General features: G+C 38.4%; 2 protein-coding genes across 2 annotated transcripts in view; one reads left to right on the top strand and one right to left on the bottom strand.

The window, feature by feature from the left end:
* Positions 1 to 22,022: 22,022 nt before the first annotated feature.
* CNST (consortin, connexin sorting protein) lies at positions 22,023 to 57,094 on the bottom strand. The gene is made up of 10 exons (XM_057389758.1): positions 56,661 to 57,094; positions 49,401 to 49,606; positions 46,474 to 46,504; positions 43,922 to 44,008; positions 43,336 to 43,450; positions 40,853 to 40,874; positions 40,583 to 40,679; positions 34,683 to 35,542; positions 27,083 to 27,218; positions 22,023 to 25,514 (listed from the first exon to the last, which is right to left on the bottom strand). The coding sequence occupies exons 1-10, from the start codon at positions 57,046 to 57,048 to the stop codon at positions 25,309 to 25,311; spliced, it is 2,148 nt and encodes a 715-aa protein (XP_057245741.1). The 5' UTR covers positions 57,049 to 57,094; the 3' UTR covers positions 22,023 to 25,308.
* Positions 57,095 to 70,665: 13,571 nt separating this feature from the next.
* The window catches only part of TFB2M (transcription factor B2, mitochondrial), a 10,303-nt gene continuing 8,879 nt past the window's right edge, over positions 70,666 to 72,089 (top strand). Inside the window, exons 1-2 of the mRNA XM_057389757.1 lie at positions 70,666 to 71,008; positions 71,862 to 71,950. Coding sequence (XP_057245740.1) covers positions 70,714 to 71,008; positions 71,862 to 71,950 — 384 coding nt within the window. The 5' untranslated portion in view covers positions 70,666 to 70,713. The remainder of the gene's footprint in view (positions 71,009 to 71,861; positions 71,951 to 72,089) is intronic.

The following is a 72,089-nucleotide window of genomic DNA, read 5'->3' as shown; positions in this document are numbered from 1 at the left end:
CAAAACCAGTTTCTTGTGTTTGAGGTCACAGAACATCTCTTAGTCAAGCTGTCTCTACTACCTTCCTCCTCTTCCTACATACCAGGATAATTTGTTTGTCAYGAATTATGTGATAACAACACATCTGTGCTCACAACACTGTGGAGCTCGTCTGAGCTACTTTGCTCTTATGCTCAATTTTTCTCTTCTGCCACCAATTGTGAAAGCGAAGTCTTTGAGGCCACTGATTTTGGTTTTCCATTCTCTTTGCTCTTTTTTAAATGCTTTGAAAAAACATGGCAACAATAAATATTARATATTTTCCCCTCAATTTGACTTTGACAAAAATAATTTTTTTTTCAGACTACGAAAATTATTCAGTGACAGGCTGTAATAAGGCTGCAGATTTGCAGAGGGATTCTGACATAGGTTGCAGGGCTGGCTGGGATCCTCAACYTGCCTTCTTCACCACTTTGCTTCAGATGTTCTCTCTGTTGCCCACTGTCCCTCTCTACATTATCTCCTAGAAAACAATGCAATTTATAAACCTATTATTCTGACTCGGCCATTTGTTAAGAATTGGGACTGCACAAGCTTCCTYGGACCATATGTATTTGATAAGACCTTCATTGTGTAGTTAGGCAGTGGGTTGGCAAGCACAAGCTTGCATGCAGTGCTGAGTGCCCTGTCTCCTRATGACTGAAACATTACACCATTGGGCAGACCTACCCTGTTTATTAATCCACTCAAGATTTCACCTGCTCTTTCAATGTCATCTGTTTTTCTTTAAAACATGCTGCTGGAGCAAGATAACTCATGTAAATTGCAGCTTACACAAGCAAGAAATCAGGCTTTAAGAATTGCAGAAGAACACCTGAGGAACAAGCAGTGGGATATCAAAACGTGTGGCAAACSTATGGGKTTKTTTTTTTTTTTCCTTTTTGCCTACATAAAATATCACTATAGTAGCTCCAAGTCATTTTCTCTTGGGAGAGCTCTATTTGGCAAGCTGAAGAATTCTGTATGCTGTTTCACTCCAGCTCTTAGAATAAAAAGAACAAAAAGCCTCTGAGTCAGTTTTCATTCCTGCYTGTATAACTAACAACTAGGCAGGTGGGTTTCAAAATAGCAAACATCAAGGTGATGTCAAGGCTCTGATTTTAAATGGGAGATTTACTGCAAGCTTGACTAAAGGCAAAGGTTAACCTKTCTCCTTAGTTAGTGCCACTAATGCAGGATTGCAAAAAATATTCTGTGGGAAAGCAGTGGGATGATTTACAGCTTTTCCTTGTCCAATAAGAAGACAAGAAATGTCAGATCTGCTGCCAAGWGCAGTACTGCAAAGGAGGTTCCAACCTGAATCAGCTTTAGAAACTCACCAAGTAAAAAGATACTGCTGTTTCTTTTAAAATCTTGTTTCTCAGATTTGAAGGTAGAGGTATCTGCATACAGACACTAAAGGATTTCTGTACTTTGAAGCCTCCTTTAGCTAGGCTGGTTCAGTCTAAAATAACTTCAACTACTTTAGGTCCCTGGTGATTTCTTAGGGATAGAAAAGCACACAAGTGAACACGTACACAMAATACTCCTGTGTGCTTTGTCGTATCTTTTCAAATTCCTGAAATTAAATGGCTTTCCTCCCTTCCCTAGMTTCTCCTGTTCCATCTAGAGCATCTGACAGGATCTGAGCAATCTCTGTAAGCATTTGTAAAAGCACCCACATGCCCCTTCATTTCATGCAGCAGTTGTTCTGTTAAACTCCTTTACATCAATATTTATGTATTTCTTGGACACCAATATTTGTGGCAATGTTTTTATACTCAATTATAACTTTAGGGCAGGTTTTGTTTATTAAAGTGGAAATGCAGATGGTTCCATCACTACTATATTTAATTAACATCATAAGAAAGTAGCAGAAAGAGTGCAATATGACGTCAATTACACAATGCTGTCTGCTGGAAATTTGTTTAAACAGACCATGGTAATTGTCGTGTACCTCCAAGGATGAAATAAGATAGTTCACTTGCGTAATTGCTAAAGTTATTATAGAACACAAGAAAAACAGCCCATATGAGTGGGCAGAGGTGTTGGGAAATAAGGTTGAATAAYAATGCATGGATAAATCACTGCAGAGTATGAAGAGTTAGTTATATGGGTAAAAATATGAGATATTTAGGGGGGAAAAAAGCAAAAAGGCAGGCATCTCTGTACCTGTTACAGTTGCTGCAGTTATAAGACTGTGAGAATGAAAGTTTCTGGAACAAAGCCCACAATTTTTAGTGCCATGGTGTATCTTATCCTTAATTTGTGCAGAATATTACTTTATAATCAAGAGGCCATTGGCTCCAAAAAGTCAACCCGTACAGAACTTAAAAATTTGCAATAAATGGAACTATTTAGACTGGTACCAAAAAGAGGAGCTTGAATTAAAAAGCTTTCGACAACCCAACAGGCAGCTGCTTGCCACATGTGGCAGTTCAGTAGTGCTTTATTTATTTTACTTTAATTTTATTTTAAAATTAAGGTGTTATCTAACATTTAAAAAAAAAATCCAAACCTTGAATGATAAAATCATTTAGGTTAGAGAAGACCCTTAGGTTTCACTGAGTCCAAATGTAAGTCTAACAATGCCAAGTCCATCACTAAGCCATGTCCCCAAGCACCACTACATGTTTTTTAAGTATCTCCAGGAATGGTGACTCCACTACTTCGCTTCTCCAGCGTCAGTTTAGAGAGACCAAACAAGACAATGTAGAGGAAGAGCATGTTTTCTCTGGTGACACTAAGTAATAACCAGTGCTACATCAGAATGCTTTACAATAAAAGTGGCCACACAGTAAATTAAGATATAAGGAGTTAAATGTCAGAGTTCTCTTGCTGGGTATTGCAGAGCTCTGCAGTACGTCACAGCTCCATGTTCATTTTGATGATAAAAATTGAAGATTTGAAAGTTTCTCCCATAGTCGAAGAGAAATAATTTAAAGCAGGTAAGAAATTGAAAGTGAAAATAGCCACAAAATGCAAGCTAGTTTATATTAGAGAAGTTAGAACCTGGAATATATAGCTATGCTAAAAGAAATAAGGATAAATGTTTTGCCCCGAGGATGATAAATGTGAGAGATATTAGTTTAGCAATGTAGAGCATCAATTTGCACAGAAGGAAATAAAAACATGTCTCCATTTGAAACTGTCATTTAAAACATTGCATTCCAGTTCTGCCACGTTGCTGCAAATTGAAGGCAGTTGCATGAAAATCACCCAGGAAATAATGAATTACCCAGGAACAGGAATGGAGAAACCTTCCAGGAAAAAAAAAATCCCAAATACAAGGTATATATTTTTAAGCTAAAAATAGCTACRGAGGCATGATGACACTTTGGAAATATCTGAGGATGTAACTTTTAGGGATGGAGGGTGAAGGACTTGGAGTACAAGAGGTGCCCACCTAAGCAAATGTGGCTCTACCCATTCCTCACAGTGAGGGAGGTGTCGATAGGAGAACAAGTCCTGTGAGTTGGTGGGTGCCAATGAAACTGACAGWGTAATTTTGTGACAAAGCACCAGAATGTCACCTGTGAGGAAGCCTTATGCTGTAGCAAGAGGAAATGGATGGCTGGATAGATCAGGTGTCTTTACCGTCTGCAGTTCTCAGTATCAGATGAAATTGTACAATTCTCTAGCCACCTTTCTCTCAAGTATGCTGTGAATATAAAACCAAAGTCCTTGAAATATTCCTTGCATCTTACTTAATCAAGGTCATTATAAAGGGAAAATACCAAAATGCTCTAATTAGCCAAAACTGCTCACAGGCAAAAACCTACAGTTCCTTGATGTTCTCTGTACTCTACTSACTTCTGTTGCCTACAGAACTCCTTGGGGCCAGTTCAGTGCCTGGTCCCACACCCACGTGCTTCTGTTCAGTGCATTTGAATGATCTGTCATCGTTCATGTAGAGTATCCACAAGTACCTTTCTTCTCTCAGGTTAAATACTGTCTGTTCTCAGACAAAGGACTGTCAGATTATCCAGTTCACACATCAACAAAAACACAACCACTCATTTTTTGTCATATTCACAAATCACAGCTGAACTACACGCAGGTAACTCTTCTCAAAAGCCTTGTAGCTATCTTTAAAATGGTAATATATTCCATCTTCTGACCTCCAAAGACTTCTTTTATCTTAGCACTATCTTGAACAGCACTGATGTGAGACCAGCTATCCACAGCACCTATTTCCTTTTGGTTAAGGGTTAGGGAAGATGTTCCTTCACAAAACTCTTCATCCCAGAAACAACAGCATCTCAGCACAAATGTGTCTCTCTTATTCTGCAGGCAGCACATGTAGTTATTTCTTCTATTCCCATAGCAGTTTTAAATCCTTTGTGCCACCAACACTTCCCTGGAAGACACTCTTTCTCACTAAAGTTTGTTGCAAATGAGTGGTCTGGGTTGCTTAAGGAATTACTAGCAAAGGTATCAGCAAAAACAAGGTRAATATGTATCTCATAAATTTATATGTATAATATAAATTTTCAAAAGCACAAAAAGTTTGATGGCAAGGTTCACTCTACCACTGGTTACTCAGATAAAGCACACAAAGGAAAATCAGATTAGAASCAATCTGGAATATTTCATGCACAGACTGGGGATCCAAAAGTGTGAGGATAGAGAAGGGCAAGGGTGCCAAGGGGCAAAGAGGCCTCTTTTGTTGAGTCATGAGGTTCAGAGTAGACCCCCTTGTCAAACTTAGTATCAGACTTGATCAATGGTTTGCATCCAAGGAATGTTGCACAGTCTAATAATTGACTAATTGAACATTTACAAAATTATCTGATAGGATTTGCTATAAGCACAACAGTAACCTAACTACAAATCTAATTTAGCTATGAATCTGACATGGGAACACTCACATTTGCTGTACTGCATTTAAATCAACTCACATGTGCAGACACAGATACCAAGCAGCATGCACAAAGGTACACCTCTGAAAAAGTCCCCTTGAAGTACTCATGTCAGATGCCTTTGCATCCCTCAAAAGCTAAGGAGTTGAGCCTTGAGGAGTGGGGGGTGTCAGCCTAGACCCTGTCGTCAGTGGTCCTCTCAGTATGGAAAACTTGAGAGCTGTTGAGCTCTAGAGATGTCTCAGTCAGAGGGAGATGGTGCTGCATCCCAGAGGATCTCACAGGGTCTTGCTTAGGGCCACTCTTTATAGGGTTGCAAGATGATTGATGATTGGTCATCAGTAAGTTTCCATCGTGGCCACAATCCAGGCAGGTAGTTACTGGAATTTTCCTTGAAGAGTCTAATAATATTATTCCACTTAGGCTGTTACTCAGACAAAAATAAGTTTTCAAGGCTGTTTGTTAGAAAACAGGAGCTTGTTAGGCAACAGAACTTCTGGGGAGCAGAGAGTGTTTCTGATAAGCTCAAGGAGATGTCACTGCCCACGAGCCAGTAATCAAGGCTGAGGGTTAAGGAGTGTCCCTGACGTCCCAAAGAAGCCAGAGAGGGGTAAGGGGCCAGATCTTGCATCACCACAATGCTACATCCTCAGGAATTGTCAGAGAATGAAGGGCAGGGAGTTCCTGATAAGGGGAGAAGAAATGGTGCAGAGGTGGGGCTTTCTTTTCTCCCTCCTGTTCCTGTGAAAGAAAGTGGGAGAAGACATTTAGTCTGGTGCAGCTGTCTTTGCTCTCTGTGGATGCTTTGTGCAGCAGAACTGCTGCAGAGTTTTGGGGGTGAGAGCAGAGTTTCAAGTGGTGCTCTCCATACCCTGAAGAAGTATTCCTATGCTGAAATAAGGGGGAGGAGCAGCCCTTCAAAGCTGCTCCTTATGTGTCTCACTTGTAATTATCATTCCACAGCCCCTAGCATACCTTGCCACAGGACAGTTGCAATTGAATTTGGATCTGTCTGTGGTATGGACAAAGGTAGGGTGTCTTCCATCTCCTCATAGCAAAGATCCTAACACATCCCTATTTTCTGTAAAGTTGGAATGGRGCACATGGTTAAAAATCTTCTGCTCACAAATGCATCTCATCAAGGAGGTCTCCTGAGAATTGCCACAAGATTGACCAACTGTATGATTTTGTTCTTCATTCTGTAGAAAGCAGAAGTTTAAGTTTCAGACCACTGCCTTGCCTCGCAACTGAGTTTAGTCCTAAACTGAGCAGCCAGCACATGGAGCATTTACTGTGAGGATGGAAAGAACAAAAACACAGAATGTAATGCAGAGACAGCAAATTCCTCTCCTCTTGTAGAACTGGCTGCTCAGCAGCATGAAGTACCAGTAACTGAARTTTGAGAAATCCCAAAGAACTAAATAGTCCTACAACACGAGGACTATCTGCAGTGCAGCACATTTTGCCATGCTCTCGAGAGACCGGCAACACACCAGGTAATTCTTTGCAAGGCCAGTGTAGAGCCCTGCAYTGGCTTGTGTCAGGACAGCATCCAACACAGAGATCATTCTCTCCCACTGTTATGAATTTCTGGGATATCATCAAGGTTTTTAACCTGGACTGAGAATAAGTTACTTTATGCTTTACTTGAATAATAACATCTTATCTGTCACCTACTGAAACTTGCTCAACTCATGCAAAATAAGGAATTGATCTTATTAACCATTTTCCCTGTGACCTGAATGTGTGTGAGATTATAAGGGTAAAAGTCTGGTCTTCCCCAACCTCCTCCTGTAGCACCTCCTCTTTAGCAGAATGCCCAAGACCATCCTAAGTGTTTTAGATTATTTTTCTAACTCATATCAGTATTTTAAGCCTCTCCAGCATAAAAAGCTCCCAAGGTGTGGCAGAAAAACTATTTTACAGGTGTTTTTTAAAGAATAAAATCAGCTAACATGGCACAGCAGCAGATCCCAACCTGTTGCATGCTGACTCTTGCACAAAAACATGGGCAAATGCCTCCACGTGAGGAGCGACTCCATGGCACGGGGAGGGCTGCCTGATGGCAGATAATACTTGATCTGACCTTGTTAAAGGTCTTTACTTCTTAATCACTTCTGGAACAGCAGATAAACACTTTCCCAACCGCAATTACAGCGAGACAACAGAGCCTCGCGGCTGTGCAGAGTAGGTTCGACTGCTCCTCTCAGAGCTCCTCCAGCAGCAGCACGAGTGGTGCCCCAACCCGCACTTGCAGCTCACAGTGCTGGGGCAAGGAAGATAAGGGCAAAACATAAGATAAGGCACACTGGCGAAACCCAGTGTGCTGTAGGCRGGTGAGTGGGTTAGGTCGGGAGCACAGGCCAAAGGTTGGGCTCTGGCTGAGGTGTTTTGCCCTGGCAGGAAGGTCTCTGAGGTACGTACAGCGCTTGGCAGGAGCAGGGCGTGCAACAGGAGGGTGTCGGTACATGGATCTGAGGATCGAATGAACGGGAAGGAAAGCACCCCTAGGGAACAGGCAGGCAGGAAGTGGAACAAAACTTTTCTGACCCATTTTTTATGGTCTGGAAAAAGGTATTCTGGTAATATCTACCTGTGCTAATAAACAAAATTTGAGACCTCCATGCCCAGCTYAGTATTGATTTGCAAATTGTCTGCATTTGAAATCTCAGTGTCCTTTTCATAATGCAGTGGCCCACAAGGGAATTCTAAGTTAATCAACTGGAGAGATTTACCAACAAAACACGCGGCAAGTGACAGGGTGAGGTGTATTAGCACCTTGCTAAGATCAGAAATTGTGTCTGGGCTCCCTCTAGCGAGTTGTGTTGCTTTTCCACACTCAGAGATCCCTGCTGGCTACTACATACCTATTGATTGAAAAGATAAATTCAAACACAAAGACTTTCAAAACAAATAAACAGGCAAAGGATCTTTGTACCTGCAATGTACAGTTCACATCAACTCTGCTTCACAAAGCTAAGTCCCTCTTTTCAGAATTTTCTAGAAAAGCTAAATGCAGTTTTGATGGTGCAAGAGACAGATTGAAATGAAATTGTTTCCAAAGCAATTGCCAAACAAAAGCCACTGTGAGCCTGAAGAGGAGAGTCTGCAATTCATTAAAGTGTCAGGATTTAGGTCCCTCCCACAATAACATCCCATTTGCGATGTTTGGAAAATGTTTAAAATTGTTTACATTTTACAGTATTTTGATTTAAAAATTAAAATAGAAAAACAATTCWTATGGAACATGCAATTTGAAACATGTTTGCTTATGCTAATGTAATTTCTCTACCTGCCAGTTTAATTATTTCTTCCTGTATTGAGGAATGGAAGGGACCTTTTTATATACAATGAGCTTAAGCTGTAGAGGGATAAGGAACCCCTTGTCTTGGTTATACCCTCTTGTGTAGACACTGCTGGGTGCTACAGCAAATTGTGGACACCAGCAATACTGTTTCCAGCTGCTGGTGTTGCCATTTTTGCTATGCTCACAAGACTGCATTTTATTGCATTGTTCAGCCACAACCACAAATTAGCTTCTGTTATATATATATTCTTCCTTWTTCAGGATTCCTGTTTCACTAGCAAAACTCTTGTCTCCTAGATATATGCCACTAACAGCCTTTTACAGTCCTACCCTCTTGTGGGTGCAGCAGAGAAGCAGTTCCTTCGGAGTTCCTGTCTTCACACTGCCCTGCCTCACTGAGAGMTCATTTCTGGATTTCTGAAATCCAGATTCACTTTTAGGTGTGGGCAAGAGAGCAGCCATGAAATTAAACAGAACAGAATTAGAATTGTTATCCCATTAGCCAAGGATGAGTGAAAGCTGTAGAGTCAGTTAATCTGCCCAAATGAGGAAGAGGGTGAAGAACTGGAGCTTTGCATTTGACATGACCAAGCATTTCCCTGCCCATCACATCAGGCTTATCACAGGTTCACCAACAGGAGTTTTGTTTGCTTGTTTTTACAAAACATCTCAGAAGAAGGAGAAATGCCTAAAGACTGTGGTAGGAGAAACTACTGCACTGTCTCCCCACCTTCCAGGCTAGTTCAACATTTCATCACACTCTAAACATTGGAATGGAATTTTTTAAGCAGTTCTTCTACCTTGTCCTAGAAATCCAATGGCAATTGAGGCTTCTAAGGGGAGTAACAGCCCTGCTAACAGCTCTGCTCAGTCACCAGCTCTACCTGCTGCCTAATTTAAAAATGCAACATATCCTAGGTTTAATGAAGCTGAAATGACTAAYGCTGAATGCACAGTGATACACAACAAAATATATAGCTTGTGGAATGAAGGCAATTTGGAGCACCATGATCAGTTTTCATATTAGAGGGAGAATATAACGCTGAAACCATCTGGCCTGCGGCTATGAAAACACCAAAGAGACATAAAACCAAGTTAATGGCAGCATGCCAGGGCCTTGTTAAAAAACAGCACATCACTGAAACAAAGCAAGTGCTGATGTAGCACCMCCAAAAGCTCATTAATGGGCCTGGAGACAGAGTGCTCTTATATTTCATTATGTGTCTAACACCAATTCCTGCCTCTGCAGAAGAAGGGTAATTTCTAATGGACACTTTCTCATGCCCTATCATGATTCCATACCTGTGGTAAATACTAAGAAATGTGGTTGTCCTGCTTACTTTGTATTTTTTTTTACACAGCACACTGGAATTCTAGTTTTTTGTTTTTTGTTTTTTTTTCTTTGTTTGTTTGTTTGTTTGTTTGTTTTTTTCTTTAATTTATTAATCTTCTTTAGAGGAATAAATAACAAGATGCATCAGATGAAGGTGAAACTGAAACTAGGGCATTTTAGCTTAAAAATAACTCATTAGCATATAAACAGGCCATGGATGCTAAAGTATAGTGTTTTGGGTGCTGGTATATCAGATATAAAGTTATTAGAGCGCATCTAAAGCAGGGCAGTGAAGATGGTGAAGRGCCTTGAGGGGAAGCYGTGTGAGGAGGGGCTGAGGGCACTGGGTCTGTTCAGCCTGGAGGAGACTGAGGGGAGACCTCASTGCAGGGACAATCACGGGGAGAGGAGGGGCAGGCACTGATCTCTTCCCTCTGGTCACCAGCGACAGRACCTGAGGGAAKGGCCTGAAGCTGTGTCAGGGRAGGTTTAGGKTGGATATCAGGAAAAGGTTCTTCACCCAGAGGGTGGTTGGGCACTGGAACAGGCTCCCCYKGGAAGTGATCACMGCACCAAACCTGACGGAGTTCAAGACGTATTTGGACAATACCCTCAGGCTCATGGTGTGACTCTTGTGGTGTCCTGTGCAGGGCCAGGAGCTGGACCCGATGAGCCTTGTGGGTCCCTTCCAGCTCAGGATATTCCACGGTTCTGCACTCACCGGAGCTCCCGGCCCGCGGCAGCAGCAGAGAGGAKCCCGCCGGGACCAGCAGATGGCACCGCCCGCTCTGCTCCCCATCTCCAGGGCCAGACCGCAGAGCCGGCGGGATTCGATTTGATGTAGCCAAGGAGGGGATAGGAAAAACCCAAAGAAGGGCTAAGTGTGCAAAAGGTTCTATTTTTGAAGCAGCAGCCTGCAAAGTACTTGCTGCACATAGGTCAACGTTTGTTTTGAAATAAAAATCTGGATGCTTGTTTGGGTTTGAGTTTCTGCTTATCAGCATCCCCAGAGACTGTGACTAATTTTCTTTTTGTGGGAATTCTCAATAAACTCTTCTCTCAAATCATCAGGCCACACACTGCTTGTTTTCTCTCTCTTGCAGGGACCTCAGAGGAGATTGAAAGGTGGAAAGTGAAAATAATAATTTCTGCCAAAAAGAAGACTGGGAATGTACACACCAGTAGACTAAACACGATGAGGAGCACTGTTAGATCTGGCCTCTTCCTTGWGTGAGAGTGTCTCTAGATTTCCTTCTGTCCTTTCTTCCAGTTTTTGGAAGCCATCAAGCTGTGCCCAGAGCTAGCTCCCTCTGCCTCCATCCTTCACTTGCATTCTCTTTTAATTTACATTCTCCTTGCATGGTCTCTGATGCATCTAAACTGCCAAATGTGCAGACAGAACACAGACCACACAACCTCACACTTACCTGCATTTTACTGACAGACGAGAAGGGAGAGAACATCTCAGTTTGATGAGGCAGCATGCTGCCAGGAACTCATTTTGATTCTGCACAGGTATCTTTCAAAAATTGGAAGAAAAATTTCTTGCGTGTAAATAACTAAGAAATCTTCCTTCATTCATGGCACTTATCTTCCCCAGATCCTTCAGGTGGAGGATCTTTCAAGGATTCTGGGGTTAGAGTTGCAATATCCTAATAACCTCTTAATTTTTGCATTATCTGTTTTGGTGGGTAAAAGATTGATATAGCACAGGTCTATGGATATAAACAAGTAGTATCTGTGCACAGTGTGATGGACAATAAATACTGACCCTGAAATATTACAATTAATAGGTAGTAAAAACAATCTAGTAAAGATAAGGCTTTTTGTATTTGAGTTGTAGTTTCTAAGATTTCAATCTTCTTAAATTTTGGCTTCTCCATAGCCACAAGGGACAAAAGCTTTTCATTAATAAATTCAGATTCTAGTAAGAATACACACCAATTAGCTGAGACTACAAAATCACTGTTGGATCTCAGATAAAACACAAAGAGTTGAAAATGTGACACATAGGGGAAGCCTTTGCCCCTGATTATCAGTCTCCTAGAAACAAGTGATGGCATAAAACRTCTGAAATCTCAGTTAACATATAGTGTAATGCCCTGGAGCAGGTCAGGATTCTGGACTGCACAAAGGATACCCCTAAACCACCCTTACAAATAAGGCCCATGAGGAGTTTCTCTCTCATTTAAATCCAAAAGSTGTGGCTGTAATGTTTTCAGTTTCATTCCCTCCCATTCCCCTGGGACCTTTTGCTTTCTCCCAGGCTGAGCTAGCRTCACTATTAAATGCATCTGCATCTCTCACTCACATAATTCCCTATGGCAGCCAGAAACAGAAGGGCAAAGGACACTGGTGGGTATGGATGGCACAAAGATCTCCATGAACTGTTTCCACATCCATACTTCAAAAGGATTAGGAAGTAGAAATATTAATAGTGAACATGTTATTACAGACTTCATCTTTAACCACAGAGCAGATCCAGGAATGTTGCTCTGTGGGTCCCACCACACTAGAAACCTCTTGGAAGCACTGTGGGAATTTGTCCAAGACTCCACCAAACTCCTGGCCAAGCAGCAATATCTTGGATTTGCATCTAAATCTAAAGCATAGCCAGAAAAAAAAATTGAACTTAAGTTCACTGGAAGTTATAATTACTAGCAACTGCATTTTCCTTACCTACATCAAAGATTTTTGTTGACTTAGATGTCCAGGAAATGAGTCATTCACTGATGGAACTGGGACAAATTCCCATTCTAGGTGGAACCGAAAAAAGTCATAGCCATTACCCTCACAGTTACAACCTCTTGTCCAAGGTCAGTTGGATCCAGCTCCTCCCCAAAGCCTGTTAGAAGTGGGACAAATTGCCAAAAAGCTTTGAGAGAAATGATCACTCCTCCCAGACTGCCAAAGTGAGAGCAAGCAAGCAAGAATCAATCATCTARAGGGGATGGCAAGAATCCCTCAGATAACCTGCTTCTTAACCTGCTTTTCTGTCTTCTTCCACTTTTTAACAGGGTCACTCATTCAGCWCAGTGTAGCAAAACCAATTACACAACGTGGGTTTTAAACCTCTAATTACAGTGGCTGCTGCTGCCTCGATATTGCTGGAGGGAAACATCCGTGCAACGAAGCCGTGGTGTCTGTGACAACTCTGTCATGTGCTACGCTGATCAAATACTAGTCCATGAGTAAATCTGAGTGTCACCCTGCCTGGCAATAATCACACCTCACAATTAAAAAGGAATCGTCATCAAGGCTGTGCACAAAGAAAATGTTTTCATATGATATGAGGGACTCCATAAGAAAAATATTGTAACAGAAATAATCTGTAGCATGTATTTTTAAAAAGTCTCATTATTTCAAGGGCCAAAGGATGAAGCTTTTGTGATAATGAACAGTCTAATTTTTCATAASTGGAACTAGGTCAACAACAAATTAAATTACCCAGCCAGCATGAAAAGATGAATTGCAGGAAAATAAAAACCTGCCATTAAAATAGATTTCCAGCCTCTCTTGTTAACCTGGAACAAAAAAAAAAAAGCAGTAATTTCAAGATGTCAGTGTCATGAAAAGGAATTAGGCAGTGTCACCCTGCTTTCCAGCTTATGAAGTGCAGTGTTACAGGAACCAAAGAGACAAAACTCATACTGGGGTAGTAACGTACAGAAACAACAGGAAAGTGATAGCAGCCAGTTACAGGATTCTTTCAGTAATCATTTATTAAAAAAATATGAGAYAGCTTGAAATTAAATCCCATTGGTGTGAAACCACAACAATAAGATATTTTTCTTTTTTTATAGCATTTAAAAAAAAAAGCAAGAGTGTCTCAAAGTATTTTACTAGTTTTAGGTACATGTCAAATGTACTTGAAAATCAAATTCCTCTATGGAATTKGAGGAATTCCTCCAATTCCTCTATGGAATTTGCAGAGGTGGGAGGGAAATTGAGCACCCTTACACCCCAGATAGGGCATGGCAAAATATGGGGCAGAAGTGCAGCGCCTGGAGAGCTGGGCTGCTCTTGCCCTGCTGCTCCCTGTTCCACATTCTGAGATGGAAGGAGGCAGAGCAAGGGCTGCCTGTGTTCCCAGTGCCTCTTGTTTGGGGAGATGTAGGCCTGCACCAGAAGTGGAGCATATGCAGAACCCTCATGATATCAGGACCTGTGCACTGCCAAGCTGTATGACACATAAAGTGCTTTAAACACTAATTAGAATAGCAATAAAATACTTATCTCCAAGAYTGAAAGGTCAGTGACAAATTTGTACAAAAGTATTTGTGTAAGATTGGTTGTGAACATATAAAAATCTGGCTTTGCTTGAGCTAGAGATGATGTTGCAAGACTATCAAAAGGCTTTTTCCATTTTGCAATGATTTTGTTTTGGAAGAAAACAGCCTAACACTCAGAAGCGTTCTGATTTTGACTGAGCTGAATATTTTAAAGCAATGCAGCTCTGTTGCTGCTTCTCTAAAGAGCCCTGTTTATTAAGACTGTAAAGCCAATGCCTCAAATCCCAGAAATAAGACTGCTTGAACTTCTTTGATTTGGGCTTTGGTACCTATCTATTATGACGTTGTCTTTAATTACATTAACATATCCTGTTGTTTCAAGGATTCCTGTTCATGCAGTCATTGGGAAGYTACTCAGTATCCTTTCCGCCTTCCTTACTCAATGAGTGGTTTCAAGCCTTCGTTAAAATGCCTCCTCCTCATCAGGTTCTGCTCATGGAACCAGTCACTTAAAGTGATGGATTAGCACTAATTTAACCATTGTTAAACCTAATTAATTGGATTAGCACTAATTAAACCACTGTTTGAAGGCTTTCTTGTAAATATTGAGTTATTGCCTTAAAAAGACAGAAGACTTGATCTCTTCCAACAATTTTGCATAATTTGAGAGAAGGCTGCTTGACAATGCACATTAAACTCGTGCGAGCTGGGCCAAGTACAGAGACCATGCATGGGCCATGGTTTGAAGTGAATTTGAAATTCAAAGGTAGTTACACCGGAAATTTGCAGTACACCAAAATGAAATTCTTCTTCCAAAGGAGGAAATGGAAGCAAGTATCTTAATGATAATATGCATTTCTGGTGACATTTCCAGCATAGTCCAACAGTAATTTACTTTAAGAAAGCAGTACTCCTCACAGTAAAGATGCAGCAGCAGGAGTCTGAATTTTTTTTTAGGGGAGAGTGAGATATTTGAGGTCAAGAGACAATGAGAAACAAGAAACAGCCTGAAGAAAGGACAATATTGCTATATCCCCTGCTCCTCTCTCTCTCCCCAATTTGAATAGATTGGCAGCAATGAGCATTTCATCACAAGAAAAATCCCAGCAATACGACCTATTTTCATCTAATTACATGACCTACCCTTCCCTTCCCCCTCCTGAAAGTTTTTTACCATTTACTCAAACGTGCCCTGGAAATTGTCAGGTGCTGAAAAGCAGCACCTCAGTGAGATGTGCTGAGATAAGTACTTCAGCTCACAAAGATCTAACAATGAATTTTAATAAGGGCTGATAAGATTATTCATCTAACATYCCTTTCTGGTTTTCCTGTGTGACACAGGGGTAGACACCATTAAAGTGGTTTCTCTGTATTTAGTACTCCTAGCACAACTGAAAAGAACAGGATATTTCAGGTCTGAAAAATGGGTGCACAGAAATGTAACAATAGCACAAAAGATGGGTGCAACCTGCTGTGACCATAATCTTTTTCTATTTCAGTAAGAGATTATGATAGCATCACTCTTCTCTGCCACCACCTGGGTACATATTTGGAAAGAAATGGGCAAAACCTCTACCTGCTGCACAAAAACCTACAAGGAAGTCACTTGCAAAAAGGAAAAAAGCCACAGAACCAATATGATGCCTGAATTTCTCTGCAGCCAAGAGCAGTTTCCACGGCCGATACCTGTGACAGAATRCTGCTTCTGGAGGCAGCTGTGCTAGGGAATTTCTAGGTTGTGTTTAAACTGGAAGGTGTAACTTAATTTGGCTCATTTTTTCCTTCATATTAGCCACCCACATTATTTTTCAGATTTTCAGTGAATAGCTTATCATGAGCAATTTCTCAGTGAACTTGAGAATCTCAATCACTAAATATATCTAAATCACTAAATCCTAACTAATCCTGTYACTACAGTGAGTCACACGTAGCAAAAAGCTTAACTGGTATAAATGCAAAAAGGGTGGGGGGCAGACTTCACCATTCCTTTCCAAAGCTTTTGTCATTAACACTTTCAACAACAACCTGGTTGTATTTTCCAGTTTGTTTCTGCCCAGCCCCCTCCATTTCCCCACCCTTYGCAGAGACCACCAGCAACATAAATCCCACTTAAAGCTCTGCTCCACTGCAGATGGTATAAAGTAGGAAGGACCAACAAGTCTGTGCACTGCAGATAGCAGAGACTGGAATCCATCAAGAAACCATCTTCACCCCTCAATCCCATGGGGGAATGCAAGGAGGCAAAAGCAGTTTTTATTTCTACAGGTAGCTTAAAATAACTGTAAAATCTCAAAGTGTAGTCATTATGATGCTAAAACAACTCACAAAAAACCCCCCTAAAACCAAATGTAAATTATTCACCTGATGGCACAACACAAAACCTGGCAGAAATATTAAGTGCATCTCCCTATTTTYCAATACTTTCCTACAGCCCCTCTGAAACAGCTTTCATATTCATAGAAAATTCAGAAAGTGAGAAACAAGAAGGGCTTTCTTCCCTTCTATTTTCAGGTGCAGGGTTCATTGCAATTACTTGTGACAATGCAGGGGAACCATTTCATTCAAAGCGTGACTAGCAAAGTGCTGATACTGCTTAAAATGTTTTACTTCTGAAATTACCATGACTCCATTCAATCTAAGGAGTGTTAGAATGAGTTCTGCCACAGGGATCTTCAGAGAATTGTCCCTGAATTGGGACAAAAAAAGTAAAAAAAGCTTCAGCAGCACTGCTTCCACTCAAAATGTTCTACAAGTGTTTTTAGGGATTCTGTGATGTTTCTGTTCAGGGATCCCAAAGTCTTCAATCCCTCATACTACATGTATCTACTTAATGAATATCAGCAGGTTTAGATTCTTATAACATTTTTGGGAGCGCTCAGGATAGCAATTACTTTGAACTGCTTCTGAAAGTACCCACAGGACAAGCTGTGCAGACTCTTCTATGCTGGACTGCCAGCAAAACAATTTCAGGCTCAGTCCTGAAGCACAGTGCTTGATCTCCCAGGARCAGAACATTTGATTCACAGTTTTGGGGTTTCATTACTGAAATGGTAGGTGTCTTTACAGATGACTCTTGGATTTGAGAGACCTGGTCATTTCTGTGGTCAAAGGAGCAAAGGGAAGAATACTTGCCCCCATGGCTTCTCTGTACTGAGAAATTGTAGCCGTGAAAGATCCCAGCACAAAGTTGAACAAAGTGCCAGACTGAGCTGGCAGTATGGGTGGGCTGTACAAGGCTTGCTCTGCATTGCAAAATTCAGCAAATTCACTGAAATATTTTTTCATCAACCTACTGCATAGGGATGGTTCCTTTTAATGGGGCTGTTTTATAATACATGAGTCACTTATTGCTAATGGCCATCTACTTTGCCTTTGTAGGTAAATCAAGGGCTGTTACCCAGTGAATTGACTCAGTAAAGTAATGCCCTATTTATAGCAAAATACAAGAGACAGCCAAGAAAACCCTCAAAAAAACATTGCATAATTTTCTTTGCCTTCAACTAACGGAAAACTTTCAGTGACACAAAAAATGAAATGAATATAGGGTTATTAAGGGCATTTTGAGGGATGCCAAGAACATTTGAAATGTTTTCATCTTTCACATTTGCAGACAGTGATGACAACATCCACTCGATGGTCAAAACATTTCTGTGCCTCACAAGAACTTCATTTCTGCCGGCAGGCAGAATCTGGTGACTGCGGCTTCTTCCCACATCGCTTTGTTTCCTCCCTCTTGGCACAGTGATAGGTATTGTGTGAAGCCCAGCAGAGCTGCRGGATTGTGCCTTGATTAGGATTCTCAGCAGGGCCCGTTCTGCTGAGAATCGTTATTTTCCTGGTACTTAACAGAGCATGAGTAGTAAGGGTGAGGCGGAGAAACACAAAGTGACTACAGACAGCCTGAGCCTCATTTTCTGAGGATTGGAATTGCCGTTTTACTTTGTGTTCCCACAAGTTTGTGGTCTGTTGATAGCATTTGCTTTAAAACATGTAAATAGCAACCAGCTACCATGGCTATGATGATATCAAGTACTAAAAATACACTAAAAGGGCATCTGCAGTTTGTCCTGCATACTAGAAARGAAATTCATCCCTTGAATAAAATTGATTCCTTAAGATCACCATAGAATTTAGAAGAATATAAAATATYTTTAAAGGAAGTCTTCAAAGCTGTGTGAAGTCAAAGAGACCATGAACAAAAGGGTACTCATTTATCTTCCCTAATCTATGTTGCCCTAGTGAGAACTGGGAACAGACAAAAGATCATAAAATAGGATTTATAAGCTCTGATCCTGCTCTTCTTCTTCCTGCTACGTGACCTTGTACAAACCACTTAAATTGCTCCTAAGGAGTACTACAAAGAATTTAACAATATTYTAATCCTTAGTCCTTTTCCTCCCTGATGTCATTAACAATCTTTTTTCTGTTTCTGTAAGATCTGATGAAAAAAGCCCCATCATTATAGATGTCTTTATCAGAAATATTTTTTATTCTTTTCTAATAAAAAATTACCAGTTAATCTAAGGTCTTTGCTACATTATTTCTGCAACCCTTTTGCCCATAAAATATTTCATTTTTACCTTTGTGTAACACTGAGAAGTTGTTTCCCCTTATTTAATTTACTAACTTCTACATAAATCTGAAGATCTTTGAAAAGTCACTAAGAAACCTCAGTAAATTCTTTTTCTTTATAACTCTTTTCAAACATACTCTGTTATTTATGGTGGGTCTTTTGAAGCAGCCTTGCTGGTTTCTATGATGGTAGATACTGATATTTTGTCTTGCTGAAATTGATTGTATGGATCCTTAGTGATTCAGATGTTCCACTCCCTTTTTTTCTGCAAGTCCGTTCTATGATGCACTAAATTCAGGTAGCTCAGAAAAAGTAGAGTGAAAATATTCTTGCTACTCTCATAGCCTCAGAGACTATCAATTTCATTACGAATTCTGGCAGAAAAGCTGTACAAGAATGAAGATTCTCAGCACCATGCAGCAAGATGCATGTTCTCTCTGGCAAAATCATTAATTCCTATTTCTGGAAAAGAAACAGAGGAATTGGCTTAATGCTGCATTTCTCTAATAAAAAGACATGAAAGAAAATTGATGAATGGTTCCAGAAAAAAGATTTTTTTTTTAAAAAAAAGTCCATTTTTATGTGTAAGGTCTACATGGAAGGAACAACATCCTCAAGCYGCTCAACTTCTACTGCATATATGTTTTCACCACTTCTGATGCAGCCACTACCTTCTCCTGCAAGGCTGTCAGCTCAGGAGAACACAATGAATCCTGGCAAGCTTAACGGGTGCTCTGTTGGAAACACAGCATGGGCACTGCTTCCATGCACTGAAACAGYAATTTTGGGATCTGGACCTGCTGTGGCAAAACCAGTCAATTTTCTCATTGCAGTACTTGGAACATGACACTTCCTGAAAAACATTTAGCTCTCACTCCGAAAGTTGTTTTTGGTAACAGCTTTAAAGTTGATCACTCTAAGAAAGCACAATAGTGGGGCTTAAACTGATTTTTAGTGCCAGGCAATGGAATGGGACAYAGCCATTATCTGGCACTTGACAGAAGTGTTACTGGAAACTTCCCAACAGCCAAACAAATGAGTGCTACATCAGGGGCCCAACTTGGCTCAAAGATGGCACTTTGCTAGACAGATCCTTGGCAAAAAGCAGAGGGAGASAGCTGATGGATCTGATGTCATGTGAAGATGGATTCAAACTTGTTTTCAAGAAAGAGCAGCTTAACAATTTTAGATTAATGGAGGAGTTCAGCCTGGTATTTGACTTGCCTTAGAAATATTAGCTGTGCTTCAGTGCTGTCTCTATATTTTCTATTTTGGACAGCTTGCCATATTTAAAACAAACAAACAAACAAACAAACAAACAAACAAACAAACAAACAAACAAACAAAATCAGGATGAACCCCCAGTGTACGATTTTGGCTGAAATTTACTGGTATCAATTCAGTAACAGCTGTCACAGAGCAACTGTAAAACAGCATGCACCTACTCTACTCCCCACCATCATTTTCTTCAAGAGAYGACCACAATTTTTGGACATTACTGAGATCAGTAAGCCCCAGGCTCATGTTAYGACAAAGAAGAATTACCATGACATTTAACTTACAGTAACACAAATCACAAATGATATAAAGGAGCCTTAAAAAAACCAAAATCTAAAAAACTCATTTTAGAAAAAGGAGTTGTAGTTAAATATTTTGGGCTTCTTTGCATAGCCTTTTTAGAGAAAAATATTCAGATTRTTTCATTAAGACACATGGATGTCAGCATGCAGTCCTTTGAACACCTGCTGTTTAAAAGTAGTACAACACTCAGCGTAAGTTCTGCAATCACTGCTATATATTGGTTGACCAGTGAGAGTCATCAAGAGTTTTTACCGCAAGAGTAGTTGTAATTTCAGTTTTGCCTGTGGCCTCACTGCTGATTTCTAAATCTTAATATTGAATTTGAGAGTGTAAGGTGGATGAGGGAAARGGATGCAGAATGCCTGGTCTAATAGAAGAACTCTGATCCCTGTCAGRAAAGAAGACACTGTGTGGACAAGAAAGTTTGAAGAATCAGACAGTGCCAGAAAATACTGTATAGCCTGAAGAGAGGGTTTCTCTGAGGAGCTTACCAAGCAGCTCTCTCACAGCAGTGCATATCAGGAGGATGAGAGACAACAAACTGAAAGGTTATACAGGGTATAAAGAAGAACTTTTTCACTTTGAGGATAGCCAGGCAGAAGAATATGSCCTGGGAGGTTGTGCAGTCTCCATCCTTGGAGGGTTTCAAGACCCGACTCGTTAAAGCCCTAAGCAATTTGGTCTGATCTCAGCTGATTTTGTCTTGAGCAGGTTGGACTAGAGACTTTCTGAGGTTCCTAACTCAATTCCCTTATGAATGACAAACACATGCTATTGCATACTGGGAAAGAWATGGAAAAATGGGAAGAGGRCAGAAGGAATAAAAATGGGTGGAGAAGTGCTGGAAAACGTAGTGTTGGCATACTCCGGTTCAAATCAGAGRCTTCTGGGTTGGACTGACTTGCAATGATTTGGGTTTTTATTTAATTCACTGAGGTCAGAGAGCAGAATGTCTTGTGACCACTACCCATCCACTAGGGATTCTGAAACTCACCATCTATTGTCCTCACAATGATGCAGTACTTTAGTACTTGAAACCCAACTGTCGGATGGCACCAGGCTCTGTGACTAAGCCAGTTTTTTTGATTAACTATTGAAGCAAAGACAAATCACCCAGGGAAACTACACCAAAAACTGGAACCTTACACGATTTATCCTCATATTCCATTCTGGTATGGGCTTAACCACGAAATTCTTATTGGAGGTACTCCTTGTCTACTTGAATTTCACAGAAAATTCCCTCAGTCTATTCAGACATTTAGAAATCACAATATCCAAAAAGGTTCATGTATTTTCTTTGGGACAGTTTTTATTATTTTTGCTACAGTATGTAAATTACAAGCTTGGGTGACTTTCAAAGACAAATATTTACTCCTTTTGCTAAAGGAAGCTTAAGATAAAAATTTGTTACAAATGACTTTGATTCCTTTCAGATGTTCTTGGTTTCACATTASAGTAGAAAGTAGGCAAACACGTTTTCTTAGGAGAGTATCATCCCTTTAGATTATTGAGTGGAGCAGTACCCAGTCACACAAGAATCTGGACTTCCAATGTACTCTGTTTATTTGATCATTCAAACTTGCCCTTTACTTCCAAGAACCCTAAACAAGAGTTTCCCTTTTTGTTAAAATACATCCCACTGCTCGTCACCAAGGCTACTACAYATTTTCCAGGTATGAAAGCAAAGATAATGGAAAAAAATTAAAACACAGGTTGTGTCTAGATCACAAACTTCTGCTGGCATATCTGGGCTGCGGAATGTCTGCTTCCTTACTCACAGTGTCTTGAGAAGAAGTCTGTAGTATAGCGTGGCCACACTACAGCACAGTGCTTTTCTTGGTGTAGTCTAGACAATTTGGGGTGAGGGTGTTAATTACATGGTCAGATTTTTTGTCAGCATATGTTGAATCTATATAAAAAGTCTTGTTGTTTTTTTTCTTTATGACAAGAATATTTTTGAAATAATCATGCTCAAAGAATGAACAGAAAGGTGAGGGTTTCTAGTAGAGTGCTGCAATGACCACAACTTCTCTGAAGGTACACTAGCAGCCTGAAAAACAGTCATATTTTATGAAACTGTTTTAAGCTACTGTCAAGTATGGAACCATTCCCTAAATTTTTCTACCAATTACAAATGTTTTTATCAGCACAATATGTTTCCCCTACAGCCATAAAGACACTGGTAGGGAAGCAAACAGAACAAATTAAAAGTCATACACAAAAGGCTTTAAAATGTATCTTGTGTGTGTTYGAAGGAGAAACCTTTTTCCTCGGCTTTTCTCCTCCTGAAACAATCTTAGCGRCTGCTTGGTATTATTTTACCTCAGATACTCAGWCAAGAGGAATAACTGTCCAAATCAACTATTTCTTTTTGTTTTGATTTACCTGTCTGCAAGATCCTAACCCCTCAGGTCACCCAGGTGGAAGCAATGTCACCAATATTCCCAAGACAACAGAACATATAGGAAGGCMAACATCAGGCCTACCTGCACGCTCTTTGGAGTTCCAACACAAAGCCAATTCTGTTCTGTTGGCTGCTGCAAGTTTGAAATGTGCTACAGACCATGCAAACGATTTGCACTGACAGCATGGTCACACGAAGCAAGAACTTGTACCATCAGCTTTTTATAAGGAATGCCAACAGAGACTGGATCCAGATTCGAACCCTCAGTTGCAGCTGAAGAGTGAGCAGGTGAGATCAGGAGCAGGACAGCCTGTGCACACATGCCCTCTCTGCTCCCTCAAACCCTGAGAGACTTTGCAGGTGTGGTACCTTGGCATAGYTGGGAAGGCTGGAGAGATGCTCCAAGTTACAAGTGCAGGATGTGTGAGTCACACAGGATGTCTGGCTGCTCATTCTCCGGTGGGTACGCATTGGTGAAGTGGTGCCAACCTCCTCATGGTCTTCTCGTAGGCAGTTCTGCTGATACAARTGAGTCTTTGCACCAGGAACACGGCACAAAGAGAATATACCAGGATTTGAAGCACTGGTTTGAAACTGAGAWACTAATTAAAAAATTGCTTTGACTTTAAATAACTTCATAGTTTTAAATAAAATGATCATTTAAAAATAGTTTCAATTAAATGAACCTAAAAGTTGTGGATCTTTGATCTCCATGTCTGATATACTTTTGAATAAATAGATCTATAAATACCTCTTGATTTTTTTGGTGATGAAGTGCACAAAAAGTTAAAAAATATTTTTTTCTAAGCTGAAATCAACAGTCGTCTCTTTTGGAATAAACTTAATATCCTGAAACACTCAATGCAAAGTTACAGAAACCCAAAATACATTCTAACTACACAGTCACAATAAACACATACTTTAACTGAATGCATGCTTTCTAATTACTCTGTGAGTAAATTGACAAAAAAGAAAATTAAGCTTCWCTTTAAAAGAAAAACTAAATAAATAAACAAACCCAGATTTCAAATAATAAACTGAACCAGCCAGTAACMCTTTAAAAAACAGAAGTGTCTTTCTCCTTTTAGAGTAGCCAGTATTATGATACTCTGAGGACAAGAAACAAACAAAAAACCCCCACACTGCTGTTCTCAAGTTTCATTTTGAAAGCAAAAGTTTTCATTAATTTGGGCATTTAAAAATTGCTAATTTAATATAAAGCTGCACATGAGGCTCCCTAGGGTATAAATAAACTAAGCCTCCACAGTGAAAACAAAAAGAGAAACCATGCATGCAGTTTATTTTAGAAAAAACATGATTTTAACTTTCACTTTAAAAACCTGCTAAGTATAACAGTGCATGAGGAACAATCAAGCTCACTAGAGGGACAATTTGCTTGCAAATGTCAGAAAGCATGATCTTTAATGTTATAATTCTGAGCAGTATCTTAAGGATTTCACTTCATAGCATTTTACAAAAAAATATCCTAAACCTGAACACACTGCATCATACAAGGTTAGTAAGCAGGAAATCACAGAGTGGAGTGAAGTGGACCCCCCAAAAATGCTGTTTCCTGAGGTGTAAAGGAATCGTTTCACACTCACACCGTCGGCAGGGCTGGACCATTGTGCTCTGTGCAAGAACAGCTGCCACATCCTGACCAGAGTGTGGCCCCAAGGCCAGCGTATCCAATTCTCACCTTCACTGTCCTGTCAGTGTTTCTCTCACCACCACACAGGGAGGGCTGAGCACCGAGTGGTAGAAATACCCAGTTAAAATGACTCTTTGTACTGATCTAAATTTGTCTGTAAAGCTGATAGAGAAAGAACAGATTTTACAATACAGGTCTCAGAACTGCAGGGCAAATAGATGCACATGTGCTTTATCAGCTGGAACAAGTGCCCTGGAACACTAACATGCTGTGGATCTGCAGGGAATCTCTGAATCTCTTCTGCTGGATCAGTCCCACTTTACGGAACTCTCACTCATTGACAGAGGCTGCAGCCACACAGTTCTGTGATCCTGTGCCCTTATTTGGGATGAATCAGACATGAGCCCTAATTCCGATAAATATTCATAGACAAAGGCAAGGATCGTTATTCCCCATTTATGGAGGAGAAAGTGAGGCACAAAGTGATTACTCCAAGTCAGTGACATAACTGGAGGAAAACCCAGTTAGCCCCACACCTGCTACCAGGTGCTTCAAAACTGGCCAAAGCCACTTGACTATTTAATATGAATAATTTACTAAACATCTTACTTTTGTTTCTGTTTAGTGAGACCAGTGATTTCTTTTTTAACCTTCCATTTCTAAAACAACCCGCATGATACTGAGAGTAAAGGTCCAAGAAATTTAGTGAAATCTGCCAGCAGATTTATCCCATCCATTATATGCACTGTAAGCTGTAAGATACAGGGTCAGCCTGGTAATCACCCAATGAGGGCTCCGTGAATGCCACTGCACTCTTCTCACTCCACCCAAATAATTACATGGCTCACCAGGAGAAATAAAATGGATAAAACCGGTAAGACTTAGAAAAAAAAATAATGTTTCCATAAAACAGAGACTTATTGCATGATAGCTGAGGCAACACTTTTGCACAAACAGCTGTAAATTAAAGCTGTCCTTTTACTAAGCTTCCAGAGATTGCTTACACAATGTGTGGCAATGGGAGAGAATACAGAAGACAGTTAATTTTCTTCCTTCTTCTTCATTTGCTCAAGTGGATGAAAAGCTACTTGCCTACTCTCAAAAGGATGAAGATAATAATTTTTTATGCTCCCATACCACGCTGCTACAGTTGTGAACAGATGTGAACATTTTGCCATCTGATTGCTAAACTAAAATTTTCTTGATTTCTAAGTAAATGTGAAAGTATATAATAAAATACACATCACCTGCAGATGGCAAGTGTTAGAGAACTTGAAATCACAATTTTGTTCTACCCTCTCCAGTAACCACTGGTGAGCTCTCAACGTGCTGTCTCACTCCTTTCAGCTATGAGAAGGCTATCCAGTGTTTCAGTTCTTCCACACGCTGCAGTATCTGTGTATAATAGAAATCCATGTTGTCTGCAAAATCAGTACACACAGGGGATTCCATGTCACCAAAGGTGCAGTACAGTGCAGTTCCTCCAATGCTAAGGAAAACAGTTGCTATGCACAGCAGGATCAGCAAAATACAGGAGCCACCAGACACTTCATCTGCAAATAAGAGGAGAAAGGGTGAAAAAGTGTGCTATACAAGGCAATACAAATGCATGTGAGAAAACCTGAGATAGGCTTTTATCATGAATGGGTCAGGAGGTAAAYACACTTAATAATGCTCACCATGTCTAAGTGACCACAATACATACTGGGAATTTTRTGTTTCTCAGACTTTTCAGAAACTCAAATATTTATAACACTTCATTTCTGCAGTCTGTGTACTTGTCTTTGCTGAGATCACTTGTGGAGTCATTCCACACTGAGGCAAAATACACTTTCCTGTGAGAACACCCCACAACCAAAGCCTTACTTCACGGAACAGTCAAAACAAAACCAAAGCTTAGAAACTAAACCTAATGGAAACATACTTGCTTTGTTTGTAATGACACTGACTGCAGTACAAYGAACTGCTTGTGACTACTCTCACATTTTGACTTTAAGTACAGAGACAAAACCTTCAGAGTAGGCTAATGTGAGAGGTTATTTCACATTTCAGTTATTCCCTGGTAATTCTTTGCATGATTGTTTACTCCAGAGCRGGAGCAATACAGAGGTTGCTCCTACATCCTCACAACCTCACTTGTCCTTGTTAATCTGTATGCATGAACAACATTGCATCTTTGGTCAGACTGATGTAGCTCTAAGAAAATTTCTAAATGCCCTTTACTCTGCATCAGGGAGAAGAAATGGGATAAAAGAAGAATCATTCAGGAGTTTTTTCTCTGTGTGTTTGAAAACAGATTTAAAGTAATAATAAAACAACTTTTCTTTTGAATCACTAAATCCTTGGGAGACATCATAGAAAAAGCTCTCATTGGAATTTTAAATAATTTCAAGAAAAAGATGGGATAGGGTCTCTTTTAGGTTGTGAATGTTTGAGACATGCACTTTTAAGACATGCACTATTAATTAGTGTACTTTTAAGCACTAATTAATACCATTTAGTGGCTGGCATACACAGTAGATAGCACTTTCTATATCATTAGCAACTAAAAGTATTTCTMTTAATATCTCTTCCATTTGAATAATAGAGATGTAAAACTCCAGAAAACTGTAACACAGTAACACATTGTTTTTCTCATGAGGCTATTTGGCCCATCAAAAAGACAGTAAGGTGTAAAGCCAGATTTAATGACAGCTAGCAAATAGGAATGGATGTTAAATTACAAAGCAAGGTTAAAATCTGACACCCTGCAATCCCATGGTGTACTACAAAAGGCTGGAAATCTACCCTTGGACAAAGCACAGCAGACTTGTTTCTTTTGCATCCCTCTACCTACACAGTAAATAGATTTAGGGAGGAAGTCTACACATCCCACCTCTAAGCAATGAACACCAATGAAAGGACTTCAAATATCTGTCATTTGTAAACCATTCTCCATCAAGCTTTAAAACAGAAGTATGCTTATTGTATCCTTCTATAGTCTTGTTACCCAAACCTGGTACAGATTAACAATCTGATCAATCTTCACTTAGTAACTTTTACAAAACCAAGACAGTATGTTCAATAAATGCCTACTTTGCACCCCAAAAGTGCAACCCATGAATTAACAGCTTTAAACTACCTTGATCCAATGTGTCTTCCATTTCTTGGAATCGCACTCTTCTCTTTGTTTGCTTTTGCTGGACTTGAGCAATTGTTTTTCCATCCCTGTCATCTCTCTTCTTTAGTATAGACACCAATCCTTCCACYGGAGCAATCTAACAGGAAAGTCAGTGAGTGACACAAGAGGTGTTAAACAGAGCTCATGGTTCAATTTCTCACAATGACTCAGGGAGGAAATGGGCTAAACAGTTAATAAATGCTTTCTAGTCTACTTTTCTTAAACATTGCAGCACTTGTGAAACCTCCTTCTTGAAGACATCAAGTCCTGAACACACAGGACAGCTGCAGTCTCATTCTGCTTCTTATTGACACTGCTTGCCCTTAACTGTTACCAAAGTTAAATACACACACATTTACTGCTTGGACTGTAGTTTGTGTTCCTTTGTAAGCTCTCATGGTCTGGGGCAATGATGAGGTGGATTTGTGTCAAAATCACTATCATCAGAGGGCAATAAGAAGTCAATGACACACTGCTGCTGCCTCTCCAAAGACATAATCCTGCAGAGACCAACAAATACTTATTGYGAGATTAATTTTCCAGCACTGCAATTTGTTCCCCAGGGGGGACAAGCAGCTACTGGAGGGCTACAAAACCAAAGAGAGGGAATACCGGGGAAAAAGAAAGCTTCAGTTTCCTGGAAAAATTCCAGCTCCAATAAGCTCTCTGGGTACAGCGGCAACTCAAAAATCCTTCCCTACAGGCTGGTCATCCAAACAGATTGCACAAACAGCAGTATGGTCAACAAGTCAATAAACCCTAACTTCTTTTTTCTGTGCTATAGCATTTGGATTAGTTGCAAGAATATATGCTAAGCCACACCAGGATGGCTGAGCAGTCTGTAACTTGTAGTTATTACTGACATGAAAGTAGGTGAAGTGAAAAAAAAAGCTTTCCTAAGCAAGTAATTCCCAGTGTGCTAGAAATGAACAGAAATTAAAGTAGAAAGTATGTTTAGAAATGCCATTTTTTTTATCTTGTGAGCATCCTTGCCCCCCAAAAAAGATGTAATTATTTCTTCCTAGATCTTAKTGGGACTTCTAAAAACTTATTCTGTAGAGCAGCAGTAACATTTATTATATTTAAAAGTAATATATGTACATTTGTGATACAGATAAAACATATCACATTTATAGCTGAGTTTGCAACTCATCTATTAGATGACCCCAAATAATTCTATTTTCCCAAAAACTTGAAAAACCCCAGCCTTCCAAGCAACACTAGCTGCAGACAGCTGACTGCTTCTGTCTATCCATAACATAATTAAGTTAGAAGACCACACATAAAAACTAATTAGCATTGTGATTCCAAGAGCTGTAGAAAAACAGAAAACTAACATAAACTTAAGTCCTTAAGCTTGCTTCATGCCATGAGCTTATATAATGCATCGATGCCTGCTGTAGTCAGAGAGATTGTGCACAGCACACAGTGAGGCACAGGGCACAATCCAATAGGCACTGGAGCAACTTTGGCATTTGCAACATTTACTAATAAATGTGGCAATTACACTTGCAGGTCTCTGGTCGGGCAGTATTTTATGGCCCTCAAACAGACAAATAACCTTACCCTGCACAGCTCACAGCTGGGCACTGTGGGTGTATAACTAATGCCTCATAATGACTAATAATCTTTCCAAAATCACAACTGAGAGGATAGAATTGATCTCTGCCACACTTTTGATACTCACTTTCCCTTTTGATTATCTGCTCAAGARCTTGAATGGATTATTTACTGAAAGAACGCAATGAAGTACTTGGAAAGYAGTGAAAGTGTGGAGGCGGAGGAAATAAATTGTTTAAGCCAACATCCAGAGGATCAGTAGTTGGCACAAATGACCCAGAAATAATAGTCTGCAAGTGTCTCATCACAACACACGAGTGCACTGAGGTGAAGCCTCTGCKGGTAGTGTTAAATTAGCCTTGCAGAACTGCCATGAAAACTTAWCAGACCAGCAGAAAAATAAACACTTATGTTTCCTTGTTGTGACAAGAAAGGGGGATCATGTAGGAGTAGTTTAATTTGACTTATTTATTTGGAAGGGTGGAGATGAAAYGATATCCTTTAGAAGGGTAGATTATTTTAAGCTTCTGCTTACAACATTGCTTTCATAAAGAGGATCAATGGCTCCTCCCACACCACCCACACAGCACACTGGCTATGGCCTGGCATGCTTATTCCCAAGAGGCTTGGGCTGCACAAGGTGGGAATGTCACCCAGAGATGGCAGGGCATTCATACCAGTCTGCCCTAAGATTAGAAGGGGTGGTCCATTCTGGAAGTCGTTATTCCAACCTGAGGCACTTCATTTTGTCTGTTGGCTCGTGGCAGCTTCTGAATGATGGTGTCACAAACTCAGGTCTTCTCCAAGCTTAAAAGCAGAGGGCTATCCTTGACAGGATTATGGGGAAATGTGTTACAGTAATTACAGTTACATAAAAGGCTTTACAGAGGAAAGTCTTGCTACAATGAGGTTCATTTACTTTCCCTGTCAGCCTACATGGCTACATTTCAGGATTTACTTTAAATGTATAAAGAACTAATTTGATACAGCACAGGTTTCTCTATTCTGAACATCTTCGTTTACTTAAAAAGAGGGAGCAARTGCTTTTGGTTTTGCAATAAAATCAGTGTGGCTAGTGTTACTTCCCTATCCCAAAAAAAGCCATAAACTATATTTTGAAAAATGGCCCCTTTACATGGTATATAATTCATACCTAGAATAGAATCATAGAATGTGCTGAGTTGGAAGGGACCCAGAAGGACCACTGAGCCCAACTCTTAGTCCTGCACAAGACACCCCAAGAGCCACAACATGTGCCCGAGAGCATTGTCCCAGGACTTCCTGAACTCTGCCAGGCTTGGTGCTCTGACCACTTCCCTGGGAAGCCTGTTCCAGTGCCCAGTCACCCACTGAGTGAAGAATCTTTCCCTGATATCCAACCTAAACCTGCCCTGACACAGCTCCATGCCATGACTACACTTCATCTGCCTCTGAGTTTCACAAGTTAGGCAGTTAAGGTTTTTTGTCTTTGTCTGCAATGTACAAAGTGAGTATATTAGATCCATCTCCCACTAATTAAACATCCAAGGAGAAGGACTTAGCTCCCACAGAAGATGAAGTTTTACCATACCAGTCTTTAGGAGGCAAAAGGAATTTTAGAAGGGAGAATACACTATTTAAATTGGAACTTAATGAAGGAACTGTGGTTAATACAGTTGACCACAAGTCAAGCAGAGGCTTGAGCTGAACCACAGGCAGAAAATGTAGGTTTGCACCAAACTGCTCTGCAAAAGAGCTGCATAAATGACCCTATTGAAACATCATATATTTTCTTAATTCTAAGCTGGATAAGAAACAAAAGATGGTCTTGGATCATCTACGTAACTGAGCCTAGTCACTCAGCTTTGCTGGCCTTCACAAAGTCTTGGTCGTTTGACTGAAGCTTTTATAGTCATTGTACAGGAACTGACAATGGCATGCCACGAGTGTGTGGTGGCATTTTCATCAACAGTCAAGAATGAAAGCAGCAAGAATGGTTGGTTAATTGAAACKCTGTTGAATATTGTAGCTTTTCTCTTTTCACCACCATTAATAGAAAGTGACTCTGCTTCAATGGAAAGTTTTACACTTTTCAGATAAATTTTAATAGGTAGGATGCAAAATTAGAAAAAAGAAACTGATTAAACTACCTCTCTCTTCTCTGCTTAAAACAGCATTTGATAATAAAATACCAAAATGCTTCTTACATTGTGCATATTTCAACAAATGATGTGTGTATGTATATATATATATGTGTATATATATATATATATGTATTTATAAACACACTGGACAAAACTTGTAGGTCTTTTACTTAAGGCCTCATACTAAAAGGTTTTCAGAGAAAACAGATTGAACTTGGCAATTAGAAGTAATTGCAGCACATAGACATTAAAAAAATAACAACCCARAATGGAGGCACTACAAACTGGGAACTGGGAAGAAAAGTTCATTGTATGAAGTATTTTGGTCTGAATGCAGAGAACTACTCAAGAAGTTTTGTTTGTGGATTCTTCTGTGGCTGTATTCCTTATYCAGTTACTTGGCAAAGGACTATAGTTTATTACAAGCAATACCAGATTTTTTAAAGCAGTAATCCAGAAAATTATAAAACCCAAGACTGCCCTGTGTTACAACAAAAGCAGCAGACAAACCCCTTTGCTAATAAAATATTACATATGTAATTTGAGTTTGAAAAGGAGTTATCTTAGCAGATTCAGTATTCATACCCCAACAACAGACTTCATTTTTCTACTGATACACTTGCCATGCAAGTACCAGAGCTCCTTTTTTACAGAGATAAATAGCTCAGATACCATGTAAGCACATGACATGGAAGTGCAGTTCTTGCAAACTCAAAACTACAAGGCCCAAGCCAACAAGAGAACAGGGGATTCAAAACATTGCCTCCAAGCTCGTACAGATAGATGGAGATCTCATTTCTCGGCATACAAACTGCCATCCAAAAACTTTRTTTCAGTAGACAGCCTCACTCTCTTTGCTTTCTAAAAAGAACTTCCCAATTAAAATTTTCTAATAAGGACAAACTTAATGACTTTACTCACTTCCCTGTCACTCACATAAAAAGTTTTATATCATCCTTTATGTGGCAAAATGTAAATTTATTGAAGTTACAATTTGTTTTGCCACTCGTGTGTCATTTCATTCTCMCAGAAATGATAGCAAGGATTTCTAAGAAGTGTATACACTTCTGATATATTTGCTGCCAACTGCTGACCATGCTTCAAAGCTCTTTGCTAGTTGTATGAATCTTGTTTCTGTAAAATGACTGTGGTTTTCCATCATTTGCATGTTGTTGTACATGGTTTGTATTGTGAAGAAATACCTAATATAAGGGCCTGTACAATATGCAAAGCACTATTTTAGTTTTGCAACTATTTAAATCCAGAGTCAGAATTTGGGGAATTTTCACTCTTGTAATTAGTTATTGTAAATGATAGACTAAAACAAAGTGACAAAGTATCTAAATTAGAAACCTGAATTAGATGATTCTTAGATCTCAATATGGAGACAAGCAAAAGTTCCTAACTGTAAAAACATACCCTTCCCCATTTTCAAGAAATTATTATTACATGTCAATTGAATAATAATGAAAATTTGTCCTACTATATAATTTCTGGACCCAGGCTATTTCAAACTCTTTACTTCTTTATTTAATTTCTTTACTTCCATTCTAATTTGTTTGTGGCAGTTTTGTAATACTTCCTCCATGGCAAGCCTTATCACAGTCAAATGAATTGKTTTTTTCTTTTTTATTGCCACATTGGTACATTTCATGTGATTAATTTCATTTCACTCATGTGGCTACCAATGCATTTCTAGATATCTCATTAACAACTACTGTATGAAAACTGCTATCTTCTTAGTTGCCATAGCCCGAATAGTGCAATTTCAAAGCCTTCAAGAGGACAAGGAAGAAGTGTTACAGCTGGGTACAAAGATCAGCCTGCTGTCAACACTTCGGTGCAATCTTATTTTAGCACTAAAACAGAATCAAGGAACGAAATTTAACAATGCTGCTTTCTCAGGGGTGCAAAACTCYTTCAAATGTGTCTTCCAGGAAAGCTGTAGGTGCTCACCGCTTCTGAAAAAAACCCCTAGGCTACTGATGGATGGTAAGATTTACTGGAAACACGTTAAGTGTTTAATGAAACAATGCAAGCTGGTGCATTGTCCTCAACTCATCTTGCTGCACCTTGAAATTTAATAGATTGCAAAACAACCCCAGACCGATGCATGTTACAAATTTTAATTGGTCCAGAAGTTCATCTTTTGTCTCTTCTCCCATTTAAACCCCCCTGCCTCACACACAACCCGGGCCTCTTGCTACAAATGATTCAAGTGGACTCTCACCAATGCAGCCAACATTATGCCATATATGGCCAGAAAAAGTACCCTGGAAAATCTCAAGGTACTTTTTCCTCTGCAGAGACTCAACTCTGCCATCAGAGTACTGGCAGTCCCAGCCGCGGGAAGGCAAACTAGAATTGAAATTATGTGCCCTGTAAAGCATCATCATCGGTCACAAGGACAATCAATACAATAATTTTTCTAACAGTATCAATATGCTGCTTCCTATCCCATCCTCTAAAACACGAATGGCACAAACATAGCTGTTTAAAAATAGATGCTACAGGATTARTTTAGGCTTTATCTATGTGAAACAGAACAGTACTCCTCTGTTAAAATGCTGTACTTTCAGTGGGCTCAAAAGAAATTTAATGCTGAGGGATGACACTTAAATTACTCTTTTGTTATACATGTACATGGGGTTASTACAGACTGTCAACAAAACACCCTTTTTCAAAACCAGCCTCTAAGTGAACACAAGCCAATAGATTTAGTGGAAAATTTGGGATTCATGTACTAACACGTATGTGGATTTCCACATTTGTTGGCATACAGTTTTGTGCATGCTGCTGTCAGTCCTGGTATGTAGCATGCTTCTGAGAGCCCATAAAAAGGCAAGAGACATGATCTTGGAAAGGATAAAGAAACCCAAAATGCTCTGTTTTCAGCTCTGGAGATTTTACCAAACGTGTTCTAACATCAGCACTGATTTCCAGTATTTAGGTCCCTCCTTGGCTGCTGTCCCTGAGCAATCATGGGGGTTCTTGGTCTCTGTGCATTAGCCTTATCTACAGAGAAGTACTGTAACTTTATTGCCAGGGGATATTGTATTGTTAAATATCTTAAAAATAGGAATGAACTAAGAAGATACCTTTATACAAGTCTTCCGCCTCCAGCATCTGACATAGCATCATTTCGCAATAAACTCATTTTTTCATTTTAAAAAAAAAAGCTCTTAAGGTCACATGGATGCAAATGCAGCAAAATCAGAAGACAAATAAAGCAAAGATGTCATMATACACTCTCCAAAAAAGTCCCAAAGCAATAATTTTTTTCTATTTTCAGAAGAGCAATTTAGCTTATGAAGCACTCACCCTTGTCATAGACCTATCAGCAGTACTTAAGGAAGGTGGGCTCAGGGTTAGAAGCTCTCTCTTAGCATGGGRTGAACAACAATCTATCTAAACTTGACAAAATTAGAAGCCCATTCATTCATATATAGAGTTTATACATATGTAGTTCTCATCTATATGGAATAGGCACAAAAAAGCAACCTTTGTTCTCTGCATAGAAATGAAGGATGTTACAATCATAAGCATTATGTAGATCTCTGACATAATTGGATTTAATAAGCATTGTGAGAATCTCTAAACAGTCTGTCAGAATAAAAAAAAATTAAAAGCAATCAGGTGTCATACTCATATATAAGATCAATCCAATTTTTAGAAACACAGTGCACTGCAGGTCAAGAAGGAGACAGAGGCAAAATGAGTTTTTCCCTGAATAACTCAGAACATTTAAGTATGTATAGATTACAGATTTGAAAAAGYGATACATAAAGGAATATTGAACACATTTGGAAGCTGGCAATATTCTAAAATATTTTAACTGAGATAAACATGAAAGATTTCACAGGATTCACAATATTTACCTCAGTAATCTCTATTCTTCTTGTAAGTTCATCAAGAGAAGAAAAGCTGTCATCTAGTGATAAAGCTTCCAGGGAGTTGTAAGATGCTCGTCCAGGTGAAATATCTGGAACAGTGTCAAAGTCCTCTTGGTTTGCAAAGTTTGCGGATTCTTCAGTGTCTATTACATTACCATTCAAAAATCTGAGAAACAAATCTTCTTGTTCTTCATTATTGACCTTCTCCTCCTGTCCTGCTGCTCTCTGTATTTCCACTCGTGAATGGGCAAGCTCAGACACTTTATTACACCCAGAGCAATCATCTGATGCAGTTCTGTCCCATGAAGACTCTTCCTCATCATCATCATCAGGCTGTATCTGCTGCTGCCTTAAATCACAGTTTCCATGCTGGCCACTCACAGTTTCTGAAGACCCAGCAGCATGTTTCGATCTGAGGAGATTTCTATCAGCTGGCACATCTTTATCAGAAGGAACCAAATCCGTAGGCATATAATCAGCATCTGTTAAAACCAAAGCATCTACCATTGGCTCAAGAGCGAGTTTCACTCCAGCCTCCCCAGCCCCTTCTATTTTCACTGCATCCTTGGAGAGCTGTCTTTCCCTCAGCGGCACACTGTTATCTTTACTGGCATCCCCAGATGATAAACAGCCCGAGGAAGGCCTGCCCACTGTCCCTGTGGACTGGGTGTGTGGCTCCAACGTTGATTCAGCACTGCAGAGCTGCTCCTCCATGTGGTCCTTTCCTGCAGCTACCCGAAGACTCGCTGCCTCTGTCTGTCTCTCAGTTTTGTTTTCACCTGGGCAAACAGCGCTCAGCTGYTTATCTCCTTTCTTTGGTACAACGCCAGGACAAGTTTCAGTACCTAAGTGCAATAGGAAAAACAGTTCCAGAGTTTTTAAATGATTCAAAGCATCAGCCCAGGGGGGAAAGAGTATACTGTGATTTGATAACATTGTAACTTAATGCTTCAAAATGCACTCCCATAAAGGGCAGGTACTTTATGCTCCAGTCAGAATAATTTTAGTTGKTAGTTTTTGACTCCAGATTCAGAAAAAAAAGGTATTTGCACACATTCTTGCAGGCACAGCATGTGATTTAGTGTCCTTCTGAAAAAAGCTACTCCCAATAYCTACACAAATATCTTTCTGAACAARCACTTTTCTTCTAATGGATATTTTATGTGAGTCATCTCATGGAGGCATGGATTTTAGGCAAATGCATTTAATTACAGAAAACTGTACCTTGATGCCAGTGTATCTATCACACAGGGAGATATCTGAACTTCCTCTAAAGAAGCTGAAATCATATTAATTTTTTAAATTTTAAATTCACAGATCACTATCTACTTTAATCAACACTTAATTAAATAGAAATTRTATTTCCCATAATGGATTTCATAAAAAAATGCTAATTTTTGACACATAATTTAGTTTACGTATTTAAAATGAAATCTGATGCAGCTTATTTCTGTATTCATATTTACAGTACAGAGGAAAATTGTTTTTTCTTATCTGAAATTTCAGAGATACACAAGGAGTTCTACATAGCTTGTGAATTCACCTACTGTTGGCATGATCTGCTGATGAAGGAGCAGGTGTTTAGCCCAAGTTGTCTATAAAATGGTTAGATATTAACCATTACCAAAAACTCAAAGCCAAAACTCCACTTTTAGGCTTATGAAGAGGGGTTGTTAAGAATCAAATTTTAATTCTTAAGATAAGAAAATTACTTATCAAAGTAAGCTAGCTATGACAGAAACTGCCTTTTGTTCCATACTTTATTACTGCAACAGTAGTCCTATTATAGCATAGTTTTAACTCTGTTTTTATTAATCTCAAACAACAAACTAATATCTTTAGAAAACATTTATTTGCATTTTTTGGTCATAGTGAAGAGCARAAAGGTCTTATGAATACATTAATGAAGATACCAAACAATGCCCTAATTAACTGAGCTCTCATAAGAATGACTGAAGATCTCTACACCAACTTTACCATTCCTCACCTGTTAAAACCTCCCTTAAAATGTGAGCAATTTCCTGAACTTGAAATAGTCACATTGATTAAAAAAAGTTTGCATTAATTCATTGTATACTGAACAATTTAATAAATTCCAAACTATCCCGCTTTTAATGGATAATTAAAAGCAAGTAGCACAGAAAAGACAGGCTTAGAAATTGAGAAAGAGAMTATCCAAGCAACTAAAGTTTGGAAAAAATACCAGAATGGCATTAACAGAAAGAARAAGTACAAGGAAACTAACTTCTGTAAAATGCTGAAAGAAGAAATAGGTGTGAGACAGGGACTTTTTAAAAATTAGACACAGATGAGTAGATAGCTCAAGGGATTTGTAACAGGATACTGAGCCCTTCACATACAGGTCATGAGTTCAAACACAGCCTGGATTATTGGTACAAGATTTTGTTACCATCTGTCAATTTTTCCTAGTGGATACATCCACATTACAACAGGCATCTTTGCTGGCAGCCCCAGCAGCAATAAAGATTAAATGGAATCTGAAATTAAATCAGATTCTGTACTGTGAAAGGTGTCCCTTGAGCTCAGGGCTCTGTTGCTAAGAAAGTAATAAATGATCCTAGCACCGTTACCTAACCACAGATGCACAAGAACTGAGATGCAATGATCATTCACATCAAGTTTTCAGCAGTGTTCAATCTTTTCTTTGCAGCTACTTCAGACAACCCATGCCCACTACAGACTGAAGGCAAATAAGACAGATACCTGAAGACTTAATCAGAAAAGATGGCTTTGCCTTAGTTAACACTAAGTTAACTGAAGACATATCCACCAGGGGCAGTAATTATTCCTGATAGAGATACAAAAAAGTGCCTACTGAAAATTTTTTAACAACAAATGCATTTATGGTAATTTAAAAAATGTGGGTTTTTTTCCCCTGATAGAATTGTTTTAGAATCAACACTTCGTTTGTTCATCACAGAAACCTGTAGGCACCACTTTTGTCCTATTAACCCAAGAGAGCCTAGCAGACAGAGTACTGATCTACAGAAATCTACCAACAGAGAAATCACACTTATCCATCTTTGTCCTTCTTCCAAATGAAAAACAAACTCCGTAAGATCTAAAAGATAACAGGGTATAAGGAATTCCTCCCCATCCTGGAAACAGGTCGATAGGTACACACTGCAAAGTTATGCTAAATGTTTTGCTAAATTAATTGTTTCATTTAAAAAGTTTTCATGAAACACATTCATTTATCTGTAGTTAACAGTAAGGCTATTTAGGCTTTCAGTCAGAAACTGAAGAAATTAAWGGGTAAAGGATGCACCAAATCTCATCTTTTAATACTCACACGCACAGTATTAAGGGCCAGATTCTCTCTGTTGGTAGATTCAGAGTGAAAATCTGCCAGAAAGGAGTTTGTAATAGAACAGACCATTCACAACCCTTGCTCAGAAGGGCAGAAAACTAATTTAGGTACTGTCCCAGGAAGCTTGACTAGATGACTTCTTATAAAGATGTTTCTCAGCTGCTGTATTCCCGGGAGAGAGGAATTGTGAATTCTTAGGATCAGCTGCTTGGAGAATCAAGCTATATTCTCATGTACCTTCAGCAGATCAATGGAGAAATTTTTGCTTTAGATTACCATGGAAGTTTGATTTTACTGCTACAATARTGCAGTGCAATGATCTCTACAATGTAATATAGAGGTTGCTACAATGCATTTTATGTATTCTTATTGATAATGGCTACATAAATTCTTACTGAATATGAATCCATATGAAGGCCAGTTCTCAAAACACTTGAGCTTCCTTTTCCTGTCTTACTGTAAGTCAGACTTCTACTACAAGCAGCTGAGTTAATTAGTTCTTCTGTGCTTAGGAGGATACATTTACACAAAAAGTATAAGTTGACGTGTTTACTGCTCATTTTTCATTTAATTTTTCTTTTCATAGAGAAAAAAACCCATCCAAAAAGCAGAAGTCAAGCATTCTAASTTTTCAGTGAGAAGGCCCTTGCATTTAGGCTACTGCTGAAAAGGTTAAATATTAGGGACTGTATGTTTATTATAACAGAGGATTCTGCTGGGGTTCAGGCAAAATCAAGAACCAGCCCCAAATGGCCATATTGCTTCTARTCCTGAGCTGGACCACTTGGGCAATAGCTTGTTATCTGAATGTTACTTCAGATTATGAATCATCTTTCTCAAATTTCAGTACTGGTTCATACTGATGTATTCCCTACCCAAATCCATCTAACTGCAACAAAACCCATTCATCCCCAYGCTACTGATGCATTGACACTGAGGGGCTGCAGTAGCTAATGGCCACATGCTGCCTGAACAGCTGCTCACACCTGTCAGGAAGAGAATTCATTGCTTAGTCAAGAACATGCTTATCTTGTGAAAAGCATCTTTTGCAAATTTAAACTTGAGTTAGGGTGGAAATATTCCTGTGTTTATATTGAAGGTACTTAGCACTGCTGAAAAGTTCTCACCAGAACTGCTTTTTATTGGATGAGACAGCTTTATGAATTTACCAACGTTTCACAGGAACCCGAGGATTTTGATGACATTTTGACAAGATTTACATTAAGAGAAGGGGATGAAAAAAAAGAGAAAGGCATGACAAAATCCATTTACACCATTAAGTAATTCCACAGTACATCAAGATGTTGTATTAGAGTATTTAAACAACAAAACAAAATGCTCCTRAKTTCAGAATGTTCAAATGTTCAGAAATTCTGCTCTCCAGAAAGTTTTTGTTGCTACTTGGAATAAAATCAGTGGAAAAATTGTGATCACCCAATTTTTTTYCCACTGGAATTTCCAACCATCCAAAAATGAAAAGCACTGTGTTCTTTTGATCTGCTTTCTGAGGTGTAGAAYGTTTGTTTTGTGTTTCCAATGTTTCGTGTGTAGTTAGGTTACAAGAATTAAGGTGGAGAAAAAGGCAGTATAGGKGTCATGGTAAAAGTGGATGGAGACAAGGAGGATCCACACATGTAAGGAACTGAGACTCTGTATCTTTGTTAATTTCTGATTCTCCTGAACATCCTGGCTGATACACACTTGAAGGATAGTTTAAGTTGACAGGGACCTCCTAGAATCACTTAGGCCAATCCTCATCTTATGAGAAATTCTAGCCGGTTTTGAGGAAAGGTACTTAGTTTAGGCCAATTTTTGCAACTGAAATATGGCAAAAAAGAAACTTTTTGCTCAGAGAGAGAAGAGAGAAAGAAAGTTCAGCCTGGTAGTCTATCAATATTCTTTTCCACTCTGTCCATTTTAGCAATTCATTAATTTGTAAATGTTTCATAAGAACGCAAAGATTCTAACAAATTACTCAAACAAAAYAGCCACTGCCCCAAGGTGGAAAAAGGAAAATGAGGCTGACATAAAAGTATGTAATAAAAATAATTAACTGAAGCATGTTTTTCTCTTCAAGACCYCCCAAAAGCATCATCATTTCCTGTGCTGTTTCAGAAAAATATCAGTATATTGCATGTAAGTTAAAATAGTTACTAATACTGTGAACTATACTGAGTTGCCACACCTCAGAACGTTTGTCATCAGGTTGATTAYCTTTTATTTTAGACATACAAATAATGCATCTTCCTCTAGTTTTACAGTTTTGTAGCTTATGCACACTGCTATAAATGCATGCACAGCTAAGACTTTTTTGATAGGGGCTAGAATTACTTTACAATTCTGAATATCAACGACTAATGAAAGTTGCATAAGCATGCCCATTGTGCAGGTGTGAAAAAAAATTTCATCCATTTGTGCATCTGCAGAAATCCAACAAATGCTGCAGCTTCAGATGAAATAGCTTCGTTGTACTGATAGGAATATATAATTGTAGTATAATATTTAAAACAAACATATGCAATATGCTCATACATGCTCATACATACACACATACCTGATTTAAAAGCAGTAGCTTCTCTTTCCTTTAAATTTTTGGATTCCATTAACTGAGGCAAATAACAGCTTTCCCACGTACTTTCTGCAGCTACTAGCTGTAAAATATGATAGTATTTCCAGTAGTTTTTGGAATTAAACAGSAAAGTTGTAACTTTTTTACACATTCAAACTTCAAAGAGCTTCTGAACTTGAAAGATTTTATCTCATATTTAAAATCTATTTATTATCAATCTTTGACAGAGCAGAATTCAATTCAACGGCTGCTTACCTTATTTTTGGATGCCTGYGGCCTGCAGCAATAAAGAAAAGAAGAATAAATTAAACAACTTAGTAGCAACATTCTTCATAATAAATGTAATTGAAAGCTTAGAGACCTTTGCTCTGCTCTAAAATTAGCACAGAACTTTTCTTCCACTGAAACAGTGTCAGCCTGTAGCATACTTTCAAGCACAGATCTGTACTTGCACAAATMTCATCAGAGGACCAGTCAGCCCTAACATTGTTCCACCTAATTGAGAAAGCAGTCAAAGAGAATTTGCTGTAACATATCAAGCAACATAAATTCCTGTAAAAGGTTCTGTTCAGAAGAAACTCTAAAAAAAACTTTTAAAATCACGTAAGGACTTGAGATCCACTGCTAYTTAAAATACTGATCACTATAAGAGAGATGGAGGAATGAAATATCCCCCCAAAAAACGTATTTCCCTCTCCACAGACTAAGACACATTTCCTGGCTTGTGTAAGGTACAGCAGCWCCCACTGACTCCATTCAGATTCACAGGTGAATCAACACTGCTCACAGTCGCTGTGGACTTTGCCAGTTGGACAGAGATTCATGCACAATGTGATTTATCACACATGATCTGTCTCGCAGTCTTTCATACAGCAATGAATATAAAATGCAGAGCATTTTATTTAAAGCTATTGAAAAAAATAGGAGAGATGAGGGAAAAGTACTGTTGTTCATATCCTCTAACAAAAACTTCAAAAAGTTACATTGACTTTTAAATTTTATGATTTAAAATTCAAATAAAGGACACTCAAAACTATATTTAAAGAGAAAATGTCCAGTATGTAGTTGCAAATCTTCAGTATCAGAAATCTTCAGTTACATTACTTTCAATTACAAAAGCAAAATGCCCACATTTTCCAAGACCTGCCTGTTATTCATTAAAAATTACAGTGTAATTTTAATTTAAAAGTATGTTGAGTGTAATGCTTAGAACAAAACCCTATATGAAACAATAAAAGCAAACAGTCTTTTGTCTAGAGAGTTCAAAAGAGTAATAATATTAAATAGAACTTATCACAGCAAATGAACACAAGCCTTAATTTGTATCAAATTGTAGGGTTTCTCAGAATAGGGAATGATATTCATCACTGAAATGAAGGAGAAAGCAGAGTGATTCTCAACAAGGTGACAAGAGGGAAGTGCTGCTCGTTGCAGCATATAAATCACAACAGACTTGAGTCTCTTTCTGTGGGCTTGCAAGGTCATGTGCAGGGAAATGTAGGCTGAGGGAGCCCGCAGGCACTCAGCTCAATCTCTGAGCAGCAGCACTTGGCGGGTGCAAACCTGCAGCTACGGTGCCACACCTGSCCCCTCTTCCTGTGGGAATGCTGGAATACCTTTCCAGGGCTCCCTCCCAAAGGCATTCAGAACACAAATAAACAATCCCTCCCTGGGTTCTGGAAATCAGCTGGGGTGTTTTCAAACTTTGGTACCATTACCCAGAAGAAAAAATCCTGATAGCCAAATCATACTCTTCATGAACTATAGCAGCATTTTGGCTTTTGATACACCCAGACTGACTAAGCCAATGCAAACATACTAGAAAAATTCTTTCTTCCCATCTGAGAGCATCTCTCCTGTCACAGGCAGGCCTTTTCATTGCCCTTGAATGTGATTAGTTTCCTCATTGCTTTTGGCTGATCATTTTTCAGTGGCAACTCACGTAATTTTTTCTATCTGTCCCTTCAATGTCCAGACAATAGGACAATCACCCATGAAAGAACAGATCTCCTCCTCCTTCCTGATGGATACAATCCCAACGTGTTACTAGCGAGAAAGGCATCCTGGGCACTGCTCACAAGTTTGTTATACTGTGATTATACTGATTCAGGAGGCTGATGGATCAGGCAAACCAGATATGAACKGATAATTCACTGTTCAGAATACTGTCATGCTAGGAAAGTACAGAACCACTGCTTCACAGAAATGCAACCTATATGAAATTAATAGGAGATAATAAGGACTACTTAAAGCATCAAGGAATTGTCCTAAAATGTGGAAATTTGGGAATAAAATCCTATAGGGTAGGTACAGGTGCTGAGGTCTGAGATGTTGGGCAATTGCATTTCCAAACAATAATTAAAACAGTAGGTGATCAACATGAACACCATCATGAGTTCTAGARTCTCTCTCTTCCTTAATTAACACTATTCAGTTTTTACTTTGGCTGAAATAATAAAATTCAAAACTCCCATTTCTGGAAAACTGATGATGTGCTAAAACCAGTTCAGATCTACTTTTCATACATTCCCCAAACAAATATTAAAACAATGTGAAAAACTGATGGTAACAAAAATATTTTAGTTACATATTAGAAAAAAACTACCACTTTATAACCAAATTCAGTCAGCGGGAGACAACTTTTATTTTGACACTATTTTAAAACACCCACATTGTCAAGGAGACAATAGTTCAGTAATGTATTTGTTTGAGAAGTAATAATACTTTCTTATACTTACTGTTGATGTGAAGAGCAAACTCTAGTAAGCTTTTCCAATTCTTGGCCACTCAGTTCTTTATCTGAAGTCCTAACTGTTGTAACTGTGCTAGGAACAGCTGTTTTCCATTTTCTTTCTAAATTAAATCAAAATAATTTCTACTCAAAATATTATAAAAGTAGTATTTGCWTAATAGAAAACAAATGGGTGAAACTAATCAACAGAAAAATATTGACAACTTTTCTCTGTGTGTTCTACAATCATCTTTCACACTACGTAGAGCAGCACCATATTCTTTCAGAATATACTTTATTTTCATCACATCAGAGTCATCAACCCTAACCCAAAAATAAGTTAGAAAKAGCCATGGGTCAGTCTTGATAATAAAATAAAGAATTACAAACTATTTTCACTTTGATAATTTAATGTGTGCAAATAAATCCAAAGCAGGAATACTTTCCTTGTACCAAGCTCAGAGAAATTCTGATATAAATGCTGCTTCTGCTAWGGAACTTTTTTTAGCCTGGAAATATGGATAACTCTATTATTTGGAAATACAAACTAAAGTAAGTCTTCTTTCTATCAGATTAGTTTAGCTGATACTCACCCCACTGTTCCTGTATGGAAGAAAGATTTGCAAGCAGCTGCTCATGATACAGTCGTTCAAGCTGAATGAACTTCATTGCCTTCTCATCTGAATGGAAGGTTAAAGGCAAATGCACACATATGTGGACATGGTATGACATTCATAATTGGCACCATGTTTGAAAGGGAAGTAATTGTACACTGGAAATTTGAAATAAGTGAATCAAAATGAAAAATGGCTAGCATCCAGATTTCTGTGCAAGAAAGAAACAAAATAGCAGACATGAAAACAGCAGGCAAGAGGAAAAGTAAGTTGAGAAACATTCAAAAAATGAAAATCCTATTCTTTTCAGCAGCTACCTCTTCCCACATGCCTTAAGCATAACAAAAGATCTTTCTAGAAAAAAAACAAGTGAAATGTTACTAGGCTTATAGTTGGTACCAAAAAATGAAATTTCTGGGAAATGAAAAGCAAAACAATTACACAARTACCAGCATGTATCTCCCAAGAAATACAGATATATGCCAATGATCATGACTAACTGAAAACATGGCTCCTTTCTACTGACCAGCTGGAGACAGTATTAAAACAATTTATCCAACTTTAACTTTTGAAAAATACCTGTCCCCGTTTCAACTATGATTTACAACACTGTTAGACTGCTGAGTTTACCTTTTATTTTCCTGAAGATTTTGCTCACTTTACTTCCATGTGTAGAACTCTTTCTCCTTGCTTGGGATTATCAATATATTTACAAAGGTATTTTGATATTCACATATTTTACAATAGTCAGGATAWTTCTAGTTCCACCAAGCCTGAGTTGTGCCGTTTAAAGCTGTTTTACCACCTACTTGAAATGTAATTCTACAATACTATGAGGAGAGAAGTACAGTGAATGAGGTTATTAGTAATACAGAAAAACTACTTTCCATTATTTATGCTAATTAAAACACTGGAGTAATTATTACAAAAACCCAACCAGTACTTGTTATTCTTGTTAGCCTCATGCAACACATACATAGCACGGCTGATGAACAACAATATTAATGGAAAGAGTATTCCCTGTCTTCAGGAAATCTGTTATTAGAAACAGAATTACAGAKCACAGAGAGAGCCTTAGAGGATCASAGCAACAAACCCTGAATTATTGTTAATATGAGGTTCCACACTGGATGAATTAAAATGTCTGTCATGGATAATTAATACAGTGCAACATGATCAAGTAAGTTCTTTATTAACCTCAGGAAACTGATGGCTGGAGGTACAGTGGAGATATCCTTCATAAATATGTATTATATAGTGGTGTTGAATTCCACACATCAGGTGTACATTGCATTAAAAATATTTCCTTTGATCAGCTTTAAATACAGTGCCTTTCAATTAAAGCAATTTGATGAARGAGGAATTGTTTCTACCATGCTGTTTAAATTTTAAATTTACTGTATTTCCCCCTGCACCATAATTTATTACAGCATTTTTCCATGCCTTCAAATTGCGCTGTGCATTTTGGATTTTCTGACAGACACTTTTGAATTAGGATGACCTAAACAAAAGTGCAGTCCTCTAAGACAGTGATGGATATTTTATTTTATATGTTGCTTTTATAATATTGCAACTGTTGGCTTGTTATTTAGCCTACTGAACAATTACATTGCCTATTTGCTGTATTTTGTTTGTAACAAATTACACAATAAAGAAATCTGTATGCAAAAATTCTGTAATATTTGATGCATCTTAGTGAATCACATATACTTTAAAGGCTTACCACTGGCCTCTTCTTTTTATAATATGATCTTTTTCCCCTTAAAGCAAAGAGGAAATCCCAGTTCAACTTTTCAAAAACTATAACTTCACTTTAGATTTTAAATTTTTATTCTTTCACACAATTACTGAAATATATCAGAGTAATTATCAGCAGTTCAACTATTACAACTTTCTGACCAAATTTACTTGCATTATCTAGGAACARATCACAATAAACAGGACTATTAAACTGTTCCCAGAAGCAATTATCCACGTTTTCCTACAACAATTTCTCACACTACCCTGATGATTTTGACTAATTAGCATTTGTCAAACACCATTTTGCTATTGTTTGTAGATTGCTTATCTCAGCTCAGTGTGTTTGGTATTTTTATTCCACTCTAGACATTTGTAGTATATATTGTAATCAATTGTTGTGACAATGTTATCATTACTATAAGTAACCTCTTTGATATAGTACATATCCTATCTCTAAACTGGACATATTCCCAGTTATTAATATTTAGAATATAAGTTATCCTATAAAAGCGAAAGTTCTTTGAAAATATCTTCTTACTTCCTTTTTAATGTCCAGCGACTAATGATTTCATCAGTACAGCTGTTGGAAGTAAATTTATCACTTAACTCACATTCCAGTTGTTTGATTGAGGAGGATTTGCTAGCATATTGTGTATTCATTCATGGAAAATTATAATTTTTATAACCCTGATCCACAACATGTGAGTTAATGTTAAAGCATTTGTCTTCTATGTTTATTCATGCCACATTATTTTAATATTGTGCAACAACTTCTGCAAGTAAAAGGATACATTCCTCCTCTTGAAAATAGGTCTCAGCTATCTGCAAAAGTGAAAAAAAAAWTAGGAATCTGTAATTTTTATGACAGTGATAAGGATGCAATATAAGCTTTTTATCATTGTTTTAAACATCTGGTTGCAGGCTCCTATTTAGTTTGGGTAAAATATGAATGTTCAGACAAAATACATGTATTCCTATTTTAGGGAAAAYGCTTTAAAAGAGTTTCAAAGACCAAAGAAATATTAAGTCCTCTCACACAAAACATATTTATCCAAATCTAAGTTAAGTTTTATGTTGCTAAAACAATAATTTCAGAAGCATTTTAGTTATCTTATTAGAAAGCTTTAAAATGACCTAGAACAGAAGTACTATTTTTACTGATATGAGTTCAAGAGTTTGACTTCTGTGCCTGACCAATGTTTCCTTATGTTTGATCAAATTAAGATCATTGTTGTGCTCCCCTGAACATTATTTGCAACGTGTTAAAACAGAGAAATGGAGGTTCCCTGACTGWTGAGAAAAGAACTGTCTTTTGTCTCCCTGTAGACAAAAAATATTTGAGAATTGCAACAATAACTTATTTGTGCCTGTTAGAAAACTGCAGGCTTTCCTAGAAAGCTGAGGAATACTGACATCTTTGTTTGTAAATGCAATGAAATACAAAAAAATATAAACCTCAGAATTATTCCACAGAGCTCTACACTATCAGTGACCTTTACAAGCAACAACTAATCAGTCCTCAGGGACAGCGAATTTTGGCAGTCTTCCTATTTGCCAGGCATGGTGAGGCAAGGGTAGAGCTTGCAAAATGCACCCAGGAACTGCAGGTACCCTGATACCAGAACATTCAGATTGAGGCATCTCATGGATGATACTCCAATGACTTCTGTGGSAGCACACAAAAATTCAGTCATGAAATCTTGGGTGCATATCAGTTTAAGTAGTCGCAAAATGGAGGTCTTAAATAAGCACTTTCTGTTAAAGTCTAAAGATGATTGCTCAAAAAAGACAGCATCTTGATAAGAGAAGCATAGATTACAAATTGCATTTCTTGGCTTTCAGCCTTCTTGCTAAACACTAGACCATTCTGAGTCCAGCATCTTCAAAAGAGAATGGTAAGTGACTTTTAAGGCTCTTTATCTGCACATTTTGTCTGCTATCCACAGTAGTCTCCTAAGGATTTTTGGAACTGTCAAAGCTCTAACTATGTTTTATAAAAAAGTACTTCTTAGATTATGTAATGAATCCTCAAGAAATAATATGAATCCCATTCAACACAGAAAAAAAATTATATCCTATTTTAATTAAAAGTTGACTCTTAGAACAGCCCCCATTATCCCACAGCCTTTAAATATTCAACACAGGCTTCCCACAAACACCATGGATTGTTAATACTCCAGAACATCTGACAAAGCCCTTCATTTTACATTGAATTTTGTCATAAAGAATAAAATGAGAATGTGATAGAAGAGTATTTGCTAGAGTTGGTTTAATGTTACTGTCAGGCTGTATTAGCAATCTGAAAAAAAACCCCAAAACCTGAAGATGACAGGTTAATTCACTAGAAAGAGAAAAAATTCCTAATAGACTCGCCTYACCGGAATACTAAAATTAAAATCCTTCCCCCTCCTGTCCCCAGTTAAAAACCATGTCATGATTCTTGTAAGTCCCATTAGCTTTCTTTCAAACACTCCATTCAAAATGCTTGATAATTTTTAAGAAAAAGGAGCTAGTATTTGAGTAYATGTTTTAATCTGAACATGCAGATTCTGTTCTCGTCCTGTCATAGCTCCTGTATGGTTTTCAAAAGGTTCTTCCCCTTATGGTTTGGCTTCCTCATCCAAAAAGCAACCGATTTCACATCCATCATGTGCAATAGCTCTCTTTGATGTTTGTAAAGTGTTTTAAATTTTTGCCCTAGTTTGTTTCCCAAAAATGACCTTTGTACTGACTCATGAACAACCATCAAATTTGATGTGGCTATAAATACTAATTGTTAACCCTAAAGCTCAGCTTCTCCTAAGTTAAGGAACAGTATCAAATATCTTTGCACAAGCACAGATTGGAAAAAATAATTTTAAATGTTACATCAAATGTAGTTTATCTATAATAAGCGATAATAAAAAGAAACCTCTTTCTCCCATATAATCACTTATTTATATCAAAGAGAATAAGAATACAGGAGTGTCACTGCAGTTTAGAAATTTAAAATAATAAAACCATCGAATTTTCCAAAATAAAGACAATCCAGCTAAGTCAAATCAGGTAAGTGTAGTATCTACATATGGCCCATATTAGACATCACAGCCAAGCAAGAAGTTTTCTAGTCTGCTGTTAGTCTGACACAGCTAAACTGTAAATAAACATCATATCAAGTTCCATCCACATTTTCATTGCGCATCATAACCTCCAGGAAAAAAGACCAACATACTASACAGTTTGTAGGAAAAATTGCTTTTCAAATAAGTTTTTTCTTTGGTCTTGCAGGTGTGGCTTCTGTGCTTCTGTAAAGGTATACACTACGCAATCTTGAATCCTAGCATTCATTATTAAAATTTATGCTAGAAAGAAGTCTGCCACAGTTCCAGAGTTAAAACGTTATTTAGGTATCTGCTGTCTTGTAACTACCAGTGTCTTACAAACCTCATTCAAGGGATATTAAAATCTTCCTGCCAAACTATAATTTCACCATTTGGGGAATTAGAAACCCATCCTTAAGAATTTCCTTTAAATGCAAACATACATACAAGGCAATTTATAATTTAAAAAAAATAAGAAATTCTTAGAGGAGATATTTGTCTCGACCATCTGTTATGCATCAAAATATCCTGTTCAGATATGAGTATTGGCATAAATTGCATTCATGCATATTCTCCCTAATGAAAAAAAAGTCTCAAAAATAAAATTGGGTGCAGCACCACAGAATCACAGAAAGTACCTGATGGAGACACAGGGGCAGTATCTTTGAATCCATCTGCTCAACCTCTTCACGAAGCAAAGTGAAAAGGGACTGCAGTGTTTGCTTTTGTTCTTTTGGGTGAAAGTTTTCCTTTGCTCCAACAGCATCTTCGGCCTGCACAGAATCAGCATCTCTAATAAGAGTATTTTCATCCTGGATTGCTGTGGTTCCCACTGCAGAAACTCCTTTAAAAAGGACAAATGCTTATGTAAAGATTCAAAAAAATACATTGATGTTTCCTGAAAAAGCAACTTAATATGAACATCATTAATAAAACCCTAGTATCTTAAATAACATCCCTGCTCAAATAAACACTGGCCTTGTCAAAATTAGTTGTGACAGGTCTGTCTCACTGTCAAGTCCCCTACCTAACAGAACACAGTAACACACAGATGTATTTGTACACTTCTAACTGGGGAAAAAAAAATCAAAACACTTAGACTGAAAGTGCTCCACAGAGCTATTAATAAGAGACCAGGATGACCTGAAAGTTATTTAGAATGCAGTTTTGCTCAAAAAGGGCATATAGCAGGCAGATAAGAACAATGTGAATGAGGTTCTCAGTCACCTTACTCCTATAAGGAGGTGTCCTGGGGATGGACAGACACAAAGAAGAAAGGAAGGACAATTTGACAGTTTCCTRTTCTTCAGATGATAAGACAGTGGTTCCTCACAATGACAATAGGATCTTAAAGGATAGAAAGAAGTAGATAATGACAGTGTGGGATTCTGTCGTAGTAGAGAGATGTCTAAAGGGACTGTCCTGCTGAGTGAAAAAGAAAACCCTTCTAAATAGCTGCTTAGTTTTTTTTTTGCGAGTCCAGGGAACCAGCCAGTAGTGCTGATCGAGGCTGGTAATATTGAGACAAGGATGTGTAAACTGAATTTAGATTCCAGAACTTCTTGCTAGACAGAAAACTAGGTTCTCCATGGTACATTTCCTGGCAGTTCACTGTTGCCTGCCTCCWGTTTTACAGAAGTCAAAAAAAGTCAAGCATTCAGGTGGAAATAAAAAGAATAATGTAAAGCATAACAGTGTAAGAATATTACAGGAAAAAACCTTTTGGGTGCAAATACAAAATTTTATTGTTAGAAATGCAAAACCTGTCATATATTTCTGATCATAAAGATGATAATTATGAGAAAATGTTAAATGAGATAAAGGAAGAAATGTAAAGCAGTAGTAAGGGCAGCAGTAGTCAGAGAAATCAACWACCCATATACTGACTGGATCAGTTTCTCACAAAGATCAGAGAATAAAAGCAATACATTACAGCTTCTTATAACACATTCTCTTAGGGGCAACCAGAAAACTATAGTAGACTCCAGCAATTAATGAACATTTGTTTTCCATGAAAYAACATTGAATTTGACACACTTATATAAGATTAAACTTTAAAAAATAATCCTGTAATTATTTAAAACAGTTTCGAGAATTTGGCCATAGAAATGTGCATAATAAACTTTAATAAACTCAAGTTATGATGAGTATTGCTCCCCAGCTACACCCAATTTTCTGAATATCATGTTATCATTTAAAAGCAGGACAGGTGAGGGCACTTTTCAAGTAACTTTGTGTCTTCAGCTTGGGCATTCCGTTTCAGACCCCCTTGCATTCATTGCATCTGAAATGTAAAAGTGATGAGTCAGTTTAAGATTTAGGGTCTAAGAAAAGCATTAGCTCATCCACAGAATGCTCCACCATTTTACTTTTGGTTATTTTAAAGACTTTATTAAGTAAACAATCCAGGCCAGGAGTACTAATAATCTCTGTGGGTGGCTATTGTCACAGGACTTACTGCCAGAGAAAATATGGGTGTAACTTAACATGGCTTTTTCAATATTAAAACACATCTCTGATTTTCCGGTATTTATTTGGGCTTCCTGTGGGCCAAAGCAATAAGAGACATAACTGGTTGCAAGATACAAACCAGGAAATACTTCTAGAGATGGAATTAAGGCTGTCTTTAAATATACAGCTTCCTGTTTAGCACATTATCATGAAACCAGAAAAGAGGATACTCATGTTCTGGCAAATCTTTTCTCTCAGAAAAACAAACAAAGAAACCAAAAATCACTTCAAGCTGTGCTTTATTAAGCAGTTAATAATCACCTGCCATATCAAAACATGAACATTGACTCCAAATGCTCAATAGCAACAATAATGAAAAACCTCAGTTTCAATGTTATCATGATACTGTTGCTAACACATAGTTTATAAAGTCCATTATTACTCAGACATACAGTTSAGCTGTCACTCAGAATCAGATTCTGCCCTCAAATTTCTTCCCTGATTCCTAAAGCAAGGCCTTACAGTTATTTGGATTAATTCTACCTTGTTTGATTTTTGACACAACATAGTATTTGTGCCATAGTAGCACTACAACAAAGAGCTTTTATTTTAACACTCAGTAATGCTATTTCAAYATAAAGATGTTATGGGCCAAGATCCCTATTTATTTTTTCCCCTTGTTCTTGAAAACAGTATACAATACTGATTTTTCTAGGAATCAGTCAATCTTACTGTCCAAAGCAGATAATTTTTTTTTTACAATATTTTGGTATCTTACATATATTTCTGGTTTTTTAACAAGGATTATGTTTTTTCATTTTCTAAAGCACTGATATTTACTCCACCCTAGAATGGAACCAAAGCCTTTATGAAAGTGTATGTTAAAAGACACAGAAGACATCAGTGGCCAGAGCACTCAGCACACTTGTGGCAGAGAGCTGTGTTCAAGTTTTTGCTCTGCCAGATTCACAAATGTTTCAACTGACCCCTTCCATACCCAGTTGGGTATGCCAATGTTTCCTAAGACATGGGGAGAAGCAAAMTTCCAATTTTTCACAGAAGCAGCCCCACATTTACCTAAAAAAGTTCAATTTTTGACACACTTTGCAAATAAAAATGAACAAATATATTTTTCAACATCTCAGTGTTTTTTCTTTGTCAGTACTGCAAGCATATGACATCAAGATGCTCTTGCCACTTACCCAAGAATGAATCAGAGGTACAAGCATGAGGGATTTTCTATCAAAATAAAATTATGGATGCTGTCCCTGGATTTTAACTGAATTTTAATTTTCACATTCAGCAGCAGCACTAGCTTAAGTCACCAGTAACAGAAGTTTCTAGTAGAGAAAACATATGGCAATCTCTTTTTTTAAACATTCTTTGGTACTCAATACAGAAAGCTGGTTCAGACTGATTCATTCAAGAACTATTGAGAAAAAAATAAAAAAGAAAAAAAGACCAGGAAATATTTAAACACCATTCATTTTTAAGAGAAGAGATTTTAYGACAAAAGTGCTGGTGATAAAGGGATAACTTCAACTGAGCAAGCCCAGGATCTTGTTTAGTGCGGCGCAGAAACGTAAACAAAATATCGCTTGAATTTTCATATAATTTGACTATCTCATATTCCTATATTTCAGTTGCTTCAAAATCAAATCCATTTCAAACACTACACTTACTTCCTGACTTGGGTTGATGCTGTGCCAATCCTSTATTCCTATATTCCGTCAGCTTGTATGCCCCAAAGGTGCCTGTGCCTTCAAATCTGACCCAGAAGAAAGGGGCAGGAGCAGCGCAGGCAGTTTAAAAGCCGGGGCTGCCATGGAGCTGTTTGCTTTTGGGACCTCAGCTCACTGGGTGCCGCAGAGTTACATTGTTGCCATTTAGCTAGCCCGAGTTGGTTAGCTTGGGCAAAACAGTTTTCCCTGAACTGCCACCCCCTCTCTGCGGCTCCTGTGATTTTTCTTCTGGAGCAATTCAGCGGCCAGCAGGGACAAGCAGCGCCGCTCCGTCTTGTCCCAGACTCTGGAAGAAGCCAAGCCAGCGACAGAAAAGCACACAGAGCCCTCTGTTTCATCCACCGTGGGGAGAGGACTGCCATCAGGTTTTGCCACTGTTGCCTGAGTGGCCGCATGGACTSTTTTTTTTCTTTTGTTTCTTTTTCCTGGGGACAGGAGCTGCCATCTTTCTTTCTCCGCACCATGTGGTCGAGCGGCTGTGGGGGGAGCGGGTGGCATGCGTTCCTGGACTTTTAAATATCTAACAGTTACTTTTTATCTGTGTCCTGTGGGCACTGTGCTTTGTTAATAAACTACTTTTTTTTCTCTTCACTTTTGCCTGAACATCTATTTCACATTGGCGGGAAAAAATTATCAAATTTTTCACTTCAGAGGCAACATTTACTCTGTAACRTTTTTTCTCTGCAAACATTGTCTCAAACTAAGGCACTTCCTTCCTCCACCTTCAAGCTGCTTTAATAAATAGGTAAAATAATTTACAGAAAAAGCATGTGCTGCAGAATTTAACTTGGGGAAAAAAGATGGGAGTGCAGGTTATCCTGCTATGCTATGTTAAGGAATCATACACTGATTTTACAGCATCAAGTTACCAGTTATGCTAGGACTGACCTTTTGAAAAAAATGAACTTATTTTCAGAGAACATGGATAATTTGAAGTTCGTATTTACAAAAATATATTGAAACATATTAAACTTAATGAATCACTATCTCTACCAACACTAAAAGTAGTACAATTAATTACAAGAAATTACAGTACGAATAATCATCAAATTTGAAGTTCTTCAGTTAAAATTTACATCTGTTCTTTGGTCACCAGTTCTCCCTAACCAGATATAACCACAGTACATTCAAAACTATGAATAGCATACAAAAAGAATGTGAGAAAAYAATGGGATCTAGAAGCTTTGATAGATTTTTCAGAATTTTGCCACTCTAATAAGTCCCCTGAAGCATCAAGAGGGCTGAAAGGAGGTGCTTCTTGAAACAATAATTAGATGAAATCCTGGAACTACTTACTCTCAGACACTGAAATGGACGCAAAAAGCAACTAAGTCACTCCAAAGTATTACAGGCTATCAATTCCCACTTGGGAAAGTCCTGAGATTATTGTAGATGGCAAGCAGAGCATGRAAGCAAATCACTACTTTTGCCTTGTCCTACTCTCACCTCTAAATCCTCTATTGGATCTCTACTGTCCAGAGAATATTGACTCTTCAAGCAGACAGAGTGATTCTTAATTTGCATTCCAGTCTACTGAGAAGCTGGGATAATTTTGGCTTCAGCACATTCRAAGCATWTGCACAAAGGTAATAATGAAACTTRTAACTGTTTATTCCTTACAAACAACTATTTAGAGGGTTTCAAACACATTACAAGTGCGAGTACTTGCTCTTTCGTCTAAAGTGAAAACGTTGAGAACAGAAGACTGGCTTCTCTAATGACCACCAATATTCTGCTGAGCAAGTCCCAAGTAAACCAAAGTGACTAAAATGTAATTTTCCATATTCCACAAAAATTGCTTTAATCACTAGCAGGAGGAAGAATATGCACAAGATGCTTTTTAAGTCAAACATCATCTTTTCTAGAATGGCAACATTTAACAGCAATCCTAATGGGTGTGCTACACAAAGACCCTTCTTTAGTTATGAGTCACTCATCCATGATTTCTCAAGAGTTAATTTTTTTAAAAAATTACAATAATACATGCCATGCAAGTATTCAGTTTGAGATTACAGCTCRCTTGTGTGGTGCTCTGCTGTCACTCACTCATGAACCTTCCACTCTAGTTTGATTATYCTCTCCTTTAACTCTGAGTTAGTATAAAGGCAAGAAAGGTAGTTTGGTCCTATAATATAGAGGGTGTAGTGARATATTCAGGAATCATTCAAAATGGCTGGTACTGGAAACTAAACGGAAGATTGCCACTAAAATAATGACATTTGCAACTGCAAGCAATTGTGACACAGCCAGCTGCATTTTGTGGAAACAGTAAGAATCATCATGTGAGGGTATCTAAAAAGCTAAAGATACAATGTATYTTATATTTTGATCTTCTTCCCTAACAATCAAGGTTCTTTATTAATAAAGTAGCAAGGGTTTATCCATAAGAATTCAACAAAACTCTGCAGAGTTTTGCAGGCAGGATGTTCTCTGGTGTGGTATTGTACATTGCCGGGTTTGTTTAACTTCCAGTGTTCAGGTGGGTTTTTTCCTTTTCTTCCATTCAYTGTGCTTCAGATACCTCTGTCCACCTATATGTATAACTTTTCATCAACTTGCTCTTTGTTTTTCACATCATACAGATGATTGATTTTCAATTAATTCTGCAAATCTAATTTTAAGCATTTTATTCTATTATTAAACCTTAAATCTACAGATGAAGCATATTAAGTGCTGAAGGAAATYATTGGAAAGTCATTCTCCCTATTATGACAGATTTTAGAATGCTCTTATCTACACTAGAAAACATAATTTTTCCTTTCTAGATTTTGCCTTTATGTACAAGACACACAATGCAAGGCTTCTTTCCTTTCCAGTCTTCGCCTAATCTATAACTCCTTAATATCATAGTCAGTTTTCAAAATAGGTCACAAAAGACCTGTTTTAAAATTACTTATTTTAAAATGCATGGGAAAAAAAAGCAGGCATGAATCAGTTGTTCTTTCAAAGAAACTTATGCATGAAACATACTGATTTTAATTAATATATATACAGCACTATGACATATAAGCTTTAGGATGTGTGGCAAAAACCTGACACATTTTGGTACAGTAAATCCTACTCCTTCAAAAAAGGAAGAAGGATCTCAAATAAGAACATGAAATAGGCATTACATCTTCCTTATCCAATTCATATCCAAAAGATCTAAAGAAAAAGTAACATCAAAAATTGGTTGGAACACATTTTTTTACTATTTGTTACCAAAACACGCAGCCTAGGACTATCCAGTAAGCTTTGAAAAATGTAAGTAAATTTTACAACAGCAGGACAAGATCAAATTATTTGGTACTCATAACAAGRTTTCAAATCTTGACATTGGATCAAGACACCAAAATCTTGCACTCAACCATGATACTCAAATGAACAAAACCATAACGCCAGAATTTATCTATTTTGTTTTGGAAGTCAGCCCAATTTCCATACTGACACTGTGTACCTCCCTCTACTTTTGTTTACTTTGTGTGTTACATTTGCTAAATAGCCAYTGCTTAAATACAGAAGGTGAAAGCATTTAGAGTTGAATCTGATTGAAGACTATCAGCAGTTCTGGAAAAAAAAAAGTAAAACAAACCAAAAGACACCAAACCTTCAGTAAAATGCTAAAAATAATCAGTATAACAACTAAAATACATTTCTTATCAGCTCACAGATTTAAACTGCAGTGTTATTTCTGMAGTAAACAGRAAAAAAAAATCAATGAAGTACCTTTAGATTTTTTACTGGAGCTTCTTTTGCTTCTTGGACTTCTTTTTCCACCTGGCTGCTTTTCTGTAACAGGCTTTTCCTCCAGCTGAGGGTCCATATGGACATTCACAGATCTTCTCTCAGTCTCATTTTCCTTACAGCTTGGGATCCAGTCTCSACTGTCCATATTCTCATTATTATTGATGTTATCCTGCTCACCTTTATCCTGTCGTCCCATAGCAATGCTACTACTGGTTAGAACTTCATTTCCATCACTGTCAAGTTGATTTTCATTTTCATCAGCTGAAGGAATCAAATGAGATGTCAAACTTTCTGCCCTGTAGTTAGCAGGAAGACTGTCCTTTGAATCTATTTGCAGATCATTTGGTGGAAATTCTCTGTCATCCATTAGAGCGTTACTTATTGAACCACTTAATCTCCCTCCAGATATTTTTAGACCTAAAATATAAAATGGAATGTAGCATTTATAACATGACTATTACAACAGATAAATAACATCAGCAAATAAACCACATTTCCCAAAGCATACAGCTTAAAAGTATGGGGAATTTCTTCCATTTACAGACCCATTTAAATTCTTTAAGCDGGGGATATTTACATACAAAAAGAAATTTTACCCAATTATAATTGTTCCAGTTACCTGAGCCAAAGCACAGCTGATCGTTACAGCAGTGCTCCAGTGTTACAGCTGAGGTAATGAGAAAAACAAAAAGATAAACAGAAGCCACCCCATGTCCCCCCCTTCCTTGAAATCCATGGCTAAAACAAAAGCATTCTTGTCACATAAGATCATAGTTTGCCTGAAATAAAAATAAACCAAAGAGGAATAAAAGCAGAACAACTTTTAATTGTGTCAGTGATGGTATCAGATCAGACTTGCAGATAGATTAACGATGTTACAAGAACTATATGGAAGTRGAGCCTGTTTATTGACTCAATTGTCACATTATTTTCAAGAAAACATTCAACATGTCTTCTGTATACACAGAAACAGATGGTTTGTTCATAAAAAACCTAATCCCCCACCTAGACACAGCAGGAGTCAATTTTCCCTTTTTGTGAAGAYGTAACTCTAATCAATGCTGCAATTAGACACATTCATGGGAACAAAAAAGAATAACTCAGCAGAAGACCTACATGTTACTTGTACAGGCCTGTTATTGTATCAGTTCCTATATTTAGCCTCCAGAAGCACAGCAATACTGCTGTTTAATTTAGCGACTATATACCTGAAATACAGCTCCATTATGTACATCTCACTAGATTTAGCTCMTGTTTTAAACAGTGAAGCCAAAAATCAGCAAGCACTCTTGTAKTATAGAAGAGCTTAGGTAAGCCTCYGACAGCAGCTTCCTATATATACTTACCTTTAAATGAAAATACATCTTAGGATGCCTGTCTTCACCAGGCTTTCTTAACTCTTTGTATATACAACTTAAGTAAATGAAATATCCACTTGMCAAATATGCAAGATAATACTTCATTTTACTTGCTAGAATAATTAAAACTGCAGAAAAATGGGGAAAAAAAAGTTCAAAAGAATAAGTAGGTTTTCCTTCATACATATTTCTGATAAAGAGTGCTGAAGAGATTTTCCCCAAATTATTCCTTAATAAAGTTCGTAGTTGCTAAAAGGACGGAGGAAAAAGAAAAAAGAAAAGAAAAAGAAAAGAAAAAGAAAATATCACTCCTATCTTAGGGACAAGAAGGAAGATTTAGAGAGCTACAGGCTGCTCTGCCTGTAAGGTAATATAGCAAGTTAGCCCAGAAAGCATTTTCAAACACATGAAGGATAAGAAGGTCATCAAGAGCAGTCAGCATGGATTTCTGCTCCACAAAAAGCTGATTCGCTCAGCAGAGGAACGCAGAATAATGGACGCGATTTACTGTGACTGTGGCAAGGCTTTTGACACTGTCTCCAATAACATGCTCACAGACAAGCATACAAAGTACATGCCAGACGAAACAGACAGTGAGGAGTTCCAGAGAAGCACACAGAGGGCAACCAGCTGGGCAGCACAAAAGCAAAAGCCAGCACCACCCAGGACAATTCCATCTCTSCTTCCAACCTGAAGAACTTGCTAASCACTTCCAGCCMTACCAGTCTAACAAAAATTACWGCCTACCCRAAAACATATACACAGCACCAGGGAAGGGCTAGATTGGACACTAGGAAGCATTTCTTTGCTAAGGGTGTGATCAAACACTGGAACAGGCTTCCTAGAGAGGTGGTCAATGCCCCAAGCTTCTCTAAGAGGCATTTGAACAAYGCTCTTTACAACATACTTTAACTTTTGGTCAGCCATGAATTGGTCAGGCAGTTGGACTAGGTGATAACTGCAGGTACCTTGCAATGGAAATATTCTATCCTAGTCTAGAATAATGAATTGTACATTAGAGATCCAAGTTGCATTTTCCTTTTGCAGCCACATTAGATGACAACTGGTCTTCCTTGAGCACCAGAAAGACAAAGGGAACTCTAGAAGAGATACTGAGGAGTTATTTGGAGAATGCATCTGTTCAGTAGAAGGATGTTCCTTAACAAGCCATTTTCTCTCCGAACCGTTAAACACAAAATGAAAGGTTAAGAGGAAGAACTTCAATCAGACCTGAAAGAATTAGAACTAGAAGATATTGTTACAGACACCCATACCATACTGATAACTGTTCTAAAGCATTAAAAATAACCCCAAACACAAGGTTAATATTTGAAAGGTTCACTTTTTACTCTTTCTCTTGTTCTCATAATAACTACTGCTGCTTTCCTCAGCTCATAAATGATGTATCAAAAGAGGCTGAAGTAAATTGCCAAACCCCAAATAACAATTAGTTTTAACAACAATAATTAAAAATCAGGATATCCTACCACTACTGTCTTGCTTCTATCCATAGATAACAGTTAATGCTTTCAACAGCCAGCACAGGGAAAGAGAAATATAAATGTATTTGAACAAGGTGTTTCCTATTTGATTGTGCAAAATGAGAAAAGATGCTTTTGACAAGTGATATTTTCTGTAGAGGAAGCCAACATTTTGATGGAAAATGTTAACTCACTTCCTTTGAACATTTGGCTAAAATGATAGTCCCTTTCTAGCTTRGAGGCTGGAGAACAAAACATTTCTTGGTTTATTGCTTGAAATTCAGGATTTCTCCAAATAAAAGTARCCCTGAAAATCTATTCCTTTCTACAACCCTTAGGACTCCTTAGAGAATGAAAACCCAAAAAGAGCTAGTTCAAAGAATTTAGAACACTCTTGCCCTTGATCTTTTAAAAGGATTTCCTCCCCACCTCAGATGAAACATTTTCCCTTCTTGATTTTCAATGGTGCTATTTGCAATTCGTTTTGAGTTTGCCAAGGCACTAGGCAGGTAGCAAAGTGAATCTAAATCCTGTGAGAATGAACTTTAGCTCTGTCTAAAAACACAAGTAGGAACACTTATTTATAAACAAAAATGGAATTAAAATCCCTCGTGATCWAAACTATGTTTAAAAGGCCCTTAACATGCGGATCCTGTATTTACTGTTTTGCCACTGAAATGAATTGCAAACACAAACAACATGTTAATAAAACATGTTTACTTTATAGGCCCATCTTTCCTCCTTTCACTAGCTGATCAAAATTGAAATAAAAGGTAATGCTGAGTAGAACTGTGCTGACCTCTTTTAAAAGGTATCAGTGACTGTTTCAGTTGCCACATGTAATCATGATGATTATAGCACAAATGAAAAATAAAATGGAAAATATTTGCCAAGTGGCTAAAAGACAGARTCTATATTGAAGAAATTACTTGAAGTATGTACATTAGAGAAATGGCTCTTGCTTGTAATTTAGGTCAACTTCAGTTTTAAAAATGTCATGCTTATCAGTGCTCTCTTTCATGTACTTCATACAACTTAATATAATTTTGACAACTTTTGCAGTTGCTCACTTTTTTCCATCTATCATTACTAAAGAAATAAAATCGTAAATACAACTGTTTGGATTGTGTTTTGAATTTAAAAAAAAGGTACAATGCCTGACCTGGCACAGATGAAACTTGAAGAGGGCATTAAAAAACAAAACAAAATCACAAACAAACACTGTCAGTCCCCATAAACCTTCATACTAATACAGCTCCTCTATTCTGGACAGCTGATGGGGTTTGGGAATGTATACTTAATATACAGTGTAGTATTTAATTTACTGGAATCAGACATATCTTACAGAACAAATAAAGATCATAGCATTGTATCATCTGACATTCAAGAAGTTTACATCAAATTGTTTTTTTATTCCATTTGATTGCTTTCATATAGCTCCTCTACCAAAGACATTATTTTCCYTCTCTCATTCTCATGCCACTCAAGTATTCTGTATTAAATTAATTAATTAATATTTAATTAATTAAAGAGATTTAAGTCTTTTAATTCTTTGAAAGTAARCTTCACCACTATATCACCCACACCACTCTATTCAAAATGAATGAGCATTTCAGGTTGGCTCCCAGTGCTGCTTCTATGCAATCATTTCATTAATTTGGATGATAAACCACAATAGAAGCAGTTGTAAGCATTTTTTGAGGATTTAATTCAAAATTGATTGTAGCAATAAGCGCTCCAAAAGGAATAACATAAAATTCACTATGACAAACAGTATATCCCCAGAATATCCCCACCTTTTGGAATAAATAAAGCACATCTATGTGAAATAGGGATTAACCAGTCACTTTGTTATAACGAAAAGCATCTCAAAGAGATATCAAACAGAAAACTGATCGTGATTCCAAGCTTTCTTTTTCTTCTGAGATATAACACAACATGTGTTACATGCAAAAGAGAATCATTATGTCCTACCAGGCACTAATCAATTACAATCACGTTTTTTTTTTTTTTTGTGCACAATATACACAGAACAAGACATACACAAGAGAACCYGGATACCAGCAATTTAGGGTTTTAGAAAGGAAGGGACAGCACTACATTAGGCAATAGCAATTCAGTCTAGAAAAGGCTGCTATTTAAACAACCAAAGAGGCTGTCTAAAGGTGTTCTGGAATCCCCATCGCCTTAAAGATGAAATTCAGCAAATGTCAGGTTTAAGAACCGTAAAAAATGGACACCACCCAGGACTAAAGGAATTAAATTTTCTTTATTGTTGCAGGGGTTTTTAATATTTTCTCCCTTTTAAAAAAATTAAATACAAGAAGCTTTACAAGTCCTAGCGAAAAAAAACCCCAAACTGATTTCATAAAAATGAAATTAGTATTACAGAGTTAGTGTTTCTGCCATTAGAACAAAAAAAGGAAAACTGTAGAAACAATTTAAAGAGTGACTAAAACCCAACCCACACATTTCTTAAGAGTAAACCTGTTGATCTTTCTGATAGCTGGTGTGAAGATATGAACATTTAAATATTATCTTGTATCTCTTATAAAATTGATAAATCATCTTCTACAAATTAATAAAAAACAATGTGAAAACTATCATGGTCATACACAACCAAAATATATGCTGCAAATTTTTCTTACTGCCCATTACCTTCCACATAGAAGGAAAAAGGTCGATCTCATTTCATGAACATTTGTATTTACTACCAAAATGAAGATTCAGCAATGGAGGGGAAACTCTAAATCACACGGGACTTACTGCAAATGCAACTTCTCTATAACATTTCCTTCTTCATCTGATGTGGAAGCCAAGATACACCTAAAGAAGCCTGGAATGTTATCACCAGATTGTCCTTGTCTCACCACAACCAAGAAAACTAGAGAAGTACCAGTTGCAGAAGATGTACTTGACCATCACAGAACTTGCTACAGAAAGAAAGAGACAGCAGAAAAGGTGCTAGGCAATTCATGTAGCTGTAATCGTCTCACAAAGCCAGACTGATTCCAGCTAGCAGAATTCTGCTCTGCATTGTGTTTTATGTGCAACACAATGGTTGGAATGCTGCTGCTCCAAGAARGGGAAATAAAGATATTTATATGTATGCTTCTATTATCCAACCTGACATCTCTGCAGAAAAAAACAAAAACCCACACTATTGCACTGTCTTACAGCATGGACTCATCAGTAGTTTGTACATAWGACTGTYTTGTGAAGTGATAATCTCTTTACTGAACAACCTCACCCCRAGAGAGTCTCATTAATATTCTCCTGCCTGTTCAGTTTACCCCATTTGGCTTTGAAGAAAATGTACTAGGGGTAAAAATATCTTTCTRTGTGCTTTCTGCTTCTGTGTCAAATACACAGATTAAGAGGTCTATTTTTTCAAATGTAGTAAGTCTGCTGTCCTTCAAGAAATATTCTGACACAGGAGTGGTTTATCTAATTTCATTGAATTTTCAAAAATGTCAGAGCATAAACGCTTTGGTGGCTTGGCACTTTCTGACATTGAAGTTACACTTCTCAAGTGGCAGTGACATTTAAAGGCACAATGATCTTCACATCTATAAACAGCAGGAATAGTGAGGTTTAAAGAGGAAGTTCCACATGCTATTTTCAACTYCTAAGTTTCCTAGTCATACTGCTTATTCACAGCTTTAGTAAACAATGATAAACACACTGCCAGGCATAATCTACTATTCCACATTTAACATTACTTTAAAAATATGTTTCAGTCAGCAGCCAAATACAGGAGGTTGTCTGGGAACAAATAGTAGCTTTTAGTAGAACATATGACAGTTTTGTCAAAAATTTCACACAAACAACCTCTTTGCCACCACTCAAAACACACAATGATCAGTCCCCCAAGTGTCTTAAAAGTTTTGGGTTTCAYACTTCACTAGAACAAATCTGACTGAATGTTATAAGAACAAAAAAGGGAACCTCACCATTCAATGTGTTCATTCTTTTTTCTTGTCTGTAACRAAACACCAGAACATATCTTGGGTAGAGATATGGCAGAAAGGCAGTAGACCAGACTGCTTTAGGAGACATTGCAGCACTTTTATAAACAGTCTAGACAAATGTTGGTCACAAATAACCTACGAGTAACTTGCCTTGGGATGCGTGAACCTGCTTTTAAGTCTTATGAGAAGTAGTAACTTGCCCTTTTTTGATTTTTGTATTTTCCTTCTAGTTGAAGAACTCCCAGATTTTTGCTACACTTCAGRACATGGGCACAAGTTTGATTACAAAGCACAACAAAAATGGAAAGCTTCCAACTAGAAAAATTCATGCATCTTTTCTAGGATAAGTACTTCTTTTCTTACAGGAAAATGAACACAGTCCTGCAAATCCACACAGACTTTCTTATGAGAACTAATCAGCTCAACTCACTCTTATCCAAATATTTACTTTCCAAGAACCTGAGAAAGCTGTCAGATCCTATCATCTTGTAAGAAGTTGCAAAAAACCATAATGATATAAAATCTCTCATGATCTCAGGTAACAACTTTCAACATATATGAAAAAGTAGAGATGACAGAACAGATCCCTTGATATGGAGATGCAAGAATGAGGCAACTATTAAGTTGTGCAACTGAAGAAATGAGTGTTCAAGACTTTCTGACAGTTGAATTCCATAGTGAGACTGAATTACATAATTTTTATGTATTGATGAGGGACAAACAAGTTTTGTAGCCCTCATCAACACATAGAAAATTAGTATTGTCAAAATATTCAGTGAGGTTCTAACCATATCAAGGCCAGAAGCAACCACAAATAGAATGGAAAGCTGTCCACAAAAGTTATGAAACAATTCTTGTCCGTAAGTATTACATACTTGCAGTCCCACTGCTATCAAGAGTGCAGGTCCAACCAGAAGGTTAATTAAGAATGGAGCTAATTGTTAGAGCTTCAATAATTGCCATCATTACAAAATCAAAATATCCAGGAGCTCTACCAAAATCTTCCACCAATTTGCTTTATATTTCTGAAAGGAAGGATGGTCTAGTCACTACATTATTCAGTGTCAGATACATTTGAACATGATCAAATCCCTTCTTTGCTCTGAACCTCCTCCATGAAGTCAGTCACACTGYAAAATCATCTAGAATGCATTTCTTAACCCCAAAGTATTGATACATTTCACTGGGACGTAGAAACAATGAATACAACAAAAGATTGTGAAATAAATATTTTGGTAAAGGGCACCATGCAAGGACTATAAGGAAGTATAATACATTTAATTTGTTTGTTTTTTTTTCTTGGCCCTTAAATGCATGAGCAAGAACTCAGTCATGTATGAACTGTAAGAGACCTATGTTAAGCAATTCACAACTCCCAAAAAATTAATCAGTGGTGTGACTTGGCTGAAATTAATGAAGCTGCAACCACTTAAACACAGCAGTGGATTTAGCCTTGAGGGCTGTTTCAACTCTCCCCCTTCCAGCAAGTTATTAAGGTGAATTCATTTCAGCTCTAATTGCGTAAATAGATATTGGCTATATGACCTGTCTCKAACAATTTACACATGCTTTTGACTAGTAGATCTTGGACAGGTTTACTGACGCACACAGTACCATTTCTGCATATGGAATTTGAATCCTGAGCTAACAGAGAACTAATTTGTTTCAGATCAGCTTTTCAAAAAAACTCCTAATATCATTGCCACTTTAAGTAGTTTCCATTTAAAAAAGATCTTTCCATTACAAAATCCCAACTATTACAAACATTAACAAAAATTCAGTACTGTAAGGTGGTAAAAACTAATTTCACTTAAAACCCAAAGCAAGATTGTTTCAATGATACCAAGATGGAAGARGTTTAACAGCCCATAGAGACACTGAATGACTATTATTTCTGCTTGCGTTAATGACATTATATTTCAGTACTAAAATAGTAAACTTTATTAGTCTTCCATGAGAAAAAGAGAAATCCAGGTAAGAAACTAAGCAGCTCCCAAACCAACACTGGATAAAGAGTAACTTTACACGCCAACTCTTGCTAGGATCAAATCTTCCTAGGATCAAATGTGTAAGCTCTGCACTATGTCACTTTATAAAATAAAGACATGAGTCAGTGAAAATGCCAAAATACTACTGAACAGCTGACAAACTGCTAATTTCACAAGATGCATCCCAATTTGTTTATTTTGTTAATTGGATCAACTATAACATTGTCACAACAGAATGAACRACACCTGAACTGCGATGAAGGTCTAGAAGAAATGCTGGTCTAAAGTGCCCTCAATTAGAGCCCAAAAGCACACAAAATTTCAAGTTATAAACCATAAGAAAGAACCTCCAAAATGTACATTATGAATTTTCATATTATTTCAGTAATGTATTCATCAAGTGAACCTAAAAATCTTCCTAACATGCTCATATTACCAAGATAAATTTAATACCAGGATTAGTTTTAGGTTCTTACTTTTTTTAACCTAAAGTTATTCTGAACTAACCTGAATTTTCCCTGCAGTGTAATATTAATGTTCCAAACAAAACAGACCAAGAAAATTAAGTTAATCTCATGGATAGAGAAAAGCAGTGCTAAAGCTCACATTCTAAGGCCACATATTAGCAATTCACTTGGGACAGGTGGACAGACAGGATTCTGTCTACAGAAATCTCTGACACTAACCTAATTTCACCTCTCACTTGCCTTATCAGTTACCCAGACAGTTTTGAAGACATCACAGTAATATTGCAAGTAGATTAATACGAAAGAAACAAGTAAAAAACCGATTAGCACAACAGGCTCTTGAGCAAGGCAACAYTTCAAAAGCCTTCTAAATACAGACTTATGATGAGATAGACACACAAACACATGCTGAGTGAATTTAAGTCAGCAGAACATGCTTACCAGAATTCAATGAAGAGAAATTCTGAGAGAAATAAACAGAAAAAGCATCCATTTGAATGTTTTCACTCCTGCCCACAAAGGTTTAATAGCATTTTTTTGCATGCACACAAAATATTTGCAGTAAATTTAGTGCTGATGAAAGATGCCAGATTGATAGCCCTAGGGACTGTGTTTCTCTGTATACACAGAGCAGATAAAGTACAGACTGAGAAAGTTTGTACCCCTGCCAAAATGCCTTATAATACACAGGTTATGCAACCATCTTCACACTACAAAACCCTTCACCCATCCACTAAGAATGTCAAAAATATTACTGCTTAGTGTTTATTAGAAGGGAAATAAAACACAGACACTATTGTTAGCATAAGAAGGGACAGAATTCAAGGCATCAGCTCATTTAAAAAATGTTTATTTTTGTTCTGAATGGCTCTTTTGTCAGCTGTGAACTTCGCTGAAGTGTTTGTAATGCTGCAAAGTCAATCTGCACCTGGTATGAAAAACTTCTATTAAACAGCATGGTATTACATAAGAAAAATAGGAAAGGAGTGGTTTAACCTTTTTTTTTTCAAATAATTTTCTAAGCACGAGGTGTATGGTCACGTATGCTAGTATAAGTTATCTCAATGGAGAACTGACTTGATAGTTTCACTTAGTTGGTACCTAGGCGGCCACTCTCCAGTGATCTGCACAATTGATCTAACAGACTTTTAATGGACAGTAACTCCCTATTAATCAGGTTTTCAGCACTAGGCTGGAATCTGAATTGTCACATGGAGCAGGCAGGCTTCCAAGGAACCCTGGATTCTAATTTCCCTTGCTCCTAATAGCTTGGCCAAACAGCAAAATCCCCCCTACTTGCCAGCCCCTGTCCCCCATCCAAATGTCAAGCCATTTWTAATTGTCAACAAAGGACACGTAGGAAAGCAGTAAGTTAAAATTTATAGACCATAACAGCTCTAAATACAAAATTGCTGACCTYATTACAAAGACTGACTTCCACCAAAGGAAGATGTCCAACACAACCCACAGGKTGCAGACTTACTGGATCTCAAACMTGATTATGGCATAGGTTTAAATACCACTTGAAATATTTCCTTTGTGCATGTATGGGCTTGGAGTGGGGACAGTGATGGCTAGAAAATACGACAAAAGAATAAGGCTACTCTCTGATTTAAAAAAACCAAACCATTCTTCCTATAGACTCTGTCCCTGAGTGTGTAGTGCTTGGAGCACTTTTGAAGAAATCTCTTACCACTCCTTCTACTATTTCCCTTGGTCACAAACCAAGGCATTACAACAAAATTATTCAAGTACGCTGAATAAAATAAGTGAAAACAGTAATTCTGTGTCATCGTGCATCTCAGCAAAGCACAGACATTTCTGCCAACTCAAGCATGTAGCAAGTTATTTTTTTTTTTTCACATTACTGAAGCAAATAGTCTTAAGTGATTCTTTCAGTTYTGTTGTAAGAGCTTCTTTCATTTGTGTTGAAAGCTTTTTCTAAAATTCACATTAGAGGTCGTATGTGGTAATACATAAACCTTTCAAACTGAACCTGTATTCTGAGTCATTAGAGGAGACTCTAATGATTTGTATTCACTGTTAGGACAAAAAAAAAAAGCATGATTATGCAAATTTCCATTCACATACTCATTGAGTTCTTTTTGTGCAAGATGGAAATTCTGCCAAATTTATACTTAAAATGAAGTATGGTCATAAGAGTTTGAAAAACTGAGATCAAAATCTAGGTACTTCTGCAATTTTTACCCTTACTTAGAAATGACTGTCAATATTTATTATGCCTAAGTGGTTAACACATAGCAAAATAATACTAAAAGACTAATACTTTGATATTGAGTTCAAAAATAAGCTTTAAGTTGAGTCAAATAAAGGAAAATGCAAAAGGTATKTAGAACCATTAAAAAAACTCTCTTTACTATCTTTTTGGCACATACAACTAATGAGCTCTTTCRGTTCAAGCATAGACTGGAATCCAACCAAACAGGTAACCCTTTTGATTCCCTGATTTATTTAAGGAAACAATAATTAGGAGGAAACAATTTCAGCACACCCAATAATGCACGAAATTACAAAGACATAAGGCTGTATGAGGTAAGACTGTAAATTCAAATATTTGCATGGGGCAACAGCTGGATTAAACTAGAAAATATTTGCCCCAATTAGCCATTAATGTAAAAATAACTGCTCAAATRTCTCTGCTGTATACTTTAACATATTAAAAATTTTTCTACACTGTAATTTATAAATTAGAAGAAGAACAAACTTACCATTTTCCTAAGATTTCAACAGTTTGTCAAAGATAATGACCAGGTAATAAAGAGGTAGTCCTTTACGCATTCAAGATCCAGCACTTATGTGGCAGTTCTAGTAGGGGACAAAAAAACAAAAACCATGATTTTAGCCCATAGAGACCTGTGGTTCAATGCAGGCAAGCACTAAGCCAAAATAAATAAAAACATGAAGAAAAGTGTACAATTTCTAGTGTATGAAGACTTGTCAGGACATTTTGTCTTTTATTAGCAAACAGTCCTTTGAATAATCTCAGTTGYTCTGAACAACCCATTCAAAGATGACCCTAGCATTCCTGAGTGCCCCAACTGGCAAAAAATTTCCAAAATTCATTAATTAAGCTTAAAACTACATCTAACCTTTCTGTGGCCATAGCTGTCAATCAACTTTGATAAGAAATGCTGAATTAGGACACTACTAAACTAAGAGAACCAAGCTCTGCTTGATATTCTAAAGTCCTACAAATTACTGAATTATCAGACTAATTAGTTAGAGAATGAAAAAGCTATTAAAACATAATGTCCAGTTTAAAAATGGATTGAGGTCTATCCCATCATCCAGCTGAACAATCTGTCCATTTCCCTTAAGGCACAGAGAAAACTAATACAGCAGYCAGTGCAAAAAAGCAGAGTATTTAAAAATAAATTACAGACATGAAGAACTGCTACACTTGACAAGACATTTACAATCTTTTCTAAGTTCAGCCAAGCCCTTCTTCATGCCACATGCATGTCCGCCAAAAAGAGAATAACAAAGCCACAATTTTCTATCCAATTTCTGTTTAAGAGAGATGTGTCAAACAAAATGCGTTTGTTYAGTAAGAAGGCACATGTCAATTTCAGAAACAAAGAAACAAGATATAAGAAATGAAGCAATTTGCAGAAAATAATACAGGAAATCTACTGCTGAACCATTAATTTGAAGACCACTGTAAGCTGTGATTGCCAGATCTCTCTTGCCTGCTGCACAAATGAGACGGGGAGAGGGGAGACACGTTTGGGAGGATTCTCTCTCCCTTCCCCCATCACACTGCGGCCACTCACCAGTTTTAACACAGTACCCCTGAAAGATGARCTCCAGTTCGGCAGTTTTGAACGCTTTGAAGATGGTCTTAAAGTTATTTCTCGCTCAGGCATTGGGGACGCTGCCGAAAGGACAACGTCGCTGCTATTGAAAATTACAGACTTAACCTACACCGTAATTGCAACAAGGTATCGAGCAGAGAGAAGCCGGCAAGGAGCGATGCCGGAGATCCGCCGGAGCAGGATCCTGCACCTGTCGAAGGCAGTAGGGCGATACAAACAACCGAGTCCCGAAGTGACTATTTAGCTGCAGACGCGGAGATCAAAGACTGCCGTGAAACACCCAGGCAAACCTCAAACTAAATCCGTAGCTCCTGGGACTTGACCGACACACGGAGCCCGCATCGCTCCACGGGCGCCCGGCAGAGCGCTTCCCGCCGGCCCGAGCCCCCCCTGCCTGCCGGGGCGCCGCTCGCCTCAGCCTCTCCGCGCTCCGCTCCGGGGGCACCGGCCCGGGGAAAGGAGCCGCAGCGCCGGCACCTGCGCACCCCGGCCGAGGCGGGCAGAGCGCCCAGCCCGCCCGGCACCGGCACCTTCCCGCCGCCCGCCCGGCGGCCCTAACCCGCCCCTGGAGCGCCCGGTGGCGGCCGACACAAGCAGAAGGCGGCGGCGGTGCGCGGCACCGGGGGAAAGCATCTCGTCCTCCCCTCCTCCTCCCTCTGCGGATAAGCCGCTGTCAGCTCACCTCAGCTCCGCGGCGGCTCGGGCGGCCGGGACCCGCCAGCCGGCATGGCGTGGAGGCGCGGGGGCCGGTGCTGCCGCAGGCTGCCGGCGGAGCGGGGCGGGCACCATAGAGAGGGCGGGCGGCGGGAGGAGAGCCCTCCGCCGGCGGAGCGGAAGCGCGCTGAGAGGCCGGGCASAGGAGGAAGTGACGCCCCGGTTGCCGCGGCGATCACGCAGCCCAAGCTGGAAGCGCGGCGCGGGCGGCGCGGCGATGCTGGCGGGCCGGGCCCCGCTGGGCGCCGCTTGCTGCGGCCGCCTCTTGGCAGCGGGGCTGCGGCCGCTGCTCTGTGGGCTGTCGCCGTGCTGGGTGACGGTGGGGCGGCAGTACCCGGCCGTGGGGGTAGGGGAGCCGGAGAAGGCGAAGCGGGTGGTGCGTAAGGAGCAGCGGAGCAGCCTCGTGGTCCGCCGCTTCATCGCCTGCCCGCAGCTGGCGCGCACCGTGCGGCGCTGCCTGCAGGGCGGGACCGACCACGGCCCCCAGCCCCTCCTGCTCGAGTTGGCGCCCGGTGAGCTGCCTCGGGGCTCCAGCGAGCTCCAGTGACCTTGGGAGGGGTCAGTGCGAGCTGCCGCCCTCGCCTCCGAGGGTGCCTGCAGCCCGGCCCCGCCGAGGGCTGGTGCTGGTGCTGCAGCGGGAAGGGGCCGGGGCCCTGCCTCTCCCRGGATTTCGGGCGGGGGGAGCAGCTGCTTTGCGTTCCGGCGACCACCCGGCCGGAATCCCGGCTGGGGGCTGTCCCAGACCCGCGCCTCGGCACCTCCCCGGGAAATCTGGGTGTGAGCATTGGGCTGTGCCTGGGGGACCTTTTGTGCAGAGCGTGGGGAATGAGTGAGGGCGCAGTCTSGAGGCTTGTGTCACTTGGGTTAAAAGTTTGCTCAAGAGTGACCAGAGGTGTAATTTTCTTTCAGGTAGCACTGTGGTTTTGTAGTTTATCAGTAAAAGCACATCCAGAATTACGGGCTGTGGGAAGTCCTCTGCAGTTACCTAATGATTTGGGGTTTTTTTTGTTTACATTTCTGCAGAATGTATTTTAGAGATAATATGGGTAAGGTTTCACAGTATATTTCACTTAGCAGAAGAAAATGTAATAGAAATACTTGAAGCATTATCTCCAGTGTTCCTCAGTGTCTAATTGTAATGCTATGCTTAGTGTAATTCAGTGAGCAGTCTCAGGCAGGCTGCCTGTAAATCAATCATTTCTCTAACTCTTGTTTTGAAGAATGTCACTTTCAACTCCTGTTGAAGGTGATATGTCCCAAGTGTTGTGTTGGGAAAATCATGAAAGGAAATCACTTGTAAACAAAAATGCRCTTTAAAAAGTTTTTTTAATAGTCTTTTTTCTAAATTTTTTTTTCCTACCTCAGGTCCTGGAATTTTGACTCAAACTCTGCTGGATGCAGGTTTTAGAGTGGTAGCTCTGGAAAGTGACTCAGATTTTCTTACAGACTTACAGGTACACTTTTGATTCAGTTGCACGTTTCTAAAACATAATTAAAGRGAAAATGAGAAATTACCTTAAATTGTTGTGTAATTGTTGAATCAAAGAGGAATTAGGCAATGATTGTTACTTGCAACATCTGAAATAGTGCCTA

This window comes from Malurus melanocephalus, unplaced genomic scaffold (genome assembly GCF_030028575.1).
Source record: "Malurus melanocephalus ecotype Western Australia unplaced genomic scaffold, MMel_1.1 scaffold_19, whole genome shotgun sequence".
NCBI classification, from domain to species: Eukaryota; Metazoa; Chordata; class Aves; order Passeriformes; family Maluridae; genus Malurus; species Malurus melanocephalus.
Note: the sequence above shows the minus strand (reverse complement) of the source record. Positions and strands in the feature narration are given on the sequence as shown.